The 72,089-nt window shown below is 46.8% G+C and overlaps 2 long non-coding RNA genes across 5 annotated transcripts; one reads left to right on the top strand and one right to left on the bottom strand.

The window, feature by feature from the left end:
- Positions 1 to 15,298: 15,298 nt before the first annotated feature.
- Positions 15,299 to 19,826, bottom strand: Gm42016. Of its 2 annotated transcripts, XR_878732.1 has the most exons (4): positions 19,666 to 19,826; positions 17,791 to 18,845; positions 17,344 to 17,450; positions 15,299 to 16,202 (listed from the first exon to the last, which is right to left on the bottom strand). It is a non-coding gene; the product is annotated as a predicted gene, 42016 (long non-coding RNA). The 2 variants fall into 2 exon arrangements; XR_878731.1 differs by having other exon boundaries at positions 15,299 to 17,450.
- Positions 19,827 to 45,399: 25,573 nt separating this feature from the next.
- On the top strand, positions 45,400 to 65,581 carry Gm31190. 3 transcript variants are annotated; one of them, XR_387656.3, is made up of 4 exons: positions 45,400 to 45,687; positions 55,560 to 55,616; positions 63,548 to 63,676; positions 65,287 to 65,581. It is a non-coding gene; the product is annotated as a predicted gene, 31190 (long non-coding RNA). The 3 variants fall into 3 exon arrangements; XR_387655.3 differs by lacking the exons at positions 63,548 to 63,676; positions 65,287 to 65,581 and adding an exon at positions 59,316 to 59,604 and having other exon boundaries at positions 45,414 to 45,687; XR_387654.3 differs by lacking the exon at positions 63,548 to 63,676 and having other exon boundaries at positions 45,427 to 45,687.
- Positions 65,582 to 72,089: the final 6,508 nt, after the last annotated feature.

The raw sequence follows: 72,089 nt of genomic DNA, 5'->3' as shown, positions 1-72,089 counted from the left end.
TTTGCCTCTCCTCAGCGGCCATCCTCCGCTCCCTCCAACCACACATTCGGGAGAAGCTGTGGTTACAGAATTGTTAGTCCTGGAATCTGAAAGACTTGGCTGTGATGCTCTTTGTTTGCTCCCTTTGAGCCATGTGGGCAGATAACGTGCCTTTCCTGGCGTTCTATGTCTCTATCCATTAAAGGGTGGAGTTGACTGTGTCTGCCTCTGGCTGTTGACACGACTGCAAAGATAAAGTCTTGGAGGAAAAAAAAAATCTCCAACGCATTAGCAGGTGCAAAGCCTTCAAATTCCCTGGCACATTAGCAGGTGCCTAACGGTGTTTAATTATTCGTGGTATCAGTACCCTCAACGGTTGTCTCTTATCCAAGTACACTCTCTTGAAGAGCTATTACATCTGCATAGACCCAGACTGTAACTGTCTTCATACACAGAGCTGACATTTCTTTTCTCCCTCTAAGAGACCAAAAAAAGACCAATCCTCAAATTCTTAACGAGCCCGTGAATATTTTTAAGAGAACGGTTTCAATGTTTGTACAAAATCAAAAGAACCTTGTCTGAAATAATGGAAAAAATGAAAACAAACGAGCAGAACCTTTGCCCTCAACACAACCGTCCACTTCCGCTGACGGCTTGAACCATCGTGAACTCCTTTGATGTAAAACGCATCAGGTTCCCACACATCAGACGGGAACTTCCGTGGTTCTTGATTGACGTGTGGTAGTGGACATTCAGGTTAGGCCCTGAGCCCCAAGAAGTGCAGACACCCACCAGGGAGGGGCTTCAAATACAAACTGAACACTGTTAGAGTTGAAATCAGTTCATCCCATGGAAAGCCTGGGAGGGAATAAAGGGTGGGGAGAGGGAGAGGGAAGAACATGTGTTTCCTGGACAGGTAGGACCTCATCTGGAGCCGGGTCCTCCTAACTATATAATCTGAGTCAAAGCAAAGTCTCCTTCCAAACCTTCGCTCCTCTATGTAAAGTGAAACTGAAAGTACAAGTCTTAGGAATGTTCTAGAAGGGCTTGTGTGAGCTACAGAACAGCAATGAGGTGGCCAGCTTACAGTAGGTCCTCACCAACATTTCCGTCTTTATTGACCAACTTTTAAAGATTTTTTTTTAATAATGTGTGTTGGGTGGTGGCGGTGTATGCACACACAAGCCCAGGTAGCTAAAGAGGCCAGAAGAAGGTGTTGGATCCCCTGTAGCTGAGTTACATGGGTGTCTGGAGAACTCTGCTAGCTGGCTGATTCTATGTCAACTTGACACAAGCTGAAGTTGCTGGAGAAGAGGGAGCCTCAACTGAGAAAATGCCTCCATAAGGTCAGGCTGTAGGCAAGATTGTAGAGCATTTTCTTAATTAGTGATTGATATGGGAGGGCCCATTGTGGATGGTGCCATCCCTGGGCTGGTGGTCCTGGGGAAGCAGGCTAAGCAAGCCATGGGAGCAAGCCAGTAAGCAGCATCCCTCCATGGCCTCTACATCAGCTCCTGCCTCCAGTTTCCTGCCCTGCTGGAGCTCCTGTCCTGACTTCCTTCAGTCATGAACAGTGATGTAGAAGTGTAAGTCGCCCTTTCCTCCCAAGTTGCTTTGGCCATGGTGGTTTCACCACAGCAGGAGTAACCCTAAGACAGGAACCATACTCAGGGTCTCCGAAAGAGCGGTAGGAACCTCTGAGCCATCTCTCCAACTTCTATTTTTTTTGTTGTTAAATATTAACCTCAGTTAATTTAAAGAGAAAGACATGTGACACTGATTTCTCTGCACATACACGTAATGAGATGCAGTATTCAGTAGCCCTTGTTCAAAAACAAAGGTGAAAGCAAAACCAAGAAAATCAAAATAGAAAGGGAACTGCAACAAAATGAATACACACATACACACATACACACACACACACAAACATATATACACACATACACACATATACACACACAAACACAAAACATAAATATACACATATACACATATATACACGTATACATACACAAACACACATATACATAAAAACATATACACACATACATACACACATACACACACATACACACATACATACACATGCACACATATACATACACAAACACACATGTACACACATACATACAAACATATACACACATACACACATACATACACATGCACACATATACATACACAAACACACATGTACACACATACATACAAACATATACACACACATACACACATACATACACATGCACACATATACATACACAAACACACATGTACACACATACATACAAACATATACACACATACATACACACATATATACACATACATATATACACATATACATACACATGCACACACATACGCACATATACAAACACATAAAAACAGATACATACACATACAAACATATACACACATACATATACATACATGTATACATGCACATACACACATACGTATATATGCACACACATACACATATATACATATTCACACATACACACATATATACATATGCACACACACATACACATATACATACACATACAACGCAACAAAATCAGCTGCAATCCTGCATGCAAGTGCCCAAACCAGAACTGGTGATGAACAGGCAATTCACACACATCCCATCTGCTTACTCTCAGCTGTCATTGCTTGCAGAACGCCACCATAAAGTCACTAAGAATTTGAAGACGACAGTACTAGATTTTCACTTAGAGGAAGAAGCCCTCTGGGTACAGGCACTGTTCTTACAACACAGCTAAGGCTGAGCTGAGCTGAGGCAGGAGGGTTCCTTTGACCGTCTGTAGCTTTATTGCTATCTCAGAAACACACCTCTGGTTTCTAAGATACAAATAACGCTGTCTTTGATTTCTAAGTCCCTCCAGGCTGCCTGCCAGCCTCCTATATTCCTTTAACCCTTCTATTCTCCTTAAAAATGTAGTCATCACCCACAACATATAGAAAGGGAGACAGGCAGAAAGAACAAATGACAGACTCTGTCTCAAATCCAGCAGAATGTAAAATTCATGCTGACCCCAAGGATCGAGGCCAACCTGTACATTCTGGTGCACATGCAAACACACACGTGCACATCTCCAACTTCATATGAACCATAGGGACCCACATATGCTACCCAGCCCTCTCCTGCCACGTAAATCCACACTCAGTACCTACACCTCTAACCCATCTCTTCTGACCTTTTCAGATAGAAGCCTCGCGAGTCACACATTCACGACTCCCAAAATATAACAGGTGTTTGTGGACTGTTGTGTGATTGACAGAGCGTATTGGTTGGTTCCATTTTAATTGATGCAGAGAGGAATCGTTAACTCTGATCAAATTCATTTCAAATATGTTTGTCTCTTCCCTGATCCCTGTGGAGAGGGCTGTATGGATGGGTGGGGACAGGGTGGGGGAGGGGAGGCAGACAGCACGATTTAATTTTTCAAGTAACACCGTTCAAATAAAAATACGTTTGTTCCAATGAGATTGTCCTGAAACAGCGTTTGCATTGATGGCTCCAGGGGTAATTATATTAGCTGGAGCCTATTTTTCATCGAGAGTCGGGGGTGGTGGTGGGAGGACAGGGTGAGAGAGTGGAGTGGACAGAAAGCTGGATGCAACCTTCTGTAGCAACACGCACCAGACACTTTAACCCATTTCATCTCGGTTTTTGTTCCTATAGTTGTTAAGTAATCTCCTGCCTGCCATTGGGCTGAGGGAGAACTGCATGGGCTCCAGGGCCCAGTGAGGCAGGAAGACCACATGTCCACTGGTGCCGGGAAGGCTGGAAATCATACAGGGCCTAAGGCATGGTTTTCTGCTGTGTTCCCCAAGAGCAACTGCTGAGTGAAAAACTAATGTGTACATGTTAGTGCAAACACAGAACATACACACACACCAGGGTGCCTGGAATATCCCAACATGGCTGCTTGTTCAATCACAGAACACAAACACATACACACACATGCCTGGCACATCCCAACATAGCTGCTCATGCAATCATAGAACACACACACACACACACACACACACACGCACGCACGCACACACGCACGCACGCACACACCATGGGTGCCTGGCACATTCCAACATGACAGAATGTGTGTGGCACACAGTGGCGAGTTCTGAGAAATATGCTGTTGGGCAGTTTTGTCACGGGCATTAGTGAGGGAATCTTGTGTTGACATCGAAAGTACAGCCTGCTGAAAAGAGAAGGCGGACTCCCAGAGCCCCACTCCTAACCGAGAATCTATGTACAGTTTGGAAATGGAAAGTCATTTTATGCCATCAGGGCAAAAACAGAGCAAGCCCCGCTCTCAGGAGTCACTGGCCAACACAAAACGGACTGCAGGGTTTGTTTTGTGGTAGAATTTTTGATGTTTTATTTTACTTTGGCATTTTGGCATGTTTTTTATTTGGCATTTTTGTCTTAATTGGTATTTTGTTTGTTTTGTTTTTTGCTTTTAGTTTTGGGGAATTTCGAGGGGGGAGGAGAGAGAGAGAGAGAGACAGAGAGAGAGAGAGAGAGAGAGAGAGAGAGAGGATCTGGAAGGAGTTGGGGAATGAGCAAAGACATAATTAAATTATACTGTATGAAAATATATTTTTATATTACAAGGAAAGATTGGCCTGCTACATGCCAAGGTCCGGTGGGACCACCCTGACATAGATAGTCCATTCTTTAAATATCAGTATAAAATTGGTACCATGGCTGCCCTGTTGGACATGGTAGTTCCCAGCACTTGGTAGACTGATGCAGGAAGATTGCCACATGCCACAAGTTCAAGGCCAGCCAATGTTTTAAATTTTTTCTTCATGAGCTAATATATATGTGAACAACAACTCCCACTCATATACATATAAACAAACATGCATATATGATAGACACACTGTATACATACCTGTCTCAACTCACATAATTTGATCACCATGTATATAAGCACTTGTATTCAACATATATATGAATACATAGAATGCATATTCAGCTTTAGACAACTTTCAAATGACCAAACACTTGGAGCTTGAGTTGAATGATCACTGTGAGTTTAAGGTCAGCCAAAGTTATCTAGTGAGCTCTAGTCAACCCTGGGCCATAGCATGCAATTCTATCTCAAACATGCAAATAAATCAAAGACATTCAAACAGCCACTGTGTCCTGTTCCACATGAGCTGCCTGCAGCCCCACACTTGACCCTGGCTCCATTTCACAGACAAGGAAGTAGAGACAGCTCAGGTTAGTAATTGTCAAGTGCTGACTGGCCTGGTTGGAATCTAAGATGTGGTTCTTATAGGTTTTGGATCTCATAAGGTCCTCGGAGAGGCGACAACCTCCTGTGTTCTCTGTCCCCTTCTGTTCTGTGGATTGGAAGCTGGCCAGTCCTCCCTGGAGTTCTGCTGGGGACAGGAACACATTCTCTGCCCAGAGTGGTCTTGTTCCCTCTATTTATACCTGGCAGTTCCCTGATGTCACTTTTCCCTGAAGCCCTCACAGCTCCTAACACGTCTTGGCTACTTCAGCCCAGCCTAAATCTAGGGCCCCACTTGAGCAGAGTTGGGAAGAACGGTCCAAGGTTTAGCAGGAAGCATGGGAGACTCAGAAAACCCTCACTGGAGATTCCTTCACCTCTCCCCCTTGCCCTAGCTCTGTGCAGTGTAGGGGTTGTTTTGTTAAATAGACACGAGGCTGGAGGTTAACCACGAGTGAGAGTCTGCAGGAGTGCAGCTACTCTTGTGTCAGCCATGGTGGGGTGGGACTCTCGTGACAGAGATGCCCTAGAATCACCCACAGCCCTGTCTGTATCACCAGTAAACTTGCTGGTCCACCATCTTGACTCAGACGAAATTTTTTCTTAGTCTGCTGGGTGGAGACTTTTATTAGTGTGGGAGACTGCATGTGGGTGATTGGGGGTGAATGTTCGTGTGGAGGCCAGAAGACAATATTGGGTGCCGTTTCTCAGATACTGCTCCCATCATTTTTGAGACGGGGTATTCCACTGGAACCCGGGGTTCACTGATTAGTCTAGGTTGGCTGACCAGAGAGCCAGGGAGAGCTCCCTATTTCTACCTCTTCCATCCTGGGATGACACATGTGAGCCACCAACATGTTCAGAGCTTTTATATGGGAGTTAAAAATCTAAAATCAGGTCCTCATGCTTGCAAGAAGAGCACTGTATATACTGAGCCGTGTTCCTAGTCACACCATGACTAACATTTTTATCTCCAGCCCAATTACAGGAAAACCGACCTCCGACTCCTGGGCAGGCTGACTGGCGTGCTCTTGACTTGTTTGCAATTGTCACTGTCCCATTTTTACATCTGGTCCCACAAGGAATTTTCTCCAGTTGTCTCCCAAGTGAAGCTTGAGTGACTCAGGCTCTTGTGGTAGAACAGCAGTGAGCCCAAGACATCTGGACCAGAAGCCAGAGCCTCTAGGTGACATGAGATACACCCAGAGGTTCTAATAGCCTTTTTGAGATGTGTCTAGAGAAGGGACCACCAGGAATGACAGAAGTGAGCCAGGTGGAAGAGTTTTCATAGAAGGTTTTTGTCCAGGAATCATTAGAAGCTCTGAAGGCCAGGCTATGTTGAAACTCCTCCATCCAGGAGTGTTTTGTGTTGGCATCTCCCCATTGAACTGTGAACCAAGTACTATGGAAGCATTGGTACCAGAAGGTTCTGAGGGAGGGAGCGAGCTGGCTTTCTGAAGTCCTACTATGTGCCTGCTGAAGAGTTCCTAAATCTACTGAGTCAAAGCCCTGTGGACACGTGGAAGCCATCAGAGATTAGATCAAGATGTGTGATGCCTGAGCCACTCCACTAGCCTGGGGAGTCTGGACAGAAACATGTTCCAGAACCTTCCAGATTGGTTTTTCCAAGGTCAATGTTATTTTCAACCCATCCATTAGAGATGATGCAACGCAGGCTCAGAGTGGCCAAGAAGCCCAGCCAAGGCCACACAGCTAGTACGTGGCAGAGCCAGGCTGCATGCCTGGGACATCTCAATCCAAATTGGTTTCTTTCTGCTGCCAAGGTAGCCAGGACAAGCTGGCCACATCCCAGTGTCTCTCAGTCACGTACACCTGGTAACGATCAAGGCCACCAGAGTCCGGGTGGCCTCCATCCAGAGATTTGTCCCGGAGGGATGGACTCTGAGGGTCCTGCACTGCACGCTCATGGAAGACTGCTAAACGTAGAAACAGGTCTGGCGATGCAGCTCAGCCAACAGAGCGCCTATCTAGCACACATGGAGCCCTGAGTTCTGGTCCCAGCTTAGTGTGGGGCACAACCTCTAAATTCTAGCCCCTTCCGTGGTAGAGATAGGAGGATCGGGCTTTCAAAGTCATCTCAGCTACATCGCAAGTTGAAGGCCAACTTGCACTAAACCTCCGTGTTGATGATAAAATTAAATAAAACAAGAGAATCTTGAACTAGAGATGGAGGTGCGGTTAGGTCACAATGCCACATGCACCCATTATCTGGTATTGACCCTGTCTTCTTTTTGCCCCCATGGCTTGGTAGGACTTTCCCCACAAGATCCAATGGAGGTTTATTTCCAGGAAGTGTGTGGGTTACTTTAGGAGTTTGGGCTTCCAGTGGGGGAAAGGGACCCCTTGAACCGCCTGACTCTTATGGCTTTACTTGGCTGTCAAGAGGTGACCTGCAGACATACTTCCACCCTTGGCCAGCAAACATTGGGAGGGTTAGCCTGTTGAACAAGGGTCAACCAGATGGCCAGTGTTGCTTGCTATCCATCAGGCTGACCCAGGCTCAGTTTCAACCTGTGATGACCGAGCCATCTGCCCCCTCCCCCTGGGTAAAGTGTTGATGTTGTGTGGAGCATGGCAGGTGGCTGGGGCTGAGGTGACAGTGTCAAGGTCATTGGGCGGCCAACTTCAAACCAGAGGCCTGGGGTGGCAAACAACTGTGGGGGTTGGTGGTGGTGTCCACCATCCAAGTTAAACAAACTTCAGAGAAACGCGAGGTAGGTGGACAGGTGACAGGTCAGGATGGGAGAAGGCCTTGGGACACCCTGTGGGTGTGAGGTGAGGGTTAACCCTGTCTACACTGTTGGCTCCTGGGTGCAGAAAAATTTCCCAAGTGATCACACATGGAAAACCAGGAACAAAGCTGTATGTTTGGCAGCAATCAAAACACCAGAATACACTAGTCACAGGCCCACCAAAGTGACCTCTGGACATATTAACAATGGTAATCTGGCCCAGACAAAGGAGACAACATTGATTCCCCAGAGTGTGTCATCTTGTGTTCCAGTTTTGGGGGACGGGGTACTATTGTTGAAAAATAAAACAAATGTATTTTTAAAAATCACCATGTTCTCACGGAGTTTTCAAAGTAATAGAAACTGATTTCATGGAAATAATGGGGAAAATGCATAGTGGTACAGAAATGTATGCTGAAGAAAATGGAAAACAAGATTTAGAACTGAGTGTTTTACTGTGTGTGTGCACATATGTGTATATGTGTGAGTACAAGTGTGCATGTGTGTGTATGTGTGCAGATATGTATGTGTGCACATGTGTGTAAATGTGTGCATGTTAGTGCACATGTATGTATATGTGTGTCTCTGTGTGTAAATGCAATTTCTTCTCTGTGCACATGCTGCATGCACATATGGAAGCCAACAGGTCAACATTTGTGTCTTCCTCAATCACTTTCCACCTTCTGTCTTAAGACAGGCTTTCTCAGGGAACCTGGGACTTAGTTTCAGCTAGACTGGCTGTATGTCTCCTGTCCCCAGAACTGGGGTTACAGGTGTCATCTCTATTGCTCCCGTTTCGTATATGGGTCCTGGAGTTCTAACTTGTGAGGTCAGCCCTTCACCCACTGAACCATCTTCTCAGCCCCAGTGATTTAGGTTTTAAGTGTTATCAGAAAAAAAAAAGTCTTTGAGAAAATGATGGATTAGCAAAGTCTAGAAGTAGATGAGATGGGATGTGATGGCAGAGAGGGAAGGAGAAGGAGACAGAGAGACAGACAGACAGACAGAGACAGAGACACAGAGAAAGTCACAGGGAGAGACAGTAGGAGACACACACACAGAGACAGAGAGAGACAGAGAAAGTCAGAGAGAGAGCAGGTGAAACACACAGAGACAGAGAGACAGTAAAAGAGACACACAGAAAGAGGTAGGCACACACGGAGAGACAGAGAGACACAGACACAGAGAGAGATTGAAATACAGTTAGAGACAGAGACAGACAAAGAGACAGAGAGATAGAGATAAGGACCCAATCTCTCTGTCTTTCAGAGGTGAGGGAGAGAGGATGTGTGTGAGAGACAGACATAGACACAGAGACACAGACACAGGCACAGAGACAGACCTACATGATGTTTAATTTACTATGAGACCCCCCCCCCCACACACACACACCTACTGCATGATGCTTGGTTGATTGATACAAGAAGGAGAGAAAGAAAGAGGAAAGGAAGGTACCGAGGAAGGAAGGAAGGAAGGAGTTGTAACTCATATTCTGGAAAGCAAAAAGTCTGTGTGTAGCCATCTTGCAGAATAGGAGCAGAGACTGGGCTGGGAGCAGCCACAGCTAGTACAGGAAGTGTTTGTGGCTGATCTCTGGGTATACGGGAGCCACAGGAGGTGTTCCAATGAGGGGATTTCCACCCAGCTGATATCAGAGTAATTCCTCTGGCTGCACAGCAGAGGAAACACTACGGCACAGGGCTGTTTCGGTTAATGGCCAGGACTTATCTATGGGTGACAGTGGGGTAGGGCCGTTCCCAGCATCAAGCCAGGCTGAAGAGGAGGGATGTGTGACAGCAACGCTGTTCTGAGAGGGCATCTAGAGCAAGGTGTGACACAGCTGTCCGGCTGACCCTACCGCCTGGTTCCACCTGGCCCTCCCAGGAAGATCTTCCCCTCTCCTCTCCTTCCCTCTCTCCCTCCCTCTCCCCTCACTGTAGATCTGCTTGATTCCACCTGGCCCTCCTGTGATGATCTTCCCTGGTCCTAGCCTCTCCCCCTTCCCCACGCCCGTTCTCCATGAAGCCTCACCTGGCATCTCTGCTGGTTTTCTTTCCGAATTGCTTGCCTTTCTTGGGCCTCACTGGCGCCTACACGCCAAGATTTATCAAGCCTCAGCCCGAGGGAGTCTCTGTCTAACTGACATAGACCGTGCTGTGCATAAGCCCTAGTTGCCCTCCACGTTGGCCACATGGGGTGCACTTAGCCTTAGCTCACAACTCTACTCCAGAACCTAGGGCTAAATCCAAATGTGTATTTCAGTCTGGAAGAATAAATTTGGACAAATGGATAGATGGGGAGGGGAGTGGACACTGTTCTTGCCAGCAGGATAAACCAGCCACACACAAGCCAAGTGACAAGCCAAGGCTGATTCAAGCCAAGCATCCACTGGCCTTCTGATCCAAGATATTTCCAATCTCTGAAATAAAGGGTTGATAAGGTTTCCCTTCAAGGACCAGAGAGTGAGTGGCGGAGTCTTGCCGGCTGGCACTTCTCCACAGTAGCTACTCACTTTTGTGGGTGTTAGTGAAAGTAGTCACAGAATGTTTCAACAACTCCAGTGACATAAGAGAGCAGCAGGACAGTTTTCTGCCTGGTGTTGATTTCTGCCTCCCCTGGTTGTGTCCCCTTCAGTTGTTTCTTTCTAAGGACTGTTGTTTATGACCAGTCTATGATGGATGATTCTGCTGCTGGTGGTGGTGGTGATGAGGATGGTGATGGTGGTGATGAGGATGGTGATGCTGGTGATGAGGATGGTGATGGCGGTGGTGAGGATGGTAATGCTGGTGATGAGGATGGTGATGGTGGTGATGAGGATGGTGATGCTGGTGATAAGGATGGTGATGGTGGTGGTGAGGATGGTGATGCTGGTGATGAGGATGATGATGGTGGTGATGAGGATGGTGATGGTGGTGGTGAGGATGGTGATGCTGGTGATGAGGATGGTGATTGTGGTGATGAGGATGGTGATGGTGGTGATGAGCATGGTGATGGTGGTGATGAGCATGGTGATGGTGGTGGTGATGCTGGTGATGAGGATGGTGATGGTGGTGATGAGGATGGTGATGCTGGTGATGAGGATGGTGATGGTGGTGATGAGGATGGTGATGCTGGTGATGAGGATGGTGATGGCGGTGGTGAGGATGGTGATGCTGGTGATGAGGATGATGATGGTGGTGGTGAGGATGGTGATGCTGGTGATGAGGATGGTGATGGTGGTGGTGAGGATGGTGATGAGGATGGTGATGGTGGTGATGAGGATGGTGATGAGGATGGTGATGGTGGTGATGAGGATGGTGATGCTGATGGTGGTGGTGATGCTGGTGATGAGGATGGTGATGGTGGTGATGAGGATGGTGATGGTGGTGATGAGCATGGTGATGGTGGTGATGAGCATGGTGATGGTGGTGATGAGCATGGTGATGGTGGTGGTGATGCTGGTGATGAGGATGGTGATGGTGGTGATGAGGATGGTGATGCTGGTGATGAGGATGGTGATGGTGGTGATGAGGATGGTGATGCTGGTGATGAGGATGGTGATGGTGGTGGTGAGGATGGTGATGCTGGTGATGAGGATGGTGATGGTGGTGGTGAGGATGGTGATGAGGATGGTGATGGTGGTGGTGAGGATGGTGATGAGGATGGTGATGATGGTGGTGGTGGTGATGAGGATGATGATGGTGGTGATTTAATGATAAGGCTAAATGGGTGCTTTGTGTTTATTGTGTTTCAAGCTCAAACATGGCCCTTCTTTTACAAAGTATCTCTGTTAATCCCCACAAGATCCTGACAACATCTTACTGATGTCTGTCCCAGTCACTATTAAGGAACTGAGGAACAGAAGCCAAGAAAGCTCAAGATCATAAACTTGAGTGAATATTGATCTCAAGGGCACAGATGGAGTATTTATTTCACTGTTAGAGTTTTGATCAGCCCAGCAGCCGCTCTGATGATTGAGTTTGGGAATTAGAGACTCTTCTCTGAGTGTCATTGTAGCAATGATAGTGGTAAGAACAAAAGGAGACATTGCTTTTATGCAGAACTTAATGGTGTGCATCTGGGATTCATACTCAGCAGATAAACACATACATACCTACATGTGCACACATACATGTACACATACACACACACACATATATCATATACACATGCACACACAACCATACATACACATGCACATACACACATGCACACATAAAAGCATACATCCATAATGTACATACATGCACACACAAATACACATATACACACTTAGACATATGAGTACATATGAGTAAATTACTTATATGACTGTTAGTTGTGAATATGAAGGTTCACACAAACACACACACACACACACACACACACACACACACACACGCAGAGGACAGAGCAAGATGGCAGGTCTTTCTGTACCACTTTTCACCTTATTGCCTTCAAACAGGGTCTCTCATTGGAACAGAACTCCCCATTTTGATTAGACTGAGCAGTGAGCTTTCCAGTGAGCTCTTGGATCCACCTGTCTCTGCCATGACTGACTTTCTACGTGGGTGCTGGGGATTCGATCTCAGACCCTGGTGCTTGCTGAGGAGGTGTCATTACCCAAGTCACCTCCCAGCCCACAGATTATCTTGGCACTTGGCTGGGCTACCCACACATATGTAATCCAGACCTTAGCAGGAGGATCACAAGTTCAAGGACATTCTGGGCTACCCATTGAGTACCCATCTGACCCCTCCAATCAGAAAGATCAACTGCACAGGAGGGCTCAGCATGATTTTGGGGTTCCCTTTACTCAGAGAACCCCCTTTGTCTCTAGAACCATCGGCTACACAGTGAGGTCATTAGAAGCCAGGGTGACTCAGCTGCAGAGCTGGCATCTGTTCCTTGTTCCAGATGCAAGGAACTTTCTCGAAAAGAGAGCCTTGCTCCCCTGAGACTGCAGTCGGCCCAGCTACCTCTCCCTAGCACTGGCTGGGTGCCGGCGCCTTTATCTGGGCCTCTCCCCACACTTTGTAAGCTGTCACGTTTGTCATTCTTGGATAAACTTTCGGCCCAGGCAACACGTACCTTGGGGTCAATGCCCTGTGTTACCCCAGGGATTGTTCAAATATTTGTGACCTTGTCAACCTGCTTCTCACTGGATGGTGTTGTAGCAGGATATGGATTGGTGTGTGTGAGTGTGTGTGTGTGTGGGGGGGGGTCATTTAATGTCTGTCTGTGGACATGAACCAGTGACAGCCAGAGGCTGTATACAGGAGGTCGTGGGAGGCAGGGATCGGCATGGCCAGCTCTTGTCTTCACTGTGTAAGAATGAAGGAGGGTAGTCGCAATGGGTTACATCCACCAGGGTGTGTGGGGATTTTTACAGGGTGCTGAAAGGGTTCTTACACCCATCGGATTGACAGGAACACTGAGTCTGAGAGTTTGTTGGTTGCTGCAGTGGTTCTTCTAATGTGTGACACAGACATGTGTGTGTTTCAGAGATAATTTCTCCTCCTCCTCCTCCTCTTCTTCCTCCTCTGCCTCCTCCTCTTCCTCCTCTCCTTCCTCCTGTACTAGAAGCACTAGACAAGTGCTCTACCCTAGAGCCATATCCCCAGCACTTCATCCAGTTTCTACTTGGAAACACAGCTGTACTAAGTTCCTCAGGATGCTGTTGAACTGTCAGACCCTCCTGCTTCAGTTTCCTGCGTTAGCTGGGTGGACAGACCTGCACCCTTAGTAAGTCTTAACAGCTGACCTAAGGAGGATGGCCATGGTGAGGCAGTGTGAGTGTGAGCGTGCGTGTGAGCGTGATGGGTCATGAAGGAGTGTGACTTTGAGGGAGTGTGAGAGAGGACGAGGGAGCAGAAGGTGCCTCCAGATGTCTGTAAAGGCAGGTGTGTGTGCCTATAGCTTCCATCAGGGAGCAGGTGGCTGGAGCTGCCCCGCCTGTGTGGAAAGACAGCATGTCGGTCCCATATCAGTGACAACCAAGATCTTGTTTGTGCTTCTCTCTGCCCTGCTGCTCTGAAATCTGCCCTCAGAAGGCCTGAGATTTGGGGACCCCAGAGGCAGGAACCCCCAGTGAGTGCACTGCAGTGGATTTGGGGATGACACACTGGACTCCAAGGATATACTTCTGGCTCCCATGAGGGGCCTGGCACCAACCCAGACCCCGCCCCCTTCCCCTAGGCTGTGGCTTTGTCCTGGGTGAACTGTCTGGCCATGACCCACAGGAGCAGGAGGGACAGGACGGTACCTTTGAAGCCAGCCATGTACTTTGATGTGAGGATTTCATCAAGGTTCTTCCTCAACTTGGGCAAACCAACCCCTGTGTCCTTCCTCTAGCACCCGGTTAACATCACAAGGTAGCCCAAAGCTGCCTCAAACTGTTTACCTTTCCCCCTTCTCTCTCCCTTCCCTCTCCCCCTCCCACCCTCCCTTCCCCCTCTCTTCCTCCCTCTTCTCTCTTGTCTGTCTCTGTCTGAATCTCTCTCCCTCTTCTCTCTTGTCTGTCTCTATCTGTATCTCTCTCCCTCTTCTCTCTTGTCTGTTTCTCTCTGTATGTCTCTTTTTCCTTCTCTCTTTCCCTCCCTCCCTTCCTCACGTCCTCCCTCCTTCCCTCTCTCCCTTAAGTCTGTTTATCATGGAAGAATGTTGTAACCTGGGCTGGATGTAGACTTCCAGGTAGACATTTAAAAATTGAGGAGAATATTTCTAGAGATCCCTTGTTCCACGTGAGGCAGATGATAAGCAGCCTCGCTTATGGAAGACACGGATATCATCCCAACATGACACATGGAGATCGGGTGATGGGCCTCTGGAGTGGATGCCAGTTTGATACAACAGTTCCTACTGGATTGATCTCGGAGGTGACAGGAAGATTTTCTGAGCTCAGAGCACTTAAATAACTCCTTCACGACCACACAACTGATGAAGGGATGGGGACTGGTTGAGTGTGGTGGTTTTTCCACATGACCACCCTTGCCACCTCCAGCAGCAGTGACCGTAATAACAGGCAGAGCAAAGGCTACAGAGAATCCACAACAGGAAGTAGGGGCATATATACACAGTCTTTCCTTAATCTTCTCCACAGCCCTACAAGGTTTGGATGATTCTCCAGTGTGTGTGTGTGTGTGTGTGCGTGTGCGTGTGCGTGTGTGTGTGTGTGTGTGTGTGTGTATATACAAAATGATCAGGAGTGTTCCTTATGCGAAGCCATTTAATCTTAGCTTTTGAGACAGAGGTTGTTACCAGCTTACAAACCACCATTTTGGCTACTCAGCGTTAGCCATTCCTGGGGTAGCAAGCCTGCTGCTGCTGCTGCTGCTGCTGCTGGTGGTGGTGGTTTTGCTTTTATGTCTGTTTTTAAACATGGGTTTGGGGTCTTGAACTCAGGTCCTCCTGCATGCATGGCAAAGGCTTCATTAGCATCTTCCAGGTGCTGATGGGATGGTTCACTTTGTACCATTAAGAAGCACGACATCAGAGAGATGAGACGAATTTTGCAAAGTCGCACAGCTGTGGGTGGCCCACCCCAGGTAAGGGCCAGCCTCAACTGTGTTGATTCTAGACTCAAAGTCTTAGGGTGGCCCCATGGAGACAAAAAATGACTGTTCCCTAAGAAAACGTCACATGGTCCTACTCTGAGCAGGTTGACGGGGATGTCTGGCCTTCTCCATAGAGAAATGCTGAGCTTTGCACTTTGGAATAGGCTGGGAAGAACGAGAGAGAACATCTAGAGACTGTGTGGTATCCTAGCAGGCTCTCCAGGGTTGGTGAGAGCCCTTGAGATGACACAAGGGCATGTGGCTCATTGTCAAGATGACGTGGGGACAGTAAACAAAGTTAGCCATCACCTGAGACAGCCCCTAACACACAGTTACCAGCAGCATGTTGAAGTACCTCAGTTATAGGACCTGGGCTTGAGACTTGCAATCCCACGTAAAAAGACAGTATACATTTTTTTCTGGCCTCTCTTGCAAGCCACGAGTCCTCTCTGCCATCAGTTTAGCAGGGATTGGAACACAAGTTCACAGGGAAAGGAAGTCTCTTACAGAGTATTTTGGGTCTGGCCTAAACTATAGAACCCTCCCCGCTGGCAGGATCAGGGGATGAGCCCCAGACAGAAGACTGCTGCTACTCAAGGAAGCTTCTAGCCTTGACTTCAGCACTGACTCATCTCTCCTTGGGCCGGACTCTGCTGGCCTTCATCGCAGGCCTTTGATGGACCGATGAGATAGCAGAGAGGCTTTGAACGAGATCAAAAGATGATTCAAAGGCCGTGTCAGTTGCAGCAATGGGTACCGGCGATTGGGTACACACTGGTTTCCTTCCTATCCGAGGTCAAGATCGGATCCGGGTCTGCATGTTTCAATTGCCTGGCCTGTCTTATGACACACTCACACACCCATACACACACACACCCACACCCCTCCCAGGGTGATGAAACTCACCAACCATTCATGACAGGCATAGTTGTAAACTGGGTCCATCTACCAACCAATAGAATTGATGCGGTTACCAGGCAGGGTCTGAATGGCTTGCCGTATAGACACTGAATATTTTTAAGGCCTCACAGCTACAGGTTTCAGACTTGGGATCTATACTGCCATGCTTTTATTCTAAACCCCAGAGAATCCCAAGGGAGTTGGGCAAGATGTCCTCGGCTGAAATAAGATAGATAAGAGACATGGGGTTCTTGGAAAGTGTCCCTGACGGTGTTGCCAAGCCTGTATGAAAGATAGCTTCGCCTCCCTCCCAGCTGTAGCTGCTTGCTGTTCTTGATGTGACTTGTATAGAGTGGAAGTTGCACGGTGGGGAAAGTAGAGATTATAGGGCTGGTCCAGGTATGTGTGGTGAGTTGGAATCACATCTCCGCACAGTAGGAGAGCCAAGAAGCTGAGCTACCTGTGCTTGGACACTTGAAAAGGCAAGGACATTCTTATTGCAAGCTGGTCCCATCTAGTTCCGGGTGGCTGTCTGCATCCCTGGCCTCCTCTGGGTAAGCTGGCAGGATCGATTATGGTAAAAACTATGCCCAGGCTCACTGCCCAGGGAGGTGTTCTCACAGTGTGGGACATGGAGACATGGTCATCCATCGGTGTCTACAGCCACACTTGATGGAGCAAAACTAGTTAGTCCTGATGTCATATGCCTGTCACCCTAGGTCTTCAGGAGGCTGTGACTGAGCATGACATGTTCAAGGCCTGCCTGGGCTACAGTGTGAGGTCAAGACCATCTTGGGAAAATCAGGAGATGCTGTGTCAAAAGGAAATGTAAACTGAGAGATGAGGAGCTGAGGAGGTGGCTCGGCGCGTCAAGCATGCAAGTGAGAGGACCTGAGTTCAGAGCCCAGAACCCATGTTATGGTGGGCAGGCGTGGCACTCACCTGTAAGCCCAGTGCTTAGGGGCTCCTTGGGGGCAAGCTGGATAGCCAGACTAAGCAACTCAGTGAGCTCTGGGCTCAGCTGGGAGAGGTTTTCCTGAAGACATAAGCTGGCAAGACAGAGGAAGGCAACAGACATCAGCCTCCAGCCTCTAACTGCACATGTGCATGGGAGTGTGTGCATAAATATGGGAGCTCTCTACATGAAGCACACATCCATACATGCATGCCACATGCTAAAAACCCAAAAAGTCAAAAGAGGGCTGGAGGGGTAGCTTAGTTCATCTCTCTTTCTCTCTCTCTCTCTCTCTCTCTCTCTCTCTCTCTCTCTCTCTCTCTCTCTCTCACACACACACACACACACACACACACACACACACACATGCACACACATGCACACACACGCATGCACTGCATACCATATACACCTCGAAAAGCCTTATAACTCACCTTTGTGATTGGCATGTCCCTCATCTCTTCTGCACATTGACTTTTGGTATCGAGCAGTCACTCCCTTCCATCTCCTTAGTGCCTAAGGAAGCACAGAGGTGGGAAGGAGCCTGATCCTTTTAGCTATGGGGCTAAAGAGAATTCCAGTAAAACAAAGAGTGCCATCTCCTTTACTGTAGACTCTCCAGTCAACCCACTTGAGTTCAAACCCTCAGGCTATCACTTTCTAGCTGGGCTACCTAAGGAAAGTGAACTACCGTCTCTGAATAGGCTGGAAAATAAAGATCTAAGTACTCATGTGTTGCCATTTCGAGTTATAGACAGGACTCAATGTGTTAGCACAGGGCTGATCAGTGGCCACCAAACTACTGATACCAGGGCTAGGGTTTAGATCAGTGGGAAGCAGAGCACTTGCCCAGTATATGTTAGACCCTGGGGTTCATCTCCAGCTCCAGAATAAAGTGGGGGAGGGGAGGAAAAAGAAGGAGGAGGAGAAGGGGAGGAAAGAAAAGGGAAAGAGGGGAGAGGAGAAGGGGGAAGGGAAGTAAGGGAGGGGAGGAAGAAAATACTTCCCATCATTTTCTTGAGAACGAGGAGGATATCAGCCTGTCCCATTTGACAGTCCCAAACTGTCCCCAGGACCAAGATGGCCAGATACGAACTGACTCATGATTTTGAACCACAGACATATTATCTAGAAGCTTCTGTCCCTGAGTCCGAGATCTGTCCAGATGGATGGAGAGGTGGGGGTGAGGAACCCGTGCTCCATCTTGGGTCTGCTCCTATGATCCCCACCTTTCTGAGCAGAGAGATGCTGGGCAATCCCATCAGCAGAGCCTGGAGGGCGCTGGGGGGAATGTGTCTTGGCTGCCTTCTCTGGTCTCCCACTTCTGGAGTGGACCCTTTATAGCTCTCATTAAAGCACAGCGGAGGTTCAAAATCAACATTAACCAAGGCCCACGGCTTTTCCTAAGGATGTGTGCAGCATGCTGGTCACGTCATCTTGCAACCTTCTGATGCATCTTCCGACTCATCCTTGGTCTCCACGGTGAGACCTGGAGAGGCAAGGTCACGTGCCTAGGGCCCAGTTTATCAGCTGTAGATTCAGGCTTGTACCCTATTTCTAACACACTGAGCCACTTATTGGTTAATGAACTGGGTGCGACAGTCTGTTGGAGCCTGTTATGAAGTGTGTGTGTGTGTGTGTGTGTGTGTGTGTGTTTGTGGGGGTGCAGATAATGCCTGTTAGGCCAGTCAAAAGGGTCAAGATAAATTTGTGCTTGTCCAGGGCTCACGGCTTTATCTGGCAAGCCCTAGCTGTGTAGCTGTGAGCTCTTTACATTTTGATCATAAATATATGTATGCGTATGCATGCACATATACACATACATATAATATACATATTTTTTGGGATACATGTTGGTCATTTATGCCCCTCCTTTTGCAACTGGCCTTTCTTTGTTAGACCTGGGCCTGATAAGCAGTCTTCTTAATGCCCTTCTGATAGGATAAGGGAGCTTGTCTTCATTGATCGCCCCTGACTGCCATGTGCAGGAGGCAGGAAGGGACACTACTTGCTCTGCTAGAGTGCTCCTTCACTTCCTGCAGCGCTCAAAGGCAAGGCTGAGCAGCCACCCTGGGGTGCCCTTCAGGGACAGTCAGTGTGGGTCCCCTGAGCTGGGAGAGTCACTGACAGACATGAGGGAATGCACAGAGGCATTAACCCAGGGTCCTTCCCAGTAGACCACCCGCCAACACCACAGCTTCCCTTAGGACTCTTCCGACACAAAACCCATGGCCCTTCTGGGACGGGCGAGCCCAAACGCCCACAGATGCCTTCCCTCCTGGCCTCGGACCTCTCCAAACCCTTCTCACCTTCAATCCGGAGGGCCTCGCGTTCCCTTTCCAACATCCGTTCCTTCTGTGCCCTTTGCCCTTGGCCCTGCCCCAGATCCTGGCAACATCCTGTCCTTCCCTGAGCTGTACCCCTTGCTACAGCTTCCCAGCATGATGGGAATCTTAAATAAATGCTTCCTGTCTCAGGACCACCTTATCTCCAGTTCCTCCCCAATGGCTGGCATTCAAGAGCCTTCTGCTCCCTTCTAATTTTAAACCTACTCTCTCTCTCTTCCATCTCAAGGTCCCGGGAAAGGCCAGGGGGATGGTCAGAGGTCCTGCTGACCGGCTGATTCAGCAGACATAGCAGAAGCTCTTTCAGGGCATCTTGTCCCTCAGGGAGCTGAGCTATTTGTGGGGAGGTGGGTGGGATATTATCTGGAATTCACGACAGAACGGAACACTAATCTTGTGGAAATAGAACCAAATATGTCTATGAAATAACTTTACACAACCACCACCATCACCACCACCACCAAAGAGTATACAAGCTCAACATGGAGTCATTGGCTTCCTCTAAGAAGCCACACAATACTGGATTCCAGGAGTGTCATGTGATCTGATCGATTGGGACCTATCTACCCAGAGTGTCACTGGCCAGTGAGGGGGTTCTGAAGGAGTGTGTGACGCAGACCTCACCAATGATGGTTTAGACAATGAGACTTTATTTCGGCTTCCCAAGGGAGCATACTCTCCCAGATGACGGTGACAGAGATGCCAGGAAGGCCACTGACCTGATGGTGGTGAGGGATCCACAGGTGCAATGTCCCCTGCAGGCTCTGTTGACAGAGAGACTATGATGCCTTTGCGGGGTGGTAACCGGGCTGGGGTACACAAGCCACCATGGGCTAGTCATTGAAGGTTATAGCCTCCAAGCTGCGATAAATACACTCGCCCTTCAGTTGCTTGTCATGTCCTGGCGGAGTGATGAACAACTGAGCAACTGAAGCTACCCCAAAGTCACCAAGAGGTGAGATGAAGTTGCACATGGTTTTACCGTGTCAGTTAGTCATTGATAAAAATGTCAGCCATGGGATGGCAGCGGCCATGTCAGTGATGTGCTCGGGTTGGAGCCTTTGTGAGGAGAAGCTGAGACTCCCCGTCACATCTTGAACGTGGATCTGTCTGAAACAAATTCTTCTCTCAGTATAGTCCCTGGCACCCCTGGAGTCCCTCTGGGTCCCTCATTTGTGACCACACTGACCACCTGACACACACAATGGGTGTGGAGATAAAGGTATATGGAGAACATGTTTCAGGCCAGGGGATCCCCTCAGACAATGCACTAAGCTGAGGGCTTTGTATTCCATTTCAACACTGAAGTTCAGAGAGTCTGAGGTGTCTACATAGGATTATCCAGCCTGGAAGTTGGGCAGTTGATGTGTAAATCCAGGGATGCGTCAACTGTGACCTTTGCAAAACCTGGCTCCCTCCGTGTTTCTTTTGTATTTTCATTTTGCATTGTTCTGAGACGGCCCTTAGTGTGTCATGGAAGTCAGCCTGAAACTCACTGCGTAGCCCAGGCCCATCTTGAACTGGAGCCCCTCCCACTTTACCTTCTGAGTGTCTGACATATGCCCAGCAGACATTCTCTGCTTTCCCCAGAAGAAGCCCAGGGGCATTTCCAGGCCAGGCTGTGGAGTGTGAGCTTGGCCTCCGTGGTGAATTGCAAACGTTCCTGATGTGTTCTGCGAGACGCACCCGACCAGAGCCTCCACTTCCTCCTCCCCACGACCTCAGCTCTCTCCTTTCATCTACCCACAACCCTCTCCCATTATGTCCAGTCTCAGCCAGGATTCCCTTCTCCTCTTAATCACTGTGCCCTCCCTTGAAAACGTCCAGCCTACCATGCCTCTCTGCTTGGACCTCTGCACCCTCTCCTCTTTGATTCGCTTGCCCTCATGGGTGGGTCCTGGGCTCGGTTTTCAAACATCTCTTGCCTTGAGCCTCAGAGGTGCAATCACTCCATGTCTTCACATCTGCTACTGGCTGTCCTCCAGGTACTGAGAAGTAGATCATATCAGCTTCCCGGCCCTTGATCTTTGTGTGTGTGTGTGTGTGTGTGTGTGTGTGTGTGTGTGTATGTGTTTGTATGTGTGGTGTATACACATGTGTATGTCCACATGTGTGCATGTGTGCACATTTAAGTACACATGCATGTCGAGGCCAGAGGCTGATGTTGGTTGCCTTTCTCAATGGTTCTCCATTTAATTTCTTTGAGACAGGGTGCCTCGACAAACCAGATCTACCACCCAATTCAGCAAGCCTACCTAGTTATTGAGTCCTGGGGGTCCGTCCATCTTCACCTCCCCGGTGCACCAGGACTCCAGGCTAGCCCCACTGTGCCAAGCTTTTTAACATAGGTGCTGGGGATCCAAGTGCAGGTCCTCATATGCTTGCTGGGCAAGCATGTTACCCACTGACCTATTGACCTTTGTTTTTGTTCTCTGCTCACCAGGTCATCCACTCCATCAAAGCAGAAGAGTCCTGGAGTTCCAGGCAAGTTCATTGCTTTCCATATGTGTCCCCCCACCAATCAGTCATTACATTGCATTGTGTTTATACTTTGTTAAGTCCTCACCACACCACGGTGTGTGTGTATGTGTGTGTGGGGGTATGTGTATGTGTGTTGGTGCACATGGCTGTATGTGTGCATGAGTGTGTATGTGTGTGGGGGGGTGTATTTGTGTGTAGAGGTATGTATATATGTGTGGGGTGTGTGTGTGTGTTGGTGCACATGGATGTATGTGTGCATGTGTGTATATGTGTGTTATGTGTGTTGGTGCATGTGGGTGTATGTGTGTTGGTGCACATATGTGTATGTGTGCATGTGTGTGTGTGTTGGTGAACATGGGTGTATGTGTTGGTGCATGTGGGTGTATGTGTATTGGTGCACATGGCATGTGTGTATGTGTGCATGTGTGTATATGTGTACATGTGTGTATGTGTGCATATGTGTGTATATGTGGGTGTATGCATGCGTTTGTGTATGTGTGCATGTGTGTGTATGTATGTTGGTACACGTGTGTGTATGTGTGCTGTAGTGGTGTGTGTATGTGTGCATGTGTGTGTGTGTGCATCTGTAGCTTTCACAGCTCCCCTTAGTCCCATCATTCTTACCCCAACTCCACAAGATGTGTAAACGCTGTACATTTCCTTTCCAAATGCCAAACTTCCATCTTTAATTGGATCATGTACTGAGTGCCATCTTCATAGACAATGTCTCCTGGGCTGTAAGACTCAATACTTTGTTCCACCATTGAACATATCCTAAGAGTCTACCAAGGGAAGATGAAATTAGAGTGTGACCACAGAACACTTGTAGCAGGCACATGGAGGATTCCGATACAGTCTAGCATTGTCACTCCAGAGAGGAGATTTTATTTTTTGGCTTTGTTCTTTCCTGGGCAACGTCATGAAAATTTCACTTTTTGATAGATTGTTCCAGACAGCTGAGACCGAGCATTTGCTTGTCATCCTTAAATGAGCAGCTCTGCCTTAATGAGCAGCCACTGGGGAAAACGGGGCGCCTGCCCTCACGCTGTTTAGATTAGCAGCCTTCCTTAATCGCACATCGGATAATAGGCATCACCCGACGTGCGAAAGAATATTCAAGCTAATCGGATCTGAGTAGATGCCCGTTGCCTCAGAGAAAAGGATCACAATCCAAACTATTTGTACATCTATTTCTGGCTGTGTCCATCAAGTTGAGTGGTGGGTGGCTTGCTGAAAAACTGGGAGACAGGAGCTAACTTGGACCATGTTTGGAGGGGCATAGTGGGCTCTCACCAGGCAGAGCAGTTGGCTCAGCAGGAAGCGCTGGGCCCCGCAAAGAGGTGGCTCAGGGTCACCGTAGTCCTTTTGCAAACTTCTTGACCCTTTGACATGCCTTTTATAATCTAGATGCCTCCGAATTCTTATTTACACAACAGGATGGCAGGGGTTTGTTAGCTCCCTTTGCATGGCTGCTGCCAGAATACCTAAGAGAAACCTTCCAGGAGGAAAGATCTATTTAGTTGGTGGTTTTGAGGGTTCAGCTTACATCTTTGGTCCTGTTGATTCTGAGCCGGTGGCCTGGCTGAGCATCATGCATGCCTAGAGAAGGGAGTTGCTCACAGCATAGTGGGTAGGAAGCAGAGGAGAGGTACAGTCCTGGAGACAGTGCAACCTCCAAAGCCCTAACCACGCCCAACCGCTGCCCAGTGCCCTACTTCCTCTACCCAGACCTCATTTCCTGTTTTCATAATTTGGGGGCCAAGATAACACTACCAGCTGGAGGCGGAGCATTCAATTAAGGAGGCTCCAGGGACACTTCAAATTCAAACTGTAACACATGATGAGCCGAAATAATGAAACAAGAGAGTGTGCTATGCTTATCCAATCCCAGATGTGTGGCAAGCACGCGGTAAACAGGAGCTACCACCCTGGAGCCTTCGAACCCATTCTCCCTCCTTCTTCCTGGAATCCTGTTCCCAATGAGAGATGAGGAGGCCCCCTTTACTCACAAGGAGTTTAGCTTTGCTCTGCCCCTCCCATTGAAGGTTTGGACAAACCCTTACACAGCAGCAGACAGACCTTGTTCCCCTTGGGCCATCAGTTCTACCATAAGACATTCACACGGGTTTCCTGTTGCCTTGTCTAGTGTGTTTACCCAGCCTTAGCATCTGTCCCGTTGCACACTGAACAGGTGCTAAGTGCTAGGCACACAGTAGATGCTCAATAAATACTCATCTGAAGATGGGATGGGAGATCCAGGGCATAAGCAGTTGTCTGCTGGACTCCAAGTCCTGCCTGTGTTAAGCTACTTTTGAAGTTGGTTTGCCTCCAAGAACAGCAAACATATGACTGAAGGGACACTTGGGGGTCACTCACCACCCACATTAACAGGGATGGTGATACCAGACCCATCAGGCCTCAAAGAGAGGAGGACTGCTCCGACTGTCATGAACATTTGCTTCTTGAAAATAGAATAATTAGAGATGCTCAGCTTGTATCAGTCAGGGTAGGTGAAGTTGAATTGTAGCAACAAAAAACCCTTGAATTGTGTGTGTATGTGTGTGTACGTGCATGTGTGTGCATGTGTGTACATGCACATGTGTATCTATGTGCATGCATGTGTGTATGTATGTGTGGATGCACGTGTATTGTGAGTGCATGTATGTGTCTGTGTATGTGTGCATCTGTGTGGGCATGCATGTGTATATGCATGTGTGTATATGTGTACACACAGGTGTGTGCACGTGTGTACATGCATGTGTGTATCTATGTGTGTGCATGTGTGTATGTATGTGTGGATGCATGTGTATGAGTGAATGCATGCATGTGTCTGTGTGTACATGCATGTATGTTTCTGTGTGGGCATGCAGGAGTACATGCATGTGTTATATGTGTACATGCATGTGTGTACATGTGTGTGTACATTCATGTGTGTATCTATGTGCTTGCATGTGTGGATGTATGTGCATGTGTGAGTGTATGCATGTGTCTGTGTGTGAATGCATGTGTGTATGTGTGTGTGCATGCAAGAGTGTATGTGTGTACATGCATGTGTGTATGTGTGTGTGCACACAAGAGTGTATGTGTGTGTACATGCATGTGCTCATGTCTGTGAGTGCATATGTGAATGTGTGTGTGGGAGCCAGAGGTTGACATTGGGATATCTCCTCTGGCACTTTTTACCTTGTATTTTTTTTCTCACTTTGTTGTTTTTAGAGATTAAATTATTTTATTATTTGTGTGTGTGTGTGTGTGTGTGTGTGTGTGTGTGTACTAGGTGTCCTCTAAGGCTAGAGACATTGGATCCCCTGGCGGTAGATTTACAGATAGTAGTTGTGAACTGCCCCTCATGGGTGCTGGGAACCACTTTGTGTCCTCTGCAAGAGCACTAATTGCTCTTAACCTCTCAGCTATATCTTCATCACCTACTGCAATTGAGACAGAGTCTCTTTCTTGGTCAGGCCAACTGGACAGCCAGCTTTGGGGGTCTCCCTGTCTCTGACTCCCCAATCCTGGGCTATGAACATGGACTGCCATACCTAGATTTTTTTTTTTAAGAACTGAGGATTTGGTGGGTTGAACTTATAACTTCATGCTTTCATAGTGAATGACCAACATGTCCCTACTCCCAAACCTCCCCCGAACTCTCATAAGACAATCAGAGAGCAGCCAAGTGTCACCAGCGTCTTTATCTGGCCCCAGCCCCATAGGTCCATCACAAGCATCAGGCAAAGAGAGTTTCATAAATCCCATTGTACTCAAAGCCTCCATTCAGGAGTGAAACGTGTCTCTTTTGCTCCTACATATCTGAATTATTTCCATCAAAACTCTATGCAATGATGAAAAAGAGTTTTCCTACCTGCAGGCCAGGTGCTGGCCCTAGTGACAGAGGCAGCAAAGCTGGAAGAATATTGTGCAAAGCACAGGGTTGCAAATGTGTGTCAGCCTTCAAAGTCTTTGGAGATTCACAAAGCTGTGGCATCCCAGGCCCCCAAATACTACACTTGTAAAGTATACTGTGAGTAATTTCTAGGGTTGATAGCCTCCCTTGAAGCACCACCCCCAATGGACTCCTTAGGACTTGGGGTGAGAGATCTTTGTATAAAGGACCAGACTGACTCTCAAAGAATCAAATAATGTAAAGTATCATATAGGATATGTTTGGGGTGCATACAAACCTTAGTGTCTATACAAGGAAGGAGATAATTGGGAATTTCTCTTTAGGAGATCTTGGAGTTGGGAAAATCAAAGAAGAGGTCTCATGAAGACTGGGTCTTGAAGTATGTGTAGGAGTATGCTAGGTGATGTTTAGAGGGTGGAGACAGGGTAGACAATTCCAGTAAAGGAAATACCAGTCAGAGCACGGGAAGCTTTGAGAAGATCCCGATCAGAGGCCCGGAAATCTGGACTGTTTCTGGCTTCCCAACTAACTGGATAATGAGAGCAAGCAAGCCTTTTTGGCTTAGTGTTTCCTCTGGCTCTCCAGCCCTCCTCCTCCGTCGCATCAAACGCAGGGCAGAGCGGCTCCCTGCCTTTTCCATACTGTCTCAAAGAGAGCAATGAGAGGCTTCATGTTAATCAAATATTGTCACAAATGCTGGGGGGATTTAATGGCTCCGGTTTTGCATTTCAAGGCCGAATTCTTTCACCCCGCAGTCTGGCTGGCTTGAGCGGCTGATGCGATTTATGTGTCTTTTTTTTCCCCCTTCTTTCTTTTCTGGCTTTTGAGAAATAGAAATCATATTAAGAGAATGGATGAGGAAGGCTTTTTTTGGGATATGTGTCTGCATCTCTGTCTCTCAGTCTCTCTCTCTCTCTCTCTCTCTCTCTCTCTCACACACACACACACACACACACACACATCTCCTTTCTCTCCCTCTCTCCCCTTCTCTCTCTCATCTTCCCTCCCTCCCTCTGTCTGTCTGTTGCACTCTCTCATGTGTCCTCTCTCTCCCCCTCTCTCTCATCCTCCCTCTGTCTCTCTCTGTCTCCCTCTCCCTGTCTTTCCCTCCCCTCTCCCTCTCCCTCTCCCTCTCCCTCTCCCACCCTTTGTAAATGAGTGTAGTTTGGAATGTTGAATGTAGAAATGATGAGATCAAGGTGACGACCCTAGGAAGCACAGAGCTGGTTTTGAATATGTGGTTACCGTTAGTAGAACAAGTTTGGGTTGGCATAAGTGTTCAAATCCCACCTCACTGACATCCTGGTTTTCTGGGCCACATTAGGAAAACACCACAAATGGAATGGATTAGAACAACGGGTGGCTCTCATAGTCGTGGAGACAGGAAGGGACGGCAGCATGGGCTTATAGACACCGTGCTCCACTGTTTGTTTCTGTCTTCATGTGGATGTCTTCTCATGTGCCTATGTTGTCAATTCCCTCTGCATCTCTCTTTATAAGGACAAATATTATAGGACCCAGGACTCCCCTAAACTCAGGAATACCCCATCTCAAATCCCTTAACTTAACAACTCACAGAGACCCCATTTCTCCTGTTTCCACATCAAATAACTTTCAAATTCTGGGCAGATATGTCTCTTTGGGGTGGGTGGGTGGGGGCTGTCCACTATTTGATGTGCTTCCATCATACCCCAGTGTAAGTGACGACACTTCTATATCACCGCTTATCCAGGCAGATGTTCCTGCCAAGCAGAGCTGCTGATGGAACGTGAATATGTCTAGAATGAGACAATTTGCTTGGTGCTCGCTGTGAAAAGCCTTGAGCTCACAGCTGAGAGGACAGTGCTGTTCCCCTTAGTAGCAGCGGGGATGTCTGTGCTGTTGACTCCCGGACTCCCATCCAAGAGCTCCGACATGAGGAGGGCGGGAACAGCATCGGCTCAAACATCTGGTAAACAAGGCCGTGGTGCTTTCCAACTCGGGTTGCTTGGAATTCCGTAGACCCCAGAAGCAGATGCCTGAGGAGTAAGATGATGGATGACCTACTTTTGTAAAGCATGATTCTCTGAGATGAACGGCATCTTTTTTTCTTTTTCTTTTTAATGAGATGAGCTGTGTCTACTTCTGAGAGACTATCATCACTGTCCAGACCCTTGGGTCCTCACAGAAGGTGAGCGGAGGGTCACTGAACTCTCCGTGGCTGTTCCAGCCATTCCTCCCAGACACACACACACACACACACACACACACACACACACACACACACGTCACTTTGCATATGTAACTTTGCCCCAATCTCCCTTGGTCTCAAGGGCTAGCTCAAGTGCTAGCCTAGGTTAGGAGAGGTTATCAGACTAAGACTCCATTTGCAGAGCTGTGTGCAAGCCATCATTCATGCTGGATGAAGACTTTCTATTGAGGTTGTTTTCGGGGGTCACCCACTCTCAGATCAGGAATCCCTCACCAGTGCTCTGCAAGTAAGCCCAATAAACTCACTGGTTCTCCAAAACAAACTAACGAAGTTAAATGTTGGTTCTATATTTGGGTCTCAGGAAGAGAAGGCAGACATTGTGTAAGCCCTTCTCCCACCAGGAGAATTTTATCAATGAAACCCCCTTCCTTTTTCCCCAGACACTGCCAACAAAGGTTGACCAAATCTGGGTCTCATGGATATCTGACCCAAAGTTGCTTATACTCTTATGTCCCAGAGTTTTATGCCAATGATGTCCATGGCCCCAGAGATTGGTATCAAAATTATACATAGTCTAGAAGCTTGCTGTCGTGGATGATGTTAATCTTTAACTTGACAAAATCTAGACTCTCTGGGGAGATGAGCCTGTGAGCCTAGCTGTGTGAAATTGTCTTGGTTAGATTAAGTGATGTAGGAAGACTGACATAGTTACTCTTCTATTGCTGTGTTGTGGCACCCTGACTCATAAAAAAAAGAAAGCATTTAATTTGTGGTTTGCAGTGTTAGAGGGTTGAGTCCATGAGTACAGAGTAAAGGTGCAGAGGCAATAACAGCTGAGAGCTCACATCTTGATCTGCAAGTTGGAAACAGAGAGAAGGGGAGGAGGGAGGAAGGAATGTGCATCTTTTGACACACTTCTCCATCAAGGTCTCACATCCCAATCCTTCCCAGGCAGGTTCACCAAATAGGGACCAGGTATTCACACATAGGACCCTATGGGGGCTATTTTCATTCAAACCACCGCAGAGACTCATTTTTAGTGTGCATGGAGCCATTTCCTGGACAGATGAGCTTGCCTGTAAGAGCCTGGGAGGTATGCTGTGCCGAGCAGTAGCTTGCCTGAATGCATTGCTTTCTTCTGACCACTGGTACAATGTGACCAGCTGCATCCAGCCCCTGTCGCCTTGACCTCCCAGTTGCCCACACTTTGAAGTATGCTCCAAAACCAACCTTTCTCTCTTACATTGCTTTCTTCACAGAAATAGAAGGTAACCAAGGGTATATCTTATATAACAGAAATGAGAACCCCTTATTAGAAACACAAGCTGCAAATATTTTCTCCCGGTTCCGTAGATTTTGGTTTCTTGATAACCATGACACAAACAATTTAATTTTGATGAAGCCCAACTTCCTTCTTTATGTCTTTGCCAGCATTTCTGGTGTGGTACCTCAGGGTCTCTTGTCAAATCCAAGGCCAGTGATTTATCACTCCAAGAGTTAAATGGTGAGGCTGGAGAGATGGCTCAGTGGTTAGGAGCACTGGACTGCTCTTCCGGAGAGAGGTCCTGAGTTCAATTCCCAGCAGCCACATGGTGGCTCACAACCATCTGTAAGGGGATCTGATGCCCTCTTCTGGTGTGTCTGAAGACATAAATTGGCACACATTAGAAATAAAGGAAGGAAGGAAGGAAGGAAGGAAGGAAGGAAGGAAGGAAGGAAGGAAGGAAGGAAGAGTTAAATGGTTTCAGCTCTTCTATTAGGGTCCTGATCCATTTCCCAGATACCCCACACAGAGGGATAGGATCTGAGTGCAAGGGCATCTTTCAGTTTTCATCCATCGCTCGACTCTCATCTCTGATTGCCCTCTCAGGGCTCCACAATGCACCTGAAGCAGGTATAGTCAGGGAGAAGAAGAGGAGAAGAGGGTAATTGGGAGACTGCACCCTACAGTTAGAGTGATAGGTCCATGTGGTTGACAGACTTGCATTTGAACATACTTCCTGGCTCTTGTAAAACAGTATAGAGTCCCTTACATGGTGTCTTGTAATCTTCCCCATGATGGGGGATGCGTGGGAGGCGAGGGATGGAAGAGAAGTCAATAGTGATGTCCCCGTGTGTCTGCAGAGTCTGAGAGATGTGCTTGGCAGCTGCCCTTTCTGCTCCATCCCTAAGGCCTGGGGTGGCAGAGAAAATAAGCCAAGTGGCAAAGGCTACAGTGACTCAGAGGCGCCAGGACAGCGGCCAGCCGAGGACAGACATCCCAGTCCCTGGGAATCTATTATTTAAACACTGATCGCTCTCTTGAAGTCACATCCATTCAGAAAGCTCTCCATTTATAAAAGTCACCTTTTAATGGCACATTAAAGCCTCCCACCATTTCACTGAGCCCAAAGTCTTTTTGAGGGCCAAGAAAGATTGAGTTCAGCCTCCCAAGGCATCATGGGAAAGGACCGGGTCAGGGCAAGGCTGAGCCTCACCTTTGCCATCTGCTGAATGGGTTTGGTCTGACTGGAGTCACTTTATGTATCTGTTTTCTAGGAAGATAGAGGACTGTCAGCGATGCCATTTACCCAGACCAGAATAAAATTATAAATAAAATTTTATAATGTTTATGAAGTCTCAGTTACACGATGATTAATAAACAGTAGGTCGTATTATTTAAATAGTTATTGCCCATTGTTTTATACACATAGTCTCTCTACATGATGAGGCCTTCAAGTTAAAAAGTTATATAAGTTTAAACATACTTAATTTTTTTTATAACACTGGAGATTGAAAACAGGGTCTCACATGTGGCTGTGTTTTGAAATTGAAAGACCAAGGGGGGGTGCGGGGGAAGAGCCAAATTACCAAATGGCACAAAGCAAGCTGCATGCCAGAGTGGGAAGGAAGCTGCTGCTTCCACAGCCATGAACGCCCTTCCTTTGGGTTATAAAATCTAATCTGTGTGACGGTGTTAAAGCCAATCACCTGATGTACATAGTACCACCTGTCTCGTGCTCACTACATACAACCTCAGAAGGGCCTAGATACTGTACCATTCAAAACCAGCACAACGTAACCCACCTGTCAGACCGGCCTCCTCCTGTCCCTCTATACTTCCCAACACTTGTATCACATCTATGTCTGCAATGTCCAATCTAATCAACGAGTAGATTGAGCCAACCTTTTTTTGAAAAACAAAACAACAAAACAAAACTAGGTGCTTTGCGTGTCCGTTTAGCATCTCCAGTTCAGGTATACTGATCATCAGCATCAGGCTGGGGAGATGGCTCAGCTGGGCAGTCTGAGGGTCCATGTTTCATCTCCTTCACTCAGGTAAAAGGCTGGGCTCAGCATTGTAATTGCAGTACTGGGGAGGTGGAGACAGGAGTATCCCAAGGGCTCTCTAGCCATACAGCCTAGAGGAATCAGGGTAAGGTAAGAGAGACCCCCCCACCCTCATCTTGACAAATAACCTGGAGAGCAACAGAGGAGGTCAGAGTTTGGCTTCCACGTGCAGGTGCACACACTCTCTCTCTCTCTCTCTCTCTCTCTCTCTCTCTCTCTCTCTCTCACTAGGATTATCATAATTTACATCTTACCTCACCCCTCTGCTCCACTCTTGGCAAAGGACTTGGTCTTGAGGAGCAGCCAACACCTAACACAAACACACTCAAGATGAAGGATAAAGAAAAGACCTCTGAGATACTGAAGCATTTGGTGTGAATATTTCCCAGGAAAATGGGGTTTCTGGAGACCCCAAGGGACTTTTTATTCTGTTCTGTAGATTCACCTTTTGATGTGAAATCAGGACCCAAAGGTCCTCTGCCCATAGGCTGATTTCCCACGTTCTTTATTGGTAACAAGTTTCCTTCCCTCTCATTGAACACCACCCCTTGGGTTCCACAGGACCTCTGTGCTATTGCTACATTGGTCTGGCCTCTCTGGAGGAGTTCCTTTGGGGTCTCCTTCCTTGGAACAGTCTTCTTCTCACCCATTGAAGCCCCCCAGGAGCCAATTATTCTCATTGGACCATCAACCCCAGTCTGCAGAACAGGCACTCCATGCCTCTTCGTGGCCCTTCCTGATCAGCTCATTAAGGCAAGAGAGAGCTCTTTGGCTCAAATCAGGGTCATCAGCACAGGGCCTGGGGTCCAGTCTCTGCTCTAAAACACTGCAGATGTGTGAGAGCCCTCATCCAGTGTTATTTCATGAGCCTTAATGGTTAGATCTCAGGATGGAGGGAAGTTGGGAAGGGAGGGGATTTAAAAAGACATTAAATGGAATCTAGTACAAACACCAGTCAGCAAATATTCCTTCACAGCTTCCCATTCCTTCAGTATTTTGGGTCTGAAAATAGCATCCTCCCCTGCGTCTCTTTCTGGTATAGGTCTTTAACCGATGTTTACCTCACGCAGGCATAACGTCTACGTAGAGCTGAGCTGTCTGCTTGCTCAAACCAGCGGTTTGCTATTGACGTCCTCTCGGTTAAGGTTCCCAAGACTCCCCCCTCCTTGGGCCTCTGTCTCCAGCTGGTCAAAGTCAGAGCGAGCCACAGACACAGCGGAATCCTTCCCCGTGAATTGCTCAACACCATCTGCCTTTGCGGCAGAACCCAGGCAGAGCAAGCAGTGTAGGGACAGACAGACCATGACTCCATCCGGGCACCATGTGCCATATGCACTCTCTGGGATCTTTCTGGCTTCCTAGACCAAACCGCTTCCCTAGTCCATCCTTATCTTTGCTGGTTTTGTTCTTGCTGGTGTGTGTGTGTGTGTGTGTGTGTGTGTACAAGAATATGTGGGTTTGTGTGTACAGAGGCATATGTGGGAGGGAGATGCATATGTATGCATGTTTGTGTGGAATCCAGGCTTCACCCTCAAAAAGTCTCTTCACTGGCCTGGGCACACCAATTAGACTGAGCTTGGTTGACTAGTGAAGCCCAGGGATTCTCCTGTTTCAGTCTCTGCAGGTCTAGAAAAGTCTGATGGTATTTTTATACCCTGCAGCCTGGGCACACACAGAGGTGATTTTTGTGGAGCCCAGAGACTCAGGTAGCTGAACAAGCTAGCATCTCCTTAACTGTTCTTGTGAGGCCACAGATAACAAACACCCTTTTGTCAAAGGTGCCCAGTAAGAGCTTCTCTGCTCTCTTTTCTTTCTCTGCTGCCCTAGGCCCAGGATTGTCTTCACAGACTCACACAAGAACATGGTGGAAAGTAGAAACGAAGAGAGCCAGAAGGAGGCAGAGGCATTTTATAAAGCCTGCAAAGATGGTACAAGAGCCTCTCATTACAAGGGCCAAGGCCTGACTTGTACACTCTAGAGGAAGAGGACAGTCCAGCCCAGCAGGCTTTGTCTGAGCCAATCGATGCTGGACTACAAGCTGCCCTGACACGGAAGGTCTTAAAACAACAGGTGTTTTCTCTGAGGGTTTTTCAGCTTGAGCCATTGCTCAACAGGGTGGCTCTACCTAAGGCTGGGCCATGCCCGGGAGATAGAAAAGCTGTCCTAGCTGGTGCTTTCAGTGGAACAGCTAGGAAAAGCAGAAAGTCATTGGGCTGAGATGTTTTCTCTACATGCTCTTCCTCATGTGTGGGTACCCAAGTCTTCTTGGGGCAACCAGCTGTCTCCAGCAAGGTCAGATTCCCAGAGATTTGCCACCCTATTGAAATCTGGACCCAGAATTTTCTCACATTCTGTTGGTCCTCAAAGCTACCTGCATGGGGGAGAGGGGGTATGAGGGGGGCACAGAATTTTGCAAGTAGAGGAAGTGGTGGTGTGCAAGCAGAGGCAGGGCTGAATAGCCTAGGATGCTCTTGGCACCCATGGCTCAGAGGATACCAGGTTGCTAACTATCACATTTTTAAGTCTAAGCTCGGAGTAATGGAATAGTCTACAGCCGTGAAAACAAAGGAACTCCAGCTACATGCAAGAGTTATGATTCTTTCAAATGTCACAAAGACACACAGACACACAGACACACACACATACAGAGACACACACAGACACAGACACACAGACACACAGACACACACACACACACACACACACACACACACACACACACACAAGTGGTGCTCCTGAAAGAATTTAGAAATCAAGCACAGACACACTGTCTTCTTGATTGACCCGCATACAGGTAACAATGTTGCTAAGAACAGTGAAGGTGCTTTGTCTTGTTGATTGAAGGATGCACAGGTAACAGTGTTGCTAAGACCCGTGGGAAGAATGCAGTCAGACCAGACCACGGGAGAGATGTCCTAAAAGGGAGCAGGTTGTGTGTGTGTGTGTGTGTGTGTGTGTGTGTGTGTGTTCAGGTGACTGTGATCAGAAAGTGACTTGAGGGTTACAGGACACCAGCCACGATGTTTTCTTTGACCAGAGTGATGGTTGAATGACTGCTAAATTTTACTATTATATTGATTGATTGTACATATTTTCTCCTCCCTCCCTCCCCCTTTCTCCCCTTTCATTCTTTCCATTTCCCTCTTCCTTTCCTTCTCTTTCTCCCTCCCTCTCTCCCTCCTTCTCTCTTTCTCCCTCTGTCCTTCCCCCCTCTCCTCCTCCCTCTCTTCCCTTTCACTCTTTCCATTTCCCTCTTCCTTCTCTTACTTTCGTTCTCCTTCCCTCCTTATCTCTCTCCCTCCCTCTCCCCCACTTTCCCCTTTCTCAGTGTTAGAGACTGAACCCAGGGCCTTGAAGATGGTAGGAAAGCATTGTATCCCTGAGTTACATCCTCAGGCCCCTGTTCTAGTCACACTTTGGTGTAAGTTGAAACAGGTGTGCACACTCAGTATGAGTGCATAACTCAAAGATCTGGCCAGCATGGCGTCGTGTTACAAAAACATCCCGAAAGCTGGCTGGGTAGCTCTGCCAAGGAGCTCCAGTTCACTCCTGGAAATGGCAGCTTTGGAGTGATGTGATGCCCGTGCCTCTCACCAGAGGCTTTGACACATCCTGAGTCTGACATGATGTCACACTGGAGAAGGAGAAGCAGGCACTAGGCACATCCCCCAGGGATAAAGGCACAGATGAGAAGCCCAGAGAAACTCCAAGGTCACCCATCACTTGAGCTAAGGATGCTCTTGGCATCCTTCAGGCCTCAGCACAAGGGGCTTAACCAGCAGCGCCTCACCCATATCTCAAGCTCTAGCCAGTTAGATCCAGACTGGGCCTGCACTCAGCTGCCTAGCTGCACAAAAGCACTATTGTTCCGTCTTATTTTCATGGAGGAAGTAGCCCATCACAGCTACAGGAGTCTTGGCCAAGCCTCGGGCATGAACAGGGGAAGGTGCTTCTCCCTCTGTTGGCTGTTGACAGCCGAGCGTCTGCCTTGGCCACGCCAGCCCTTAACAAAGTGCCCAGCACCCAGGATCCGCAGCAAGGGCAGCGGAAATAGGAGCCTCTGAATTCCAGGAGTCACATGGTGCCTATTCTGAGGCTAGCCTCCTTCCCCTCCCCCAAAGTGCTATGCCTTGGTCACAGAGCGTTCACACCAAGTATAAAACAAGAACACACCTCCGTTTGGATTGGACGGACTAAGCCATTTCATCAGAAAAGGATCAGCTCCTGCGAGGGCACTCACTAGGGTCCACTGAGCCAAGACCTAATTAAACCTCCTGGAAGAAGGATCTCTTGTTCAAGAAAGGGAGGTCTGTGCTGTGTCTTTGGAGAAATCGCCCAGCGTCCTGCCCTTGGGTTGCCCTGGCTAATGTTATGTCAACTTGGCATAAACTAGAGTCAACTAAAAGGAGGAACCCCTGATGGAGAAAATGCCATCCATAAGATCAGGCTCTAAACCAGATTATTGATTGATGGGGGAGGACCCAGCCCATTATGGGTCATGTCATCCTTGGGCTGGCTCTTCTGGCCTCTATAAGAAATTAGGGGGAACAAGCCAGTAAGCAGCACCCCTCCATGGCTTCTACACCAGCTCCTGACTCTAGGTTTGAGTTCCTGACCTGGCTTCTTTCGATGATGGATTACAATGTGGAAGTGTAAGTCAAATAAACCCTTTCCTCCCTGACTTGCTATTTGGTCCTAATGTTTCATCACAGCCAGAGAAGCCTCAACAAGGACATGGCCGCCAGAAAAGCACACGGAATACGTGTCGAGGATGGGCTCAGTGCAGAGAATGTTGACATTGCCATGGCAATGTGAGATTCGTCGGAGAGTAGCCATCAGTCAACTGCTCTGTGAAGTGCGTGGGTCTGTGGCCACAGCTTAATTCCAAAGATAAAGTGAAAAACAGCGAATGAAGCTCTTCCCCAAAAGCATGTGTAGAGAGGGAATTGTTTTTTCTCTTTTCTTTGCTTTGAAAAGCTGGGAGGAAACTTTGACAAACGGGAAGGATGCTGATCCTGATGCAAACACTATGGGCATCAATGATGCTAATGTTTAAGGATAGAACTATTACTGCAGAGAAGATGGAGAACAGGAAAGAAGGATGGGAGGGATGGGGGAGGAGGAAGGAAAGTAGGAAGACAATAGAAACCGGACGAGGAACGGAGGGAGAATGAAAAGGGCCTCGTTGTTCCTTGAGTACCTACTATGTGCCACAGATCATGGCTGTGGGTCCTTCCTTGTCACTCTGCCACTGGTGGCTTTGTCCCTCCACAGTCCCAAGAGGGGCGACTACATCCCTGTGTGTAACCCCTGAGGCAGAGATGCTCGTCTCAAGCGGAGACAAAGCAGAGTGTCACACGGCAGTAACCACCATGGACACTTCTCTGTCACAAGAGGCGTGAAGGGAGCTGGCACAGAGTGATGCTGAGGTTTGCTGAGCTTCTGCAGGGAGAGATGAATGGTGAGAAACCCTACTCTGAGGAGGCTCAAACACGCTTCCCAGACTCCTTGCCCTTGCTCTCCCTTCGCTTCTGGTTGAGCGGGAGGGGGTTGAACTTTTACAGCCCGTATAATGGCTGTATCAATGTTCAGTTTTTTTGTTTTTTTTTGTTTTTTTTTTTTTTTACCAACTCAACTAGGTTCAACTGTTCCACAGAAAAGCAAGAGTGACCGGTTGAGTGTTTATAAAAGAGCGTTTGCTGTTCTTGCAGGAGACCGGAGTTCAGTTTCCAGCACCCACAAATGCCTGTTCTTTCCAGTTACCGGGGATCCCACGCCCTCTTCTGGCCTCTGTGGACGCTGCGTGCACATGGCGCACATATTTACCTGCAGGCAAAAATGCCCAAACATAAATAAAACTAAAAATTAAAAAAGAAAAAGAAGAAAAGTGGATTCAAGTAGGTAGGGAAAAATTCCATTTGGCCTTTTTTGTTGCCTTTTTTTTTTTCCCTCTAGAATTTTCATTGTGAGGTTGAAGTGAAGTCTGGGTTCTTCTGGGTTCTGAAGTGAGTGTGCTCATTTGTTTTCTTATGTTACAGCAGAGGGGGGTCATTGACTTGCCCCTGGCACACAGCTCTTGGGAAACAGAGGCAGGGACACCAAGCCTAGTGGTAGCCTTGTGGCCTGTGTTCCCAACACCGCTTTGACTAATCTGGAGACTGTACTCTGGACGTATTTACGATTTCTTACCACTTCCCAGCAAGAATGCCACAGAGCCTAGATCCAGATGTTCCAGATGCAGGAATGAGATGTTATCAGAAGCCCAAGCAGCCTTTCCCACATCCCCATGAGCCAACAGTGAGTGTACGCCATGGGTCGTGATGACCACAGACTGATGTGTGTGACCACAGATCCTAAAAACCCACTCAATGGAACAGGACAGGACTAACACTGAAGCAACTGCTCCGGGGTGGACACAAGGAAGAAAGTCAGTTGTAATATTAGCTGCTGTCCAAAGAACGTCCAAAAATTCATCACTTAAAATAGAAATTAGTATGTGTGTGTGCGTAAATCTGCAGGCGCATGCAGAGGCCAGAGGACACATTTTGGTACCATTCTTCAGGTATGTGTGTGTGTGTGTGTGTGTGTGTGTGTGTGTGTGTGTGTGTCTTAGTCCAGGTTTCTCATTAGCAATGAGAAGTGACCAAATATGCTAGGCTGTCTCTCTAGACAGACCCAAGGATCCACCTGTCTCTGCTTTTCCAACGCTGGCATTACAGGCACATCACCATACCTGGCCTTTTAAATGTATGTGCTGGGGATTGAACTCAGGTTCTCATCATCGCTAGGCAGGCACTCTACTGAGTGAGCCATCTGCCTAGCCCCACCACTACTTGATTTCATGCAGCTCATCACTGACAACAAGGTCAGGAAAGTGTAGGCCAAATTAATCTTGTTTCCTTTTAACATTTATTTTTGTAAATAAAGTTTTATCAGCACAGAGCACACTTATTTTCCTAAGTGGTGTGTGTGTGTGTGTGTGTGTGTGTGTCTGTCTGTCTGTCTGTCTTTCTGTGTGGAAACAAACATGTGGTTACAAACAGAGACTTGCAAAATCTGAAGTGTTCTCAGTCTTGTTCCATTCAGGGAATAGTGTGTGCCGATCCCCGGCACAGACCATCTTATTTCCATAGCTGGAAGCAGTCTTTGCAGTTTGTTCAATTCAGATGTGTTTAAGTCAGAATCAGTGGGTAAACCTTAGCACCTACATGCTGGGATTTTTCTAAGCTAATGTATTCCACTGTGTTTAAGAGAATTCCTGTTTAGGCATAAGGTCCTGTGAATTTGAGGACTGTCAGCTTCTTCTAGAGCCATGCATATATATATATACACATACATAGCAATCACTGGCAGAGGCTGGGGAGTTGTAGGTCCTCTTTGGATGACTGTTCTGAAGTCCCCACCTCTCCCTCTCGCCTTTCTCACTGAGGCTGGGGTTCACTCACCATGTATCATGGCACTTGTCTTAAAGTCCACAAGAGCTTACCAGGAGTGCATCACTTCTGGGAAGAGGCCAGATAAGGTTTTGCTTCAGATTTCTGCATGTTAGGTGAGAAGCTGGGGTGTGGCGGCCCCTGGGATAGGACCCTGTTTGTAGAATGCTTGCCTGGCATGAAGCACAAAACCCTGTACTGGATCCCCAGAGTCACATGAACTAGACATGGTAGGAGAAACCTGTGAGTTCTGCAGGAAAACACACACACACACACACACACACACACACACACACACACACACACACACACGAGAATATCTGGGAGAGGTTAATAAGCAAGCATAGGGCCAGTCATGGTGGTACACATTTACAAGCCCAGACCATGGCAGACAGTGGCAGGAAGATCCCAAGTTTGAGCTAGACTGAACTGATAGTGAGTTCCAGTCCAGCATGGGCTACTGAATGAAACCCTCTAAACACCACACATCCCAGGAAGAGAGAAAAGACTGTGACCTGTCTACTTATAACACTTGAAGAAACCCAGAGTCATCCATAAATTGAACCAGTGTGCTCTTGGTTGAGATGGGGAAACTGAGGCACTGTGGAGCATGGGTCTTGCTCATGATAGCACAGTAAATGGCAGGGACAACCTAGAGCCCAGGGTGCCCTGCCCCAGTTCTGTGGTCTTTGGCCATTGTTCCATTGACTCTTACATATGGAAATTCTGTGGATTGCTCAAATATCACTTGCCTGTAGTGACTGTATTGTAGCCTCTTTGCTACATGTATGATGCTGGAGTGAAAACTATCAACAGTAAAAACCTTTTGCCACACACACACATGCACACATACATAAATGTACACACACAAATGCATATACACACACATTCACACATGCATACACATGTTTAAACATACACATATGTACACAAATCACACATGCACACATATACACATATATACATATTCACACATGCATACACACATGCATACACATGTGCAATACACACATGTACACACACACTCACACTAGTGCACACCAGCAGAATAAATGACAAACAGCAAAGGGTAACATATAATCTTATCAACATATTTTCACCACTATATGAAATTCCATGAACCCAGCAGCTACTGATGTCAGCTGATGCAGCCCAGGTACACAAAACCGCGCTGATACATCCAGCCTCATTCAGTGACAAGCTTTGTGGTCTTGTCCCAAACACAGTCAAATTCAGTTTCCCTTTGGAGCATCCTGCATATCCAGAATATGTAGTCACAAAGAAAAAAATTAAAAAGAGTTGGGCTGAAAGCTGGAACAGTTTTAGTAGTAGTAGTAGTAGTAGTAGTAGTAGTAGTAGTAGTAGTAGCAGTAGTAGTCGTGGGTTTGTTTGTTGTTGCTGTTGCCTTCTTTTTTTTTTTAACGTTCATGCAAATTCTTCAAGATTTGGGTCAGGAGCCTTGCCTACAAATTATTACTCAGTCGCTGAACACGATTAAAGAGCACCCCACCTACTTCTGGGGTCCTTTAGGAGGAGCATCAGTTGCTATTGCACCCACCAGCCAAAGCCTTTCCCATCTCCATTCTGATTGGATGAATCCGCATAGCTCTAGAAAGACATCCTGGAGGATCATGGGATGTTGTGAAGTGATAGGAGTTACACTTAATAACCCGGGTTTCTGAGGGTTTCTCCAGTCTAGTGACATATCCTGGGATGTGGAAGGAGAGCCTTGGAGACTTCCAGCCCACATATGTAATCAACTTCCAGATACAAGGCTGCAGCAAGGGGAGCTGGCTCCAAAGCCTTCCAGCACGAATTGAAAAGCCATTCCAGGGTTCACATCAGGACCCAAGCAAAAGATGACACAGCTCTGACCAGACTCTGACTTTTGCAACCAGAGAGGGGCAGGGAGAAGGTCGGGCTGTTCATTGTTATGCAAATGAAATGTAAAAAATCTCGAACTCCCGGTGCCTCCCCCCCCCCCCACCAGTGGCTTAAGAGAATCTCCCAAGGTGCTTCTGCCACATGTGCAAGACATTAAAATTAGTCTGAACTCATCTGAAGAGCCTTTCTGACATTGCCATATGTCGGGAGCGGGGCTGGCCCTCCTATTCGGCAAACATCTTAAACTATTTTCAAATGATTTAGGTTCACCAAGACCTAAAACGTATTTTTTCCTCCTTCTGAGTACCTTTTTAAGCCCTAGAGTATTCTGTAGGGAATTCAAGCCACATGCTTATACTTGACTCTGCTACATGTTGTTTTCTGAGTGGCATTTGATGTCCAAGCTGACTTTGAGAAATATGTATATTAAATGTATGAATATATATATGTATGTATCTACATGTGTGTGCATGTTTGCACATGTGTACATGTGTGTGCATGTGTATAGATAGTATTAACATTACAAACAGGAAATTGTCTAAAGCATGTAGCATCCTTTTCTTGCTGATAAGTTGCTTTGAAAACTGTCTCTGAAGGAAACATCCTTTACTTATTTTTACATCCACTTACTGTTTTCTGATACTTGTTTTTTTTTTAATAATGTTGAGTTCCAGAAGTTTCTGTGTCTTGCATTTTAATTCCTTCTGAACTCCACAATAGGTATATATTTCATTCTATTCTATAGGTGCCCATCTTTCTACTTATTATGTTTGTGTATTTGTGTGGGTGCCTGTGGGTGATGGGTGTCTATGGGAGTTGCAAAGTGTGTGTGTGTGTTTGTACAGCCCAGAGGTCGACCTTGTCATTCCTCAGACATTATATATCTTGTATAGCTCCGGCTGGTGCAAGACATACCCAGAGGACTCTGTACCTGCAGACAAAAAAGATCCCAAACAGAACAAGGGTGAACTCACACCACCACCTCCGTCCACACGGATGTGAATGCACACAAGTCCACCCTCAGCAAAAGAACTGCAAATAGTTATGGAGCGGTAAGAGAACGGCTTGCAGAAGTCTGCTTTCTCCTTCTCTCCTTTTCCTGCCTCGAGGACTTGGGAATCAAACTCAGGACATAAGGCTTGGCAGCAAGTGTCTTTACACGCTAAACCCTCTAGCTGGTCAGTCCTCCCCTGATATTTTTCAGGGGAAAAGGGTTGAAGGGTAACACAGCCACGGTCCCTAACTACACCCTGTGTCTCCTGCCGGTAGAGCGGTGAGCCTACCTGAAAGATTTCAACAATGTGTGGATGGATTTGGTTTGACACAAGGATATCCAGGTGTGAAGACAGAGGGACAAGAAGGCAGGAACATATTACCATATTCTCTCAGGCTCTGTGTGACATGGTATGTGAAGTCTGAATCCCCTTCCTCCCTCTGGGATTCAGAGGTTCGCTTTTTACACCAAAACAAGTGGGGTCTGTGCTGCATGATTCTGCCTGCAGACTCCCTTCTCAACTCTCTTGAGAGGTGAGATAACTCTCCTAACTAAGGCTGTTATTCTGCTCTCCATTTGGTGTGTATGCACGTGCATTGGCACATGAGTGTGTGTGTGTGTGTGTGTGTGTGTGTGTGACATGAATGTTGCTATGCATGGGTGATTTCAGGTATGTGTGTGCCATGTACAGATGGACATCCTTTAAGAGTCAGAGGTCAGAGGACATCCTTTAAGAGTCGTCTCTTCCTGTGGTGGTTATAGGGATAAAACTAAGGTACCGGATCTTGTTCTGTAAGTACTCCTACCCATTGGCCATCTTGTTGGTATGGTTATTCATATTAATTACTGCCCTGCTGATTCCACGACTGTGAACCTTAGCCAGTGAACATTATACACACATTCTCATTTAACTCTCACAGATATATCCTTCAGAAAGAGGAAAACCTTGCTATTGAAGCTGCCAGACTGAACCTGAAGGACACAGAACGAAGTGAACCAAGGGCAGAAAGCCGAATTCTGATTTCATCCCTGTGCGGTGATGAGAAGGACTTCGATTACTGAGGACAAGAGTGGAATGGGCGTCACTAGGAGCTCCCAGTGAGGGGCATTGGAGAGATGCGGGTCAAAGAGCATACTTTGGGGGACACAGTCTCATAATGATGTTCTGTGTTTCTGAAGACTAATTTAGAAGACACTATTCAATAGGAAAGGTGGGGGGGGGAAACAATATAGAAAGGAGGATACTATGGAAACCCCTCCAGTCTGACCCCAGCTGCCCAGACCCCTGGTCTCCCAAGGCAACCAACAATGTTGGTATATCACTTACCTTTCCAAAAATGTTTGATGCTCACATGCACACACACACATACACCACAACACATACATTAATACAGTAAGTATGCTGTCTTTCTTTTTAAAATATGCATGTTAATATATTATAAATGTTGTCAAAATACTATTCCTTTATGTTAGCTTTGTGTTTATGGCTCTGGAGATTGAACCCAGAGCCCCATGAATGCTAGGCTGGTTCCCAGGATGCTAAACAACCCCCGTACACCCCTCACCGAGCTGTACTCTCAGCCCTCTTTGGAGACTGTTTTGTTTTGCTTTGTTTTGTCTTGTCATGTCATGTTTTGTTTTGCAGTACAGTCTCACTAAGTTGCCCCTTGTGACCTTTAGCTCATTATGTAATCCAGGTTGACTTTGAATGTTTTAGGGGCCTTAGACTCATGAACAAACCTGAGACAATGGTGTCCTGCTGCCCCAGACCCAGCACCGCTGCTCAGACCTCAGCTCTCTTGTTCCTTTTAACCACCATTTAGCTTCCCCAAAGGGTGGATACAAGCAACCAACCCTCTTGTTGTTTTTCTGTAGATCCAGTATAAAATCTTTGCTGTTTTCCGACTCATTGAGAAGAAAAGAAACCTTCAATTTCCAGAATGATCTCTGTTTATTAACATTGCCTTTCAATGAGAGACCCAGCCCTGGCACTGGGGCATTGGTGGAGTTTGAAGTTTCTTCACAGGGGCTTCAACGCACCTTGGTTCCTAGGTCTATTCTCCCCTAAGCTTCCTCTGTTTTATCTTGGACAAGACTCTTCTGTTTTCAGACTCTGGGCAGCTCCGCAGTTTGTCCTGCCAGAGGCTGCCCCTCCCCCATCAGGTTCATGTGTGCGGTCCCTTGGCTTCAGCAGCACCTCTCCCTTCTGTCCACGCGGGGACTTAGGATTTAAAGGGACTGAAAAGGAAGGTCAAGGTGGGTGAAGTTAAAGAGGGAGGGTTCCAGAAACAAGCTGTCTTCATTTATGGAGATAAGCAAGTGTTTCTTCACTGAGTTTCCTGGTCCCTTCAGAAATCCTGCAATCTGCAATTTCTGCTGCAACTTGTGTGTGTGTGTGTGTGTGTGTGTGTGTGTGTGTGTGTGTGTGTCCTCGGGCATGCATATAGAAGCTGAAGGTCCAAACCTCTTCTTTCTCAATCCCTCCTTCTTTGTTTTTGTTTGTTTGTTTTTTGAGACAGAGTCACTGAACCTGGAGTTCACCAAGCAGGCCAGTCTGGCTGACACCAGCAAGCTCCAGGGAATCCCCCTGCCTCTGTCACCCCAGGACTGGAATTGCAGGTGCTCATAACCACAGGTGGAGGTAGTCCTCTCTGAAGTCTCACATTTATACAGCAAGCACTAGGACATCTTCCTAGGCCCCTCTTGCAATTTCCAGAGCTTAAGCCTCTGCCCCACCACCCCAGAGGCTTGGAGGCCTGGTGTGGTCCCTGATGGGTCTGACTCAAACCTCATTTTTTGAACCCTTCTCTGCCTCTGGGGTCTTCTTTGCCCACATTGAAAACCGATTTTCCCACCATCCGCCTACTCCACGGTATATTTTCCGGCACAATTTCCTTCAAATAATCCCTTGCTCCCCCAGGCAATCCTCGAGACTGGGGTTGACATCTCTTCTCTACCCACACAGCCCCCTGCTACCCCCTGAAATCTCCCTCAACACCTTTCGCTATTTCCTTTCTCCAAAATGGCTCATTTCTTCCAAGGGGGCCTTCCACGCGGTACCTGTTTGGGAGAGCCAGTGTCTATAGGGGACTCACTTTTGGACCTCACAAGTCTCAAGTCTCAGCAATTTTATGTGAATTCAGATGGCTGGAACACACAGCTCCCACAGCGGATTCATGTACTGTTGGCATGACTGATCTGCCAACAAAACTTCAAGAAGTTTATGGGTTTGTTAGAATTACATGGCAAACTTTGGAAGGATTCTCAGAGTTATGTAATTACTGGAAGAAAGGAAAAGGCCTGGTGTGGGGTATCTCTCTCTCTCTCTCTCTCTCTCTCTCTCTCTCTCTCTCTCTCTGTGTGTGTGTGTGTGTGTGTGTGTGTGTGTGTGTGTGCTTCCTGCCTCTTTACTTTTCTTCTTTAAGAAAGAAAGCGGTAGGGATCTTAATACAAAGGAATGTGTGAAAAGCAGAAATGTTAACAGATCTAGGGCTTTTGGACGACTGCTCAGGAGACAAAGGTCAAAGTGTGCTCAGCTCAATTGTCTGTATTCAAGCGCTGACAAGACAGAACAGGCCTCCAGCACGCAGGCTTCTGGCAGAGCATCAGGCTGGGTGCTTCCTTCTCCTAAAAAGGCCATAGCACACATCCCCGGGCCAAGTTAATTTTCTGGATGGGAAGGAGCGACTAACAGCTGCCTTCTCTGACCAAGTCAAAAACCTCCTTGTGATGGGGACTGGCTGAGTGGAGGCTTTCCCATGTTCTGAGACAGGTAAGGCATCTATTCGAGGGTGCTCATGGCAGGAACTCAGTGAATATTCATGAGTGAGGGAGAATATCTGGGTTCACACTTGGTTCTCAGCGTCTGTGGTTACCATGGTTACTAGAGACAAGTCTTGGTGTCCATGAGGGACTTCAGGTGAAAGTAGACATCTGTCTTTGCACAGTGAAGGTACATGAAATGCTCAGAGTCTATCATGAGAGAGTGACAGAGAGAGAAAGAGGAGGGAGGGAGGAAGGGAGGGAGGGAGGATGAAGGGAGGGAGGGGGGGAGGGGGGATGAAGGGAGGGAGGGAATGAGGGAGAGAGAGACAGAGAGAGACAGAGAGACAGAGAGAGAGAGAGAGACAGAGTCAGAGAGAGAGAGAGAGAGAGAGAGAGAGAGAGAGAGAGAGAGAGAGAGAATAGCTATAGCAGCCAGTACTTGGCTTTGGCATGCAGAGCTGTCTTTCTGTGAGAGGTTGTGTCCCTGCTCCTGGCTCCTGTACCTTGGCCCTCCCAGGATGCCTTCAGTCTTCCCCCTGTGAATGTGATTCCCAGGTCAGCCAAAGATTTGGGCAGGGTTTATACATGCCACCTGGGCGCGTTCCCTGTCTGGCTCCTTTCTTTCTCAGAGGGTACAGATCAGTGCTTGCTTTTTAGGCTGGGAGCCATGAAAGTAGGAAATGTTCATTGTAGAGCTATTTCCTCCCAGATGCTCGGCACCTCTGGACCTTGCCCTCTGCCAGCTGCTGTCTTGTGCCTCTAAGCTTTGCTGCTCCTTTTAAAAATGTGTTCAAGGCAAACAGTTGTTGACTGTCAGAGATTATCTGTCTGTCCATCTGTCCATGCATCCACCATCTGTCATCTGTTCATCTATCAAATCACCTTTTTCTTTCTCTTTCTACCAGTAATTAACTTACACTATTTAATATCTCTCATTTATCGGTCACTTCAATTAGCAGCTAACTGTTAGCCGATACAAGTCTGTATTCTTCAACTTGATTCTGATTTTACACTACAGCAATCTTGAAAGAGATCCCACATCTCTACTGGGATCTACAGCCATTGAAAACTGTTGCAAAACTTGAATTTATTTAATTTTCACAATGCCACTGTGGTCTAGGATTGATTGCCACGCCCTTTGCAGAGAGCAGAGACTCACTCTGTCAGAAGTCACAGGGTCTTATGGAAGCCCAAGGCTGCTCTGCCTGGTCTTTCTGCTCTGAGCTTTCTCCTGTTGTGGTCTGAAAAGGTTGACTGCCATGCCAGGTCAGTCTGAACATCAAAGAAGGGTAAGAATATCAAACTTTACTCTTTTTTTGTTTTGTTTTGTTTTGTTTTTTGTTTTTTGTTTTTCGAGACAGGGTTTCTCTGTATAGCCCTGGCTGTCCTGGAGCTCACTTTGTAGACCAGGCTGGCCTCGAACTCAGAAATCCGCCTGCCTCTGCCTCCCAAGTGCTGAGATTAAAGGCATGCGCCACCACGCCCAGCTCAAACTTTACTCTTTTTGCTCAAGTAAGTCACATCCTTTTTGAGTTTTTCTGGTGACAACCCTGGCTTTAATCATAAACAACCCAGGACGATTGTTTGCCCTGCCTGCTGAGTCAGACACACACACAAACACACACATACACACACATACACCCACATACACATACACACAAACACACATACATACACACACATACACAGATGCATGCACACACACACACACAAACACACACACATATACACATACACACACATACACACGTACACATACACACATACACACACACACACACGGTAGAGGAAGAGAGAGCAGGAGATCACAGGGGACAGTGTTACTGACCTGGCACAGAAATGGCTAATGCTGCTCTGTGCACCAGACATGGGCACAGACCTAATGGCATGAGGAGCTAGGAAATGTGAGCTGCCAGTGTAACCACTGAGAAGAAATGATGTGGACATGAGGTGCTGGGAAACCCAGGCTTCTTGTGTGCACAGGGAGCAGAAGCGGTGTGGACGTGCCCCTTGTGGGCTCCAGGGTGGCATCTCTGTATCCTTCAGGCACAGGACCATACCGATGAGGTGTCATATAACTTTTCCTCTCTAGCAGTTAAGCAAATCTCAGTGTTCTGAAGAGTTCAGAAATACAAACAAGGAAAGGGAAGCAATGTAAAGACTGCCCTCCCAAGTCAGTTATTTTGGCATATTGTTAACTCTGTCTATTCCTTTTTGCTTATTTCTATGTGGGTATGGTGTCTATGTATGATGGTTAGCCATCATTTTTCCACACAAAGGTTCCATAGTGTGCTGTCTTGCTGTGTTTCTTTACCATCTCTAAGGCTTTAGGAATATCTTTCCATAGGCATGAATGGTTTTTAAAGTGGAAGAGGGACACCTTAAAGGTGGGATGGCTCAGAGGGCAAAGGCGCTTGCACTATCAAAGCCTGACGACCTGAGTTCAAGCTCCAGGTCCAGCAGTGATAGAAGGAGAGACTCAAATTCTGCAAGTTGTCCTCTGATCTCCCTGTGAGCACTGCGATGCAGGCTTGTATGTGTGTGCGTGCATGTGCACACGTGCGTGCACACACACCACATACACACGTACACTGGATGAATGCCATTTAAAATGTAAAAGGGGAATAGTAAGCTCTTTGATAGCTGTCTCCCACTTTGCTGGTTTCATTCACTTATTATTGTATTATTATTATTATTATTATTAATTATTAATTATTACTGGTAGTCATATGCACAGTAATTTTGAGACAAGTCTTTACTTCCGGCCTGGCCTTGAACTCACAAACCTACTGCTTCGTGCTTCTGAATGTTGGTATTACAAGTGTCTGCCCCACGCTGGGCACCTTATTCCTCCGAGATCAGACGAGATTGGGCGAGTTCAGGGTGGTATGGCCGTAGACTGGCACCTTATTCTTAAGCCTCGTATTAGCATGGAGTGGTTGGAAGCCAAGTCACTCTGGTCCAATGACAGTTCCAGTGGCATTCTTAGGGCTGGGTACACAGGGCTTGGATGCTGAATCCTCAGTAGACTAAACTATTGGTGAAGTCAGATTTCCCTGACCAGACTGGCAATGGGCACACCTCCCTAGACTCTCCTGGAACTGCACTTCACCAGACTCCTCAACTTCTCTCTTGACACTCAAAATTAACCACCATGGATACTGATGTACTCCCCTCTGGCCCTCCTGCTGGTACCACCCTTCCTTCTACCAGCTGAGGAGTCTGTGAGGGTGGGTATACTGTTTTAGTACAACCTGCAGAGCTCTCTTCCAAGCTACTAGTCAGACACACAGACACACAGCCCCTAGACACATTGCACAGTGCACCCTGAATCTGCTTCTGTGGACACCCTCCTGAGGAGCAGGCATGCTTCCAGGGTGCGTAGCCCTAGTCCTGAGGCATGGCAGGGAACTCTATGTTGATGGAGGCTCAGAGGGGCCTCAGTGCAGTTCTTTGTGTCTACCCATGGTCTCTCATGGTACAATCAGGGTGACAACAGAAGAGCAGAGGATCGAGCGTTGAGTCTCCCGCTGGGTCATCCTGAAAGTATGCTCTTCCAGATAGAGAATAGAAACGATATTTAACTGCTGATTTATAACTTTTCAAATAGTCTATAGGCCTCCATTGATCTCATGCCCCGACTGTGCCAAGTACTTAGCCAGAATGTGTGTAACTTTTGGCAAGCTGCTTGGTTAGCTCTAACATGAGCCAAAAGAAAAAAAAATTAGTTTCTTCATTAGAAGAAGTTGGTGGGAATCAGATTAATATAGACTAACTATTTACATTTGTGTCTGGTACATGGGAGACACTGAACATTTATTATTAGGGTAATTATGTTTTGTTAAATCTTAGGTTTTTCCTGGTCTCTACAGACCTAAGGCAAACTCATTGACCACATTTTTTTTTAATTGAATACTTGTGCACCTTCATAATTATTTCTTTAGGGGAAAAAAAAAAACTCAACCCTCTTTTCACTAGACAGGAAATTTTCAGGTCAAAGAGAGCACACTTTTCCAACTCTTTTGATATGTTTATGAAGGGCTTCCAGAATGAGATTGGCTGATTATATTATTCATCAGGTATAATTCCTTGGCTGTTGAGGCTTTCCACACTAAATTATCGAGGTTGTTAGTGACATTTTCAAACCTAAACTCTTAGCGGGGAGAAAGAAGCCCTGAAATGAAAAGCTGGATTAACTCGAACAAAAACTAATTAGTGGCAGGAAACCCAAAAGATACACAATGGAGTCAAGACAGAACGCGGAAGCCCTTGAGTCCGCTGTGGGCTCTTCGGTGTGGTGGGCGCCCTTTAGAGAGCGCCTTGGCTCGCTCGCACTCTCCCCTAAACCTCAGTTTTGCAGCCACTGGCTTTACCTTACTTGACTTGCTCTTGAGAAATCAGTCCTCTATGATCAGCTGTCCGCCCCCGCAGCAGGTGGATTTGGCCGGGGGTGGGGAGCAGGTGTGACTTCCTTTTTGGTAATGAGCTCTGGAAAGGCACAGAAACCCGATGGAGTCAGGTTTGGGGTTTAGGATCCCCGGAGGGCAATATAACTCAGACATTTTCATCTGACTCTCAGCCTGTCCAGTTTCCACTAAGAAGCAGGGACAGGGACAGGCTCTCTGCTTTCCTCTTCTTTGCTGTTTTGTACCCAAGAAACTAGCCTGTGTCAGTTGCTTCAATGAGTGCCTTGCTTGTTGGCTTCCAGAAGGGGTTTAGCCATAAGAAGAATAAGGGGGAGAAGGGGGTGGGAGGAGAGGGAGCACGGAGATCAAAGTCAGTGTGGGTTTCCTTTCCAAGTGTCTTTCCTTATAGCGCTCCTGAAGCCTCAGTTTGTACCACCCTTGGAAGACCTAACAGGCCTGAAGGATGCTAGGTAGCATAGTCATCATATTCTTAGCTGCTCTTAACTTTGTCCTTAAGGTTCTGGGAAACTACCTGCTTCCGACTGAGCACACTCTGTGAATCTGGCCAAATTCCAGGCGCGCAAGCCAGCTTGCTGCTTCTCACACTGTAACAGTGTTCTGGGTGCACCTGAGCACTGAGTTTTGGTGGGTGATATTTCTGCTTCATACACGGAGTCTCCAGTGGGATGACATAGGTGATGGACGGCTGGAACAGCCAGGGGACTGAGTAAGGCTGTCCCACATAGTGTCTCCAGTAGAGCAGGGTTGGGACCATCAGACTTCTTCCACAGTAGTTGACTGCTCTGACTTAACCATCACATTCCGTCTGCCAGTCACCTCAGAGAGAACAACATCTCCACCATCATTTAGAACATTCAATACGGAGGACAGGGCTACTAGTTATGGGCTATAAAGATATGATAAACCTAGAGGATCTGAGTGGAACCCATCTCAAATCTGCCCCCTCCTTTTGTTGTTGTTGTTTGTTTGTTTTAAAAAGACGTTCTTTGTGAGCGCCCAACTCGCCAGCAAAGCAGACGCCACAACAGGGTCCTTCTGCAACATGTTTATTGGGAGAGCATTTACTGTGTAGGCAAGAAGACCCCGAGCCCAGAACTGGTGCTGCTTATATAGGCCTAGGAGAGGCGTGTCTCACACCCGGATTGGTTATGCATTCTACCTCATTTGCATGTTCCTCGTCTGATTGGTTCGTCTGATTGGTTATTCTCTCTCAGTACCTCACTGAGCCTCATTATCATACCTCATTTGCATGTCTCTCATCTGATTGGTGATTCTCTCTCAGTACCTTACAGAGCCTCATTATCATGCCCGGGCCAGGCAGTGACTTGGTGAAAAACTTTACTGCATATGTACACATTGGTTGTTTACCCAGACTTATGCGTGGTGGCTAGCGGTAGCCAGCGCCACCTTGTAATGGCATATGTGGCTTCCCACAGTTCTTGTGTAGCCCAAGCCGGACCCAAACTGACAGTGCTTGTGTAGCCCAGGCTGGACCCAAACTGACAGTGGAGGATGACTTTGAATGTCTGTCTCTAACTCCCAAGTGGTGGGGTTACAGGTGTGTGCCTCCATGCCTGGTTTGTGTGACACTACGGATGGAGCCTAGGACTTCAGTGTGCTAGGCCGGTGCTCTGTCCACTGAAACTCTGTATCTCCACAAGTTGCTCTGAGTGACAAGGTACTGGTGGCATTCAGTGGGAGCTGTTCCAAATCAGGACTCACTGGTCTTCCTTCCCAGCCCTAGACAGACTTCCTCACTGTGGCACAAAGACCCACAGGTGACACACTCCAGCTGAAAGCACTTTAGCTTTCCTGAAGGAAATTCCGGGAGACTCTGAGCAACGTCTCCAGATTATATTGGTCACCAGGGTAGCGGCAGGAAAAGAGGGTTATTAGCCCCAATCAAGTCACATGAGACAAACTGCCAGGAAACAGAGGCTCTAGAAGAAGAGATAATGTAGAATTGAAACTGTAGAGGGTGGGTATAGTGTCACAGCAACTCTACCTGTTGTTTGCATTACAGGGGAAGGTAGGCTCTACCACTCTGGGTAGAACAGCCTCCGTGTGTTGAAGACACAATTCCCTCACAAAGTTTCCCTCCCTTCAGAGGTCAGATACAACCGGGGTCCTCAGAGCTTCTATACTTCCACTGCTTGAGACAGAGAGAGCTTCCATAGGCTTGATGATTTGTGAGGATGAAACAGAGAGTCCTCTCAATTGGTTACCATGGCAACGGGCTAAAGGAGGCAGGACAGTTGGGAGTGTCCTAGGAGAATTAGGAAGGGAAAGGGGATTCCCTTGAAATTAAGGCTTGACACACCAGAGTTACCACTCCAGCAGAAGGACAGACAGCCTAACCCAGTGTGACCTCACGCTTTCTGGCTGAATCAATAATTGGGTAAGGACCTACTTTTTTTTTTCTTCAGTAAGATTTCAGTATATTAGGCACAAGGGCAATGGGTGCTTCAAAATCCTGGCACCCAGCATAGAAAATGCTCCAGCATCTCAATACATTGCAGCTAGAGGCTGGAGAGAGGGCTTGGGGGTTAAGAACACTAACAGATCTTGGAAAGGTCCTGAGTTCAAGCCATGTGGGGCAGGTCGTAACCACCTGTCCAGGGCTCTACTGCCCTCTTCTGGCCTTCTAGAATACTGCATAAAATGGTGCATAAATCCTCACATAGATACACATAATAAAAATGAAAAAAAAATAGATTACTGTTAACAAAGTGGATGCATTAATTAATTTTTTGTTAATGAATTAATGGTTTGCTTATTAAATGCAGTTTATGCAAAGCTAAAAAACACCCAGCACTTAGAAAGTGCAGGGTTCTGCTCTGACTGATACAATGTATCTACTACTACTAAACATCTGCAAAATTTCTTCACTTGCGCTCACAGAAACTGGGACACAGAAAAGCTTCCTAAGGTCTAAGCTTGTTGGGAGGCTCCTCTGAGCTGTCTGTGCTTGCCTTGAGATAGGAAGATGTGTGTGTTTGTGTGGGGAGGGGTCCTTAACCTTTAGCCTATTGCGGTTAAAGCACAGGAGAATTAGTATTCATGCAAAAGGCATCACGTGATCTGGCCTTTGGCCTCCAGAGCTCACACAGACCTTGGAGATTAGCTCAGCTTTCCCGCATGTTCTCATGCAACTAACCTTGTGGGAAGAAAATTGCTGGGTTGTGTAATCTCATCTCCTTTCAAATGAACCGCAGGTACTGGAACCTGCCGGGAGACTAAGGTTCAGAGAGGCTGAACTCACCCAAACTCACCCGGCCTGAGGGCAAAGGGTGATATAAGCGCATGTACGAGGCTCTGTCCATTCGGCAGCTTCTCAATCACACAGTCTGGGTCTATACAGGAGTGACCACTGGGGGAGCAAACATGAAAACTGTCTTCAGGGCTCCAGGGCCCCATGTCTTTTGAGGATCAATAGCCATGAGAGTTTCCTGGCCAGTTCCAAACATATCCTGTAGCCAAAGATGTGTTTATGTCAGCTGATAATTCCTTCCCAAGTCTTCACATATGTAGCAGTCAAATGCACCCACTCCCCTGATCCCGGAGCAAAAGACTTTCACACTAATGGGAGGCGAAGCTGGCTCTTATCTTGAAACTTCAAAGAAAGCCCCCCCTCTTGACTTCTCCCTGCCCTGCTCTATGCTGCTGACATGAGGACCTGATGGAAAGGGCCCTCCCTTTGATCCTAGGGCAAGCTGGGCAATCTCTGGTCTTCCAGACCTCACTGGCTCCGTGTCCTGACTCTATGATATTTATGACTTGAAATCCTGCCCCCTTTGCTTATTTGGTTTTACTCTATCACACACCCCCTCCCAAACCAGGGAGTGAGAAGTGGGGTTTCAGAATCAAAAGGGAGTGTGCAGATGAGACTCTTGGCTAGCTGGGTGGACCAGGTTTTGACGCTGCTCAAATGTTTCCTACCCACACTTCAACGCATTGACTCTAGGAGATGCCCAAGCTGTGGTTTTAATCTGGGGGCGGGGGTCCCTAGTCCCTTTTATAAAGAGATAGCTGTAGGCCCACACTCAAAGCATACGCATAAGGGCCAGAGAGATGGCTCTTTCAAGGGACCTGAGTCTGTTTCCCAGTACCACACTGGCCAGATCACATGTGCTTCTACCTCCAGCTCAAAGAACCTGATATTCTCTCTCTTCTGGCCTGCATGGATACTTGCATAGTTGTGATATGCCCAGACATATATACATGCATTTTTAAAAATGATTTTAAAAGAAAAATTATCTGAAAATAATATTTTCAAAGGTTCACAAGTCCCCACCCCCCACCCCACTCTGAATTTTTAGGTAGGGGAAACTCCAGTCTTAGGTTAGGAAGGTCTAAGGGCCTGATGATGGATCCTCTACAGAACAGCAGCCATGAGCAGTTCTAGACTTAGGCCAGTCTGACTTGGGGGGTCCTTGCCACCACCTCTCCTCACGACTCAGGTCATAAATACATAAGCTCTGTGACCCTCAGTGTATCTGTCCATACAATGGACATATTTCTAGACTCGGCCTCATACAGTTCCAGGGAAGATTCCAGATTGTTGTTTGTGAAGGCTTTGCCTGCGATGACTCTTAGAGCCTGACCGCTTGCCCGTTCTGATGCTGCCCCAGTGGTGGGAGCCCTCGAGCTCCCAGGTTTCAGTTTCCTCATCTGACAAATGGGCTGATCTGCTTTGCAAGGCAAGCACTTTACTGACGGAGCCATTTCTCTAGCTCTTGCGACCATTCGTCACACGGAAAACTTTATGGGACTTAGGTTGGGGGTCTCCGATGTCTGCAGGGGGTTGGTGCTGTCTTGATCTTCCAAGAAGAGTAAGGGTAAAAGGCAAGGGTTGAGTTATGAGCTCCAAATACTTTAGTGGGATAGATAATATTTGCTAATATTTCACAAAATTCATCAGGTCAGATATTAAAAGCTGCTTTTCATTAAAACAAGATAGAAAAGGATCTCAGATCACAGGGGAGGGAGAGGGGCTCTGCACTAAACTAATACACTAATCTGAGCCCGTGACCCCCAACTCAACACAGCTAAGCAATACCAGAGCAGGTCACAGGGTGAAGCTGGTGGGGTGAGAAAGATAGCCACAAAGGCTGAAACGCTCGTCAGAGCGCACACAGACTAATCCATTCCTCAGAGCAGGGAGTCTTTAGTTTGGCTGGCATTGCTGTAGAGACCCGAGAAAGGAGGATAAACTGGACCCAAGTATGGATCTCAAGAGATGCTGCAACCTTGAGGCTGGTAACTGCTTCAGTCACAGTCAGCATCCTGTCCCCGTGACACCTCCCTCAGCTCAGCCAACCGACAGGGACAGGGACAGGGACAGGGACAGGTACAGAATGCCTTCAGGTATCAGGCATCAGAATGGAGGCCCTTCTCTCTTCTTGAGTTCTTGAACCCTGAAGGATCCCTTTTGTCTCTGTTCTTTGCACAGGAGCGAAGGAAGAGCGAGCCAGATGACACTGGGCAGAGAGGCAGAGAAATGAGCCAGGTGAGGAAAGAGCTGTCAGGGGACAAAATTTAGAGACCCTTGTCCACCGAGTTGCAGAAAGCTATGGTTTCTTCATCCCGTGCCGTCGGCAGACAGTTGCCTGGGGTTGTGGGTTGATTTATGACTTGCAGATTGCTGCTGGTGGTATAATTCATCCAGAAGAGTAAGGCTTAGGTCAATATATGTTTAAGTAAAAAGGTTCTGTAGGGCCCCAAGGGGACAGGCTGGGAAAGGAGCCTCCTACTGCCAGGAGAGGAGAGGCTAAGAGAAGCAAGGGTTGGGGAGCAGAAAGGGAGGGGAGGGCAAGGGAGGGAGACACAGAACCAGAGGTGGATGGAGGGAGCTCACCGGTCCCCAGGGGTTTCCTGGAATTTACTTACCCAGACTTTGTGGGTGCAGTGTGTTCAAGCACAGGTGTAGTTAATGTACTTAACACATGTATTAGGCATGTCAAGGGGACAACAGACAGTAACATTTATGTGTGTGCATGTATGCATATATGTACGTGTGTGTGTGTGTGTGTGTGTGTGTCTATAGTTATCATCTATGGTGAGCTGCCTGTTTCTTTATCAATGTCTGGTTTCCTTTCTGATGCTGTTATAAAACATTCTGGCCAAAAACAACTTGGGGAGGAAATTGTTTCTTCTATTCTACGACTCTCAGGTCATGTTCTTCCCATTGCTGAGGGAAGCCAAGGCAGGAACCCAGAGGCAGGAGTTGATGCAGAGGCCATGGAGGGGTACTGCTTACTGGGTGGCTCACCATGGCTTACTTAGCCTGCTTTCTTATAGATTCCAGGATCACCAACCTAGGGACAGCACCATCCACAATGGGCTGGGTCCTCTCCCATCAATCACTAATTAACAAAATGTCCTACAGGCTTGCCTGCAGGCTAGTATTATCTATCTATCTATCTATCTATCTATCTATCTATCTATCTATCTATCCATCCATCTATCTACCTATCTCCTGTCTGTCTATCTATCATTTGTCTGTTTATCTATTTGTCTATCTATCATCTGTCTATTTATTTATTCATCCATCCATCTCTCCTATCTATCTATCTATCTATCTATCTATCTATCTACCTACCTACCTACCTATCTATCATCTGTCCATCATCTATCATTTATCCATCTATGACCTATCTATCATCTATCAGTCAATCATCTATTATCTGTTTGTCTGCCTCTATGTGCATCTATCTGTGTATCTATCTTGTCTATCTATCACCAATCCATTTGCCTATCTGTCTATGTACAAACATCCAACACTACTTTGTCTGTTGGACACACTGAAGACACAGTGCACAGAACCGGTTGCCAAACTTCATTTACTCCATCTTGTCCTGAGTTTCGAGGTTAACTACATGTGGAGGGTGCAGCAGGCAGGAATCGCCAGAACACTGAGTCCCGGGAGGATTTCTTCAGCCTCGGTCTGCAAAGCAGTCCACCTTCCAGGCCGCTATAAAGGCTCAGACCTGGAACACCTGCTCTTTGCTTCTTTCAGTGTGGATAGAGCTGTCAGGAAATTTCCAGGCAAATTCTGCTGCTTCTTATCTGAGTTCTGCTCTTAGAAGTTTCTAGAACTAACACACACACACACACACACACACACACACACACACACACACCATCTCCATCATCTTCAATAATTTCTTATGTGACAAATTTCTTTTCCTCCTACTTCCAATGCATTGTGCTCCTCAGAGCCTGGGAACTGATCCACAGGGCACTGAGCTGTGAGTGTGACTAACCTCATTTCTCCAATGTGAAGAGAGGAAAAAAAGAAACCAGAATCACAGAATCCATCCTTCCTGTGTGCAGATAGAACAGTGTTGACAGAACATTCTAGAAGCAGACTGATAGACCCTAGGCCTGGCTTGTATTCTGCCTGTAACAAATACATGATGCCAGGCAAGTGAAGCACGTGGAAAGTTTGGAACAGATTTATAGGAAGTATCACCTGCTTGTCATTTATCTAAAATCGGACCCTAACTGAATGCTTCGCACTGTATCTGGAAACACCAGAATCCAGTTGATAAGGGCTTGGGAACTGCTGGAAGTCTATTGACTCCATGGCTTCTAAGCCAGGCCTGGTCATCTGAGCAGACAGCATTACAGTCACAAAAATAGACAAGAGGGATGAACAACCCCAGGGGCAAAGGCTCTGCAATACACACATTAAATTCAAGTGCCGTGTGGATGCTGTGAGATGCTGAGATTGACCCCATGGGCAACAGGACTTTTCCAGAAGGAAAACTCGAGTCTCATTTTCCTTGTCATTCATGGCTGAATTTTCATAAGAGACTGACAGGGACCAGATCAACATTCCTTGCAATGGCACAAAGTTAGGAAAGTGTCTTGTCTGGGGGTCCTATTCTAAGCTACCACAGGACCAAGGTTCCCCCCCAAGTTCCCACAAGTCTCTGAGACTCCTCCCGAATCCTCCCCAGGGTCCTGAGACCACCTTGAATTGTATGACGTTAGAGAGGTGGGATTTCGTACTCAGTTTCCCCAGATGCATCACCTAAAAGCCAGGAAAACTCAGAGAGAATTAGGCGACCTCCTAGAGCTCTCCAGGATACTTCTGGCTCTTCTTCTTCTTCCTCCTCCTCCTCCTCCTCTTCTTCTTCTTCCTCTTCCTCCTCTTCCTCCTCCTCCTCCTCCTCCCCTCCTCCTCCTTCTCCTCCTCCTCCTCGACTCCTTCGTCCTCATCCTTATCTTCGTCTTCATCATCATCTTCTTCTTCTTCCTTTTTTTTTTTAAAATCAGTCAGTGCAAACCCTGCAGGTCGCTGACATCCAGACTCTCCTCATGAGGTCTGGGTAACAAAAGAGACCATACTTAACAGCCGTTCCCCCCAACCCCACCCGAGTCCCTTCTGTGATGACACTCAGCTAAGACACACTGCTCTCTGGCCAGCTCCTGTCTCCTCCTGGACCCTTGCAGGTGTCTTAGGCTGATACAATAGTCAGCAGACCACATGCCTGCTCTGTCAGTCTCTACTTTGCCTCTATGTGACCTTAACTGGGTGTCTCTGCTAATCTCCCAGACCCTGATCTCTTTTATTCTCAACAGGAGATGAGAATATTTACCTGTAACAAAGCTCTCTGAGCCTCTTAGATAAAAAGCTTTGTGTTAACAAAGCTGAGTTGAAAGCGGATTCTTTTTGTAATGAACCATCAGGACAGCGTGGGGTCTTCAGTGTTCTTCAGTGTCTCCTCCTCCTTCCCCTCCTCTGCCCACACTCTGGAAGGTGTCTGGTCAGCCCTCCCCTGCTCTCTCTGGGTTAATCCACTACTTCTGGGTTTACATAGGTCCTCCTTCCGCATTTGGGGGAGCCCAAACTTTCAAACTTCACAGTGATTTTAGTGCCCGGGTAATTATTTCCAGGAAGCAGCTAATAATTCCATTCACTAGGCTGTTAACACCAGAAAGGTACTTCACTATTTATGATCTACCAAGCTGGCATCGTCTGGGGAGGGGGGAAATGGGACACACATAGGTGGAAAGAATTTAAAAAAAGAATGGCTGCAGTGCCACCTTTAAACAGAATCCACGTTAAGGAGGTAGGTTTAGCTGGGACACCACATGACTTCCCAAACTTGGACTCAGGTTTGTGACTGCCACGCTGAGGATTTTCTTGAGACATTGTTTTGTTTTGTTGTTGTTGTTTTTGTGTTTTTTTTTCATGTAGGTATCTCCAGGTGTGGGATTCTCTCGGGGACTGGAGTGAGGCAAAGGGACAGTTGGCTTCACTGCTCAGTTACTCCTACTAAGCAGCTGGACCCTGTGACTACGCATCTGAAACCACACTGAGAGCAGGGATACAGGATGACAGACGTGAAGCTGCAGCTTCTTATAGATGCTAATTTAGACATTAGTATAGCCACAGCTCAGAAACAATGTGAATCTACACACATGCACACGCGCACACACACACACACACACACATGCACATAAGCACATACACACACATATACAGGCAAACACATGCGCACACCTGCACATACCAGCACATGCACACATGAGCACGTGCACACGTGCACACATGCACACATGAGCACCCACATGCACATGCACAGGCACACCCACGCATATGCATACATGTACAATGTACATGCATATACTAGCACACACACATGTGCACATGCACACACACATGCACACACGCTCGTGCATGCTCCAAGGAAGGAGAGGAAATGAAAGGAAGGGGAACAAAGGGAAAGGAAAGGAAAGGAAAGGAAAGGAAAGGAAAGGAAAGGAAAGGAAAGGAAACGAAAGGAAAGGAAACGAAAGGAAAGGAAACGAAAGGAAAGGTAACTTCTCAGCTAAAGACCAGGGAGAGATCAGAAGTCCATGTTATCTGACTCTAGTGCTCAAGTCAGAGAGAACTGTGTGAGACTACACTCCTCCTCTTGGAAACAGAGGAGGATGCTAAAGAGACACAAACATGGGGCATCTTCTTCTCCCTGCTCGCCAAGTCCTGCTTTGGCCTGGAGCCCTGTTGACCTTCTCTGCCCCATGTCTCTCTCTGCACAACAGAGACCTCCTTAACTGCCCCCAAGTGACAGCAAACATGGCGGATCCTCCTCGCCCTAGTGGAGGATGAAAAGAGGCAAGAATTATAGAGAGGAGAGAGCCATCCACAGGGCTTCTTCAACCATCTGCCTAAAGTATGAAAGAAACTAACCAAGTCTGTATAAAGTCCTTGGCATGCCCTCAAACAAACCATGAATGAAATCAGAGTCACAGGGGAGGAAGGAGGGGGGAGCAATCTTTAAGAATTAAGCTATAGAAGAACATACCACCCAGGCTTCCTATTGGCCTCTAGGTAGCACACAGGATTCTGTGTTGCTAAATTTGAAAATTCAATCGCTGTTCAAACCGGGGCGCACAGAAGTCAGCCAGAACCTAAGCAGTTTGGCTACTTACAAAAAAACAGGAGATTGAAATTAGAACTGCAGATGTACAACCTTCTACTAAAAATGTCTAGCGTGTAGCACAGAATTGTTCCTGATACCCAAAGCAGGAGAATCTCAAGTCAAATAGGAAACGACAACCAACAGATGTCAAGCCCAAGAGGACACAAACCCTTGGAAGTTACTTGATGTGAAGGAAGCAATGGAAAGTTCAGGAAAGAGGTAGAAGACCCGGGTGGGAATTGGGTGGTGGTAAAAAAAAAAATACTACCCTGAGCAAAAAGCCCAAGAGACAGGTTCTGTGGGAGTAAAGAAGCAGGGGGCTTGAAGGCAAGTCCACAGAGACAATCTAAACAACAGAGAGATTTTTCCAAGAAGGAATATAGTGTTGAGAACCTTCTAGATAACAACAACAACAACAACAACAACAACAACAACAGAAATCTAATGTTAGGTTCATTCAAAGTTCCAGAGGAGAGTATGAAATTGAAAATAATTTTTTTGAACAAACTAACAGAGGACAAATCCCATCAGTTCGGGAAAATGATGCAAATCTATGTTTTTGAGTGTTGTAAACTCTGCTTTTGGAGAGTTAACAACCAAGGGACATCTTCATCAGAACAGCTATAATTATTTGCAAGAACTCCCCTCCCCCAGGTTGAGCCAGTTGACTGTTGATGCTCCTCTCAAAGGGTGTGGGTGTGTCAGGTAACTGGATCCTCACCTGAGATTCTAGCTGTTCCTCCTGCTCAGTTATATTGTAGCGCTAATCCTAATAGCCGTTGGTCTCAGGATCCCCAGAGGTACTGTAGTATATAGACTGTTGATATTTAACTGAAGGGGAGACTCCATCTATGAAGCTAGGGGAAGGCTCGATCCGTGTTGGGGTGAGGCTTTCTGGGTATGGCTGTTCTGATGTCACCTATACTCCAGAGAGTACCTCCCTCACAGTGCTCCATAAGGAGGCCTAACAGACTCATTGTCTTCCCAAGTTGGACTTTAGCAGAATAATATTTGGGAGACTTATAAGAGCTGGGTAGTGGCCCAGGAAAGGAATTCTCACAATCTGAAGAAATACAGTGAGCCTCAAACATAAATAATGTAACAATGTACCTACAGACACGTTGTTGTCAATCTTATAATACTTAAATGCACACACAAACAAAGAATTAAAACAGCCAGGTAGAATCCACTTCTTATGCACTGGGGTGGGGAGTGGGGATACCCAACTGATGCAGACTTCTAAAAATCAAAAATTATTGGAAGACATAAAGAACTGTCACATTTGTAAAGAAAAGACCTAACAACTATAAATTCTATATAAAAAGAAATAATATGTATTCATGCCTGGAGGAAACAATAAATATTTATACAGAGATCCCTCGAAAATAACATAGATATGTGAAGGTGGAATGTTAACAAAAAAAGTTAAATGGTCTACAAGAAGACAGGGAAGGAAAACCAGGAGTAAAAAGCAGAGGCAACAGGAAGGATAGATGCAACAAAGTGTCAGGCTCAAATCTCATGATATGAAAATAATTGCACTAAGTATAAGTGGCCTAAACACACCAATTAAATGGCAGAGACCCACTTTGAACATCATGACGGTGAAGTGAGTTATACAATTCTATCCAAAGAAAGCAGTAATGACTACATACCTATGAGAGAAAATGGATCCAGAGCAAAACAAATGCGTCCTAACTTACTGTTGAAACGGGCACTTCAAAAGATGAGTTTTGCATGGTAGTCCACAAAATTTAAGTATCTCCTGTGTTTCTTCACAAACTCTAAAGTGTTCCTGCACCTTTGTGAATTCTTCAAGTCCTTGACACCATTTGGGAACCAATTTCTAGAGCCAAATAAACTTCATAGTTCACTAAGTTAGCAGACTCGGTTGGCTTTCATTCTTTTGGGGAGCACGAAGAGGCTTTCAGATGAGGATATCACAGACAATGAGCAAATGAGGCTTGCCGCCCAACACTGCTGGTAGGCATTTCCCTCAGCATCTTCCAACCCTGTCTCCTTTTCTTTTTCTCTGCGATGTACTCATCTGTAGGTTCCTGAACTTACTGTTTTCAAATACACTCATCTTATTCTGACAGTCTTGTGAGAGAGGAGATTAGACAAAGGGTCTTGTGGAGGGAAGCCATCCCGCCATCCCTCCATCCCCGAGATGCATCCCCAACCCCCTTTGACATTTTGAGATAGACACCATTGCCAAGACAGGCCACAAACCTGCACTCTATTGCTTTAACCTTCCAAGTAGATGGGATTGCAGACATACAAACACCAGGTTTGGCTCCAGCAGTCCTTGAGTTTGTTATTCCAGCTGATCAGATCTTCCTTTGGATGTTGACTTAAAAGTCACCCATTAATGAATTTTTTTTCCTCAATTTTCTCATTCAAAATTAACTTCCAGCATTCACCCAAGTCCACAATTTATATTTTTCCACAGCTCTTACTACCATACGACAATACTTTTGTGTGCTAATGTGGAGTCTCTCTCCCACACATATATAAGACTGACAAATCTAGAGGGGTTATAAAATGGACCCTGTCTAGTACTGTTACCCCAGCAGCTAGCATGTGCTACATAGTATTAGTTCAAGAAACGCTTGTAGAATAAATGTTGAAAGTGGGGAAACAGCCTCCAAGGAAAGGTCATTAGTTGTTACAATTTTACATATGGACTGAAAAGTATCCATGTGTAAGAGAACAGGAGATGAAATCAATTATTTCTAATCATGTGTAATAACAATAACAAATAGGCACGATCTATGGTTACTGATGCACTTCCCCTGTTACTTTTTTTGCTCATTAATAATTTGATATTGGTATATTAATAATAAAACCTCATTTCTCTGTAATGGTTTTCCGTTTTTGGTTTTTGTTGTTGTTGTTGTTGTTGTTGTGATGTTATATACCACATGTGCAAATAGTATAGCCTGATTGTATCTTCATCATCTTCACTTCATCACGTTTGCTGTGGTGCATCCTTTGTCTATAGCAACATGCCAGGATGTTCCATATGCATAAATTGAATCAGTGAAACACCGGACAGCCACAGGTTGTGGGGACCTGTTGGCCCTTGGAAGGAAGGAAGGAAGAGTGAGTACGACATAAAGGAAGGGTGAAGGTGAGGGACAAGAAGGGGCTTTTCTGTGCTGTACCTGTCACCCAGCTCCTTCATTGTCTTCACATCTGAGGCGTGCCCCTCCCCGCTCCCCGCCCCAGCATTTACATCTGCATGCAGGCACCACTCCAACTCGGCTGTGCTGCCATGATAAAACACCGCAAACCAAAAGCCACTTATGGAAGAGAGTTTAATTTGCCTTAGGATTCTAGAGGGAGAGTCCACCCTGCTAGGGGAACCACGGCAACAGACAGCGGAGGCAGAAAGATGAGCAATCACATCTTCAACCACAAATAGGAAGCAGGAAGAGTAAAGTAAACATGGTGTAAACTGTTAAAGCCGTCCCCAAGTGGCATGCTTCCCCCAGCAAGGCTCCACTTCCCAATAGACACATAAACTCCCTAAATAGCACCTCTAATTGGAAACTGGATGTTCATCTTTCTCCCTTTGGTGTTCTCTGACCTGTGACTTCATCCCCTCGCCTGCCAAATGAAGAATTAATCTCTTTAGCGTAAAGATGAAGCTACAGCTCAGGAAGGTTTAATAACCTGCTCAAGGCCACACAGTTAACCAGAAACACCTTGGGGGAGCCCTCGTCCCTCACTCCTTTCCCACTGCCCCATCCCTACTACCTTTGACATTGAAGCCTCAGTTTCCCCCTTAAATGAGTAAGTACCAGAGACTGTGGAATCCCTGGTTTTATAGTAACATCTATCTATCTGTCTGTGTGTCTATCCCCACACCCACCCACCCAGCGACCCCACCCAAGTATGTATGTATGTATGTGTGTATGTATCCATCTATCTATGTATTTATCTATGTATCTATGCAATTATGTATCTATTTATCTTATCTATGTATCTATGCATGTATGAATCTATTATTCTATCTATGTACCTATATATCTATTATTCTATCTACATATCTATGTATCTATCTATTATTCTATCTCCCTATGTATCTGTTTATGTATATAGTGATAATTCTCTCTCTCTCTCTCTCTCTCTCTCTCTCTCTCTCTCTCTCTCTCTCTCTCTCTATCATGTGTGCATGCCCATGAGTGTACCACAGTGCACATGTGGAGGTCAGAGGATGGCTTGCGAGAGTCAGTTCTCTTTTTCTATCATGTGCATCCTGGGGGAATTGAATTCAGGTCTTCATTCTTGACTGCAAAGTGCCTTTACATGCTGAGCCATCTCTTGAGCCCCTTTATTTTTAACACGTAGATACAAATTGCTGAGCACAGTGCTCAGCACGCAGCAAGCACTCAGTCAACATTCTTGATTGTGATTGCCCAGACTGACAGCGAGCATCCATCCAGCGCTGGCCTCCTTTCTCCGGGTCTCTAACTTGCGGGAAACCTCATCAGAAGGGGCATCTTTAACTGAACAACTCTGAGCACTACTTCTAAATATTTAATGGATTCCTGAGGCTCTTGGAGAGTGGAGTGAGAAACGTCCTGTAAAAATCTATTAGTGCTAATAAAATACCAGCCAACAGGCTACCCATTACCAGCAGTTAAAGTTTCTAAGAAGGTCAAGTAACCTTCTGCAATGATTTGTGTGTGTCCCTTTCTTTGCTTTATGTAAGCAGGTATTATTTTTCTGTTTAAGGTCCTGGCCCCTTGGTCCGTGCTCTCACCCAGTTCCAACTGATGTTTTCAGACATTGAGGAGGCCATCTGTAGTCTCCACTCAGGCCTCACGGTCCCATCAAGAACCCAGTGTAGACATGTGGATCCCAAGCTACAAGCCATGCCTCCGATATTAAGAGGTGCTGCAGACAGCACAGCTGGAGGAGGAGAACCACATCTAAGTGTTCTGACGTCAGACACGAAGCTACAGGAGTCACAGTTTGCTCTGTTGGGTTTCAGTCTTGTTTGATCTGGAATTTCCTTGCTGACCCCCCCCCCCCCCCCCGGTTCCTCCACTTTGGGGATTGTAATGTATATTCTGTGCCATTGTATGTTGAAAGTATATTATATTATATTATATTATATTATATTATATTTCTTATTAATTTATTTACCTTTGATTTTTCAGGGAGTTATAATTAAGAGATTGCCTTGAGTCTCAGGAAATACTTTGGACTTTTAAACAGCAGTGAGACTATGAAGGAGTGTGGGGACTTTTGAGGTTGAAATAAATGCATTTTACATTATGAGATGGCTACTAGTCTATGGGGGCCAGGGCATTGAATGTGGTGGTTTAAAGGAAAATGCCCACCCCTTCACCCACCTCCCACCCCAGCTCATATAGTTGAATGCTTGGTCTGTAGCTGTTTGGAAAGGAGTAAGAGGTGTGGCCTTGATGGAGGAGGTATGTGGGCGGCAAGGGTTTTGAGGTTTTGAAAGCCCACACTACTCTCAGTTAGCTTTCATTGCCTGGTGATTCTTTCTCAAGATGTGAGGTCTTAGCTGTGACTCAATTGTCAGGCCTGCCTGTCTGCTAACATGCTCCCGGCCATGAATTGTAAGAAGCCGATAAATTTTTTTTCTATAAGTTGCCTTGGACGTGATGTCTTATCTCAGCAATAGAAAAGCAACTAAGGTGTTCACAGAAAAGTTGTAACAGTCGGAGGTATGGGAGGACTGTGGAGAACAGGACTTTCCTTTGCACACGTAACTCCCAGCATCTGCGGATGCTTTGTGCACAAAACCTATACAGGATCAAGCCAACCCAAATCCCGGCACCGAGAGGAAAGGGAGTCATAAAATCCCACTGCTGGGTTGAGGAAATATTGACAACTGGAGGCAACCAGGAAAGGAGGAATGCCAGTTTTCATCAGGGATGAGGGCCCTATAGGTTGTCCACGCACACGCATGCGTAGCGCAGCAACACCACGCCACTTAGTGGGCTTAGAAAAAACAAAACAAAACAGTGCATGAAGTGATGGAGAGAATATGGAAAGGATCGGAGAGGAGAGGGTGTGCGTAGATTTGCTCAATGCGCACTATACGCATGCGCGGACATTTCAACCAATAAAACGGACAGTCCCAAAGGATACCTTCTGACTGGGAATCCCTTGCTTTTCTTGGCTTCTTGTACTCGAAGAAAAGAAAGAAAAGAATCTCTCTCTCTCTCTCTCTCTCTCTCTCTCTCTCTCTCCCTCTCTCTCTCTCGTTTGCTTATTGGTAAGCATTGGGAAGAGAATCCGCATTAAGATTCTAGGTCGTCAGCTTGACCCATATGAAAAAGGGGAACTCAAATGCTGAGTCGCGTCCATCAGATTGGCACGTGCTGGAAGCCCATGGTTTGTGCAGCTGCTGGGTGACAGACTTTTTCTAGGGAGACAACACACACACACACACACACACACACACACCTACCTGCTCTCCTCAGAAAGGAAGACCACAACAGATCAAAGCTGTGATTTTCCAATCACGTGTCCAACTTGATGAACTAATGAGTTTTATTGAGCTTACTTACATGAGTGGAAGTGACTCAAAGACAGTTACATCACCAGAGCCCACACCAGCATGAATGACAGATCACCAAAGCTGGGAAGTTGGAGCACAGGGCAGCTCAATCCCTTGCAGAGTGCTTTCCAGGAGCGTCAGTGGGCTTGAGCCTCTTCTAGACAGCTCCATTCTCACTTCTGTCCATACTGATTGGTCACAGCCTACATCTTACCTTTCCTCAAATGCAAAAGGGTCGGGAAGTGTCTCTTCTTAGCATGGAAAAGAGACCCAGACACTGGTGATAGCAAACGGTGCTGGACACCACACTCAATCAATATTTACTTAATAAGAGCTTGAAGTGATGGCTCCTCGGGTAAGAGTACCCACTGCTCTTGTGAGGGACCAAAGTTCAAGTCCCCACACACTTTATCAGGTGGTGCACATCTAGTTGTCCCTCCAACTCCAGGGAGAATCTCACAACCTTGTATAATATCCATGAGCAACTACCATGCCCATGCCCACACCTTGTGTGAGAGCCCAGGGTAGACAAAGCAGGTAGGGAGTTGACAAAGTCTGGGGCTGTCTCCTCCACGAGGCAGGGGCATTACTTTGTTTACTGCTGTGCCCCCAGTGCTGGCACAGGGTGCTGCTCACCAAATGCTTGCTCACTGAACAAATGCAGAAATGAACCACTGGAAATGCTAATGACCTTTCTCATCTCTGTCACAAAATACTCAGGAGATGCCCCCCTCCCCATTAATCAAGAGGGGAAAAAATCTTTCTTAAAAACTGTGCTCAAGCTGGGCAGTGGTGGCGCACGCCTTTAATCCCTGCACTTGGGAGGCAGAGGCAGGCAGATTTCTGAGTTCGAGGCCAGCCTGATCTACAGAGTGAATTCCAGGACAGCCAGGGCTATACAGAGAAACCCTGTCTTGAACAAAACAAAACAAAAACAAAAACCCCAAAACACAAAACAAAACAGAACAACAACAAAAACAAAACTGTGCTCAATACACTATGACTAGTGGCTGATCTATTGGAACCCTTGCTATACCCTAGCTATTGGTCTACGTAGCAGATTGTCCAGATACGTCCCTTAATGTTCAAAGAGACCCTCTGCAGTACATGCAAGTGTGATTTCCACTGTGCAGAACAGCAACAAGAGGACAGAGAAGCTAAGCCACTTATCTGAGTTCACACAAATGCTTCAGATCCATTCAGTTAGGCCCTCTAGCATCCACTCCCCAATGCAAGCTGTCTGTACCTAGGTTGGTATATCAGCTCTTGACCAGGTATGCACCAGACAGAACATCCCATGCACAAGAGACACTGGGGAAGGAATGGTTAAGCAGGACATAACTGTTTTTTTCCCCTTGAGGGTCTGTGACAGAATGATTTGGGGTAAACAGATGTAGTCTGAGATGTTCGTTGAGTTCGACCCTGAAGCAGGAAGAGCTCCTTACACCGGCAAATGGAGGGAGCAGACAAAGCCTGAGACTGTCTGCTCCATGAGGCAGGGGCATTGCTTTGTTTACTGCAGTGCTGGTACAGGGTGCTACTCACTAAGTTGACTTGCTCAGTGAAGAAATGAAGTGAACCACACGAAAGGGTAGATGACCTTTCTCATCTCTGGCAAAAGCACGGCAGAAACAGTGTGCAGTGGTTTGGTTCCTTGCACATGGGAAGAACACCATGGTTGTGGGAGTGTGCCGCAGCAGAGCTTCTTTTTCCACTGGCAGATGGAAAGCCAGGGGTGAGGTTCAGGAAGTAGAAAGAGAGAAGAGACTCCTAAGGACCCATCTGCAGGATCCTACTTTCTCCAGGTAGGTCCCACCTCCTAAAACGTTCCCCAAACCCCCCTCTAATAGCCCCACCAGCTGGAAAGGGGGGACTCCACCCAGCAGCCTGTGGCAAACACTTCAAAGTCAGACCGCGGAACCAGGATGCGGTGGAGTACAGTCTCAGAGACTCCAGCTGTCATGATCCGACCATATTGGAGAACGTGGGAGGGGAGCCATCTTGGATTAGCTATTAGCAATATACAGAGACTCCCATCTCAGGTTTAAGCTGGCACGCAGAGGCATCTAAATTCCCAGGCGGGTATCTTCCTGGGGACATGTTAAGCTGTAAGAAGGTCAGGCTTCCTCGTGGGCTTTTCTTCCTCTTCAGGTGCAGGATTGGGAGGGGCCCCCAGCTGTTTCTGATCACAAATCCTTCGGTTTGGGAGATGGCAACAGATGAATGGGCTGTGGAGGATGGACGTGAGAAGATGCCCCACTTGCAAAGCAATTGCTGGGGCTTCACTGAGACAGAGGAGTGGAATTTTATCTCTGCCAAATCCCCCAAGCTTAGAGAGAAGACTTCATTCTCTTTGCAGAATTTATTTTGCTAAGCCCTGGCCTTCTCCAGCCACACAATTCTATGAAAATGGTAATGAACATCAGATGGGGGTGGTGGTGGTGGCAACTTCTCCTCCCCTTTATTTTAATGGGGGTTGGATTTACAGCGTTCTTTTAAAATATAATCTACTTATTTGGTCACTGGTGTTTGGGAGGCCTTCTCGGGGAAGGGAGCTGTTTTCATGTTGGCATCTTGGTGTATGGGCCTCTCTTGGCAGATCTCTTGTGGATGATGTAAAGGCTAAGACATGTATCTAACACAGACACACACACCATTCTTCAGCTCTGGTTCTCATGTGCACGAACCCATCATACGTAAGGCCTTTGAGGATCCGGTCTCAAGCGTATCATGCCCAGCAGGGCAACAACCAAACACTGAACTTTTGTTTGAGGTGTGACTTTGCCCCAAAGTGCACACGTGTTGCCTTTAAGGTCATCACCGAGCTGTGGGATGTCACTGGGAAGGACGGTAGGTTGTCCAGGGCTGAATGTGGCTAGGTGTACAGATAGGTAGGTGCAGAGAGCTGAATCACGAACTTGAAGCCCTTCATGGAGACTACAAGTCCATGTCTCAAAGAACAAATAGAGGGAGGTCATGATGTCAGGTAACGTGCGTATGAATCGATCATGTCAGCTCACATGCAAGATATTATGAATCTAATGTGTCAGCTAACATACATGATGTCACGAATCCACCTTGTGAGCTAGCATACATGATGTCATAAATCTAACATATGTGATGTCATGAATCTACCATGTCAACTAACAGTGTTATGAACTCATGATTCTACTTGTCAGCTAACATGCCATGAGGTCATTTCCAAATTCTGTAACAACATGCCCTAGATTATGCCCTAGGCAGACAGTGATAACTGATTGGGCAGACATTACTAATCACACATGAGCAGCAGAAGGTGCAATACAACCCACTTGGTTTCCTCAATTTTCATCTATTTAAATGAATTATTCTTGAACACTAACTCTGTCAAGTGCTACATCTCCAAATGTAGTGGGAATTGAGGTCCTCAGGGCAGGCAGGAGCTGAGCCCAGATGTCTGCCCACCGGGTCTACTGTGCCTCTGAAAAGAGGCCACGTCCTCGGAAGAAAGGACAGCAGAGCTCTAGGAAATGGCACCCCATCTTCCCCATTTTCTTCTTCTTGCAAAAAGAGCAAAAAGGAACACCAACCGGAACCAGCCAAGAGCTCATTAATACACTTGACCTTCAGAGGAAAATTAATTCCAACTTCACACCTACCGGCTGTGTTGCTCAGCTCTGTCAAAACATTGGCATCATTAGGGCGAGGCTGACAAGGCTTTAGGGGACAAGGAGTCTGCCACCTCTCTTTGCTGTGCTGAGTTAGTAGGAGCTGGCAGGAAACACAGAGCTGCCTGTCCTGTCAGAGCCCTACGTGGATCAGGCCTTCCTCTGCTGCCTCTGGGTATTGGTAACCCTGTCACTGGTCTGTGAGTCTCATCAGGCTCACCATGCAGGCTGCAGAGGGGCAGCCTTCCAGGCCCTGATGTTGGAGAGTTGACTGACTCTGTGTGTGTGTGTGAACATGTGTACATGTATGTGTGAATGGGTGTTTGTATGTGTATACACATGTGTATATGTGTGTGTATGGGTATTTGTGTGTATATGTAAGCGGTGTGTATATATATTTTTATATGCATGTGTGTTTGTGTATATGTGTGTGCACATGTGTATGTATGTACACATGTGTATTTTTATGTATGTGTGTGCTCTGTGTGAGGAGGGTGGCATGTGTGTGTGTGTATACATATATATACATACATATATGTGTGTGTGTACAAGTGTGTATATGTGTAGGAAAGGGTGTGTGTGTGTACATGTATGTAGATACATGTGTGTTTATGTGTGTAGATATGGTTATTTATGTGTTGTGTGTGTGGAGAGTGGGATGTGTATAATGTATATATTTGTGTGTTTGTGTGTGTGTGTAAACATGCTCTGCCTGGTGCTACTATCCAGCCCAGTGGCACATGTATCTCCATTCTCATTAACTGCTTATAAACAGGAACAAGTCCAGGTAGGCAAACACATCTTTTGAAAATATTTTTACTAACATAGATTATTAATTATACATAATACTGGGTCTCATTGTGTTTTCACATATGTGTAATGTATTTTGATCATATTTACCCTCCAACACAGACCCAGACACACATACACACACACAGACACACACACATACACAACCCCATCTTGTCCCCTCCTGCAGATCCATTTCTTCTTCCCAAGTAACCCTCCCTCTGCTTTCCTATGTTTTCCAGACCCAAGTGAGTTTCGTTAGGGATGCTCACAGGAACATGGGTAAGGGGTTATTTACAGAATCATGCCTACATTCCTGATGACTGTGGTATTGAGGAAAATGTCTCTTCCACACTCAGCAATCTTATTAACCACCTACACAGCCTCAGAGAAAGAGGGCTATCAGCCCCCTTCCCCTCCATGATAGAAAGTTTATGAGCTCAGCCACATGCAAGCCTTGTGCACATAGGCACAGCTGCTCTGAGTCAAAGGATGACTAGCCATGACACACCCAGGAGACAGTGTTACACAGCCTTCTACCCAATCCTTCCCGCTGAGGTCTG

This window comes from Mus musculus, chromosome 5 (assembly GCF_000001635.26).
Source record: "Mus musculus strain C57BL/6J chromosome 5, GRCm38.p6 C57BL/6J".
In the NCBI taxonomy this organism is placed as follows: Eukaryota; Metazoa; Chordata; class Mammalia; order Rodentia; family Muridae; genus Mus; species Mus musculus.
Note: the sequence above shows the minus strand (reverse complement) of the source record. Positions and strands in the feature narration are given on the sequence as shown.